A 59425-nucleotide genomic window follows, 5' to 3' on the forward strand; every position below is an offset into this window, starting at 1 on the left:
TTGTTTGACATATTTTGTAACTTGTCGAGGACGACATTTTCTAGACCAGAGGAGAATGTAACAGGGTCAATCAATATTGTATTGTGGTATATTATACGTTGCAATTATGTATAAGTGTTTATTTGTTTGTACCCAGGTTGTTTTGTGTATTCTAATTTCGTTTGTCTGTGTTATATGTTACAGTGGGTGATGCTATACCTGTATTTTGTATTGTGTTGACTGAATGTGTGTGTACCAGGTTCAGCCTTGTGATTAGTCCAAAGTCCAGTGTGGTCAGTCTATATTTCTATTGGTTGGTCTCATTTTCTTGTCCAGTGATTGGTTGGCTCGATTTGGCGGTAGTTTGTCAATCTTTGTATGTCATTCTTTGTGACAGGTGTCAGGGTGTTCACTAGTCTTTTCCATATTGTGAAGGGATCTGATTCTGTTTCAAAGTATTTTTTTTCTATTGTTATTTTATATGACATTGAAAAGTTGGTTTAGATGGTAATAATGCAGTTGCTTGTAACACTTCATTTGGTCTATTTAAAAATATTATGGAACTTTGTAATTTCCTTGGAATTTAAAGTATTTCATGTAAGTTTAGTAGTTAAATTGAAGTTGGTATTATTTGGTTTGTCTTTATTGTAAGAGCAGCGTTTCTATTATTTTTAGTTCCCCTGGCAGCATGTAGATTTCGTAAAAAGGGGGGGCAGTTCTCCGTCTGCAGTCATGTAGGGCCCTGTGCCACACACAGGTATACATTTATTAGTATTATCTACTGTATATATATATATATATATATATATGTATCTATATTTGTATTGACTCAGTAATGTGTTATGTCATTGCTGGTAAAATTTAACTAAAAATATGTAAATCTAAAATTTTATATGTAGTACCGTGTTTTAGCTTTCTGAAATACATGTAGTTTGATCGAGAGGACGTGTAAGAGTTATGTCCCTTTACGTTCTATGAATGTATGACGTCACTGTGGAAGTCGCTCAGTGTTAAGTGTAGCTTTTTTGTATTTGTTTCAGAGTGTCTTCTACAGTCTGCTACTGTCCATTCACTAGTCAGATATAATCGTCTGCTAGTCTGTATTGTCTGCTGTATGCCTGAGATATTATGCTGCTTTATATGTGCTATATGTGTAATAAAGAACTCACTGATATTTACAACAACCGGTTTGCCTAGTGTCTGCAGACCACGCGGTTACATGTATATACATGTAAGCAACATTGTATACATTTTTCTCCGCTTCAGCATTAATGGAATACTAACAAGGCAATTTATCGGTTTTAGAATATTTTTGTCTTTTAATTCGTTATGTGATTGTAAATCTGACTTTACATAAAAGTTAAGAAAATGACGTAATTGATCACTTCATTGTTATCACAATAATGTTTACTTTTAAGCTTACTCAATATACTATAATTTAAAAGAACAAAAATATATATGTCAAATTTTTTCCGTTGAAGTAACGGTTCATTGAGAACCACCAGTTAAAAACTTACAAACCGAGGTCATTTTTAAATAGTACGCAAATCTACCTCAATGCATGCAAAGTGTCAGATTGTTGAAGTTAAAATATCGAGTCATCTGCAGTGATACAAAAACTTATAGTTGGATATCTGGATGGAAAATCAAAACTATCCTTCATTATCTCCACTCTAATGCATATAACTGTCTGTCAAGACAGTGAACTACAGTTATACCTTAATTTTTTGTATGAATAATATTTAGTATTTGCGTTCACCATATCCAAGTCACTGGGAGAAGATGTATTTCGGTTTCGTTAGATGGAGTTTTTAAATTTGCGTTAAGTTTTGATGATCTAACAGCAACATCGAGATTATTCCGAGAATGAAGTGTAGAAGGAAGTAAGGGTGAATTAGAAAAAAATATGACATTTGGTAAGATGAAATCGTTAGCATTTCTTAAGGGATATCTGACATCTTAGTTTATTGTGTCCGGAAGATTTCTATTGAGGCAATGTGGAGTAGGACATTTTTTATTTTATATAGGAACATAGGATGGGAGGCCGATGATGATGAGAGCAGCCTCACGTTGGTATCATTTTAAATTTCAATTTTACTTAGTGAACATCCGTCGCATAAGTCATTGCAGTAATTCGTAAAAAATCGGCTCGGTATTGTTTAGTCCGTGAAAAGTTACAGAAATAGGTTTAAGAATTGATTATCATATGTTTAATAATTATAAATATGCTTTTTTGTTTGTTTTACTGGTTACTGAATCTGCCTTCCAAGCCAACACCCTTTAACAGAGCATAGCATTGGCTAACTTGTGATTAAGTAAGCACTTAATACCCAAGTATTCATTTCTGTTTGAGTTCTCTCCCCTATATAAACGCACCTAAAGAACAACTTACTTTTGACAGGGACGTATAATACATATCATACGCCCCTGCTTTTGAATAGAGTATGCTTTTCAAAATGTGTGCTGTTACGTATTTAAATGTTTTTGGTGTGTAAAAATCTGCGTATTGAAGGAGCAATTTATCTTGTACTTTTATCGCTCTCGCGAGAAATGGACAATGTAAACATTTCCGCATCTTGGTTCGTTCAGATAATCTAATTATATCTACTAAAACCAATACTTATTTCGCCTCAGTTTCTCCGATACATTCGAGATTATTTCTCCATTAAACACTGCTTCTGGTTTTCGGACCATCAAAACATACAATCTCTACCAGAGTTGTTCCTTAACAGTGACAATACACCTCTGTAAGCGACCTCACCAATAAAGGACTCGGATGTAGACTGTTTTGTATGTCATCGATCAGCTTAAAAAGGGACATTTTTGAGAGGCCTATGTCGTAGCCAAATTACCGCCAAATATCACTGATATCACAGTATATGAACATGCATCTTCATACACAATGGTATACAAAACATGAAACAATAAAATACAAACATGACGGTTGGTGACTGTTTACACAAAATTAATCTTCCGCGATATAATACACAAGTTTAATAAACACATAACGATTGTAATTATTTTCCGGATGAACGAATGTCTATTTTCAAAATAAGTAGCAAAACCGATTGATTAAACACAGCATTATTAAAGACATTTGTTCTCTGCTGTGGCAATGCTTCTATCCAATACAAATGCATAGTATTGAGCAAATCTTTAATTAATTGAACTCCTAATTTTTATTCTCATTAAGATTTATGACTTTCATTTATAAATAGCAAGCGATAAGTAAATCATATTATGTTACCCATTTGCTTGGTTGTTGCAACATCAATCCATATTCTTATTTTTCAAGTGACAAGTCCGTGAGTTTTTGCAAGTCCGTTTTTAATGATATACAATGTACTAGATGTGGTACTAGTACACCAGCATGATTACGTCCTTTATCCCAGTCCTGAAGGTCACATATGTCAGGTAAAATCAGAAACGTATAACAGAGGGATTTGAAACTGTACTTTTCTACTTTCTCTAGTTGTTTCAGATGCTAGAAAATGCATGTTTGTATCTATTTAGATATTTGGTATAAATTGATATTTTCTGTACGATGATTGTATTATGGAATATATTGAATTGAAATATTGTATCGATTAGAGTTAATTAACCTTGCCGTGTTTATATAACATTTTTCTCCAAAAGTTCCTAATTAATCTTTTCAAATAAACAGTAAAGTAGAAATCTCAATTTGCAAATTGACCACGTTAACTTTTGTGACAAATACTTTGTTAACTTCAGATTTTTTTAAAAAACAAAACGCGTGTTTGAGCTATTCAGTACTGAAATATCACACTCTATTGAAGAAAGTAACAAGTAAATCCGTGGCACTAGAAATCTCCATAAATTTCCGTTTGACCGATGTAACTTTTATGATTCGTCATCTTAATCTATTATTATTTTTTTGTTACGAAAATCAGATTCCCTGTTGATTGGCCAAGAAAATGGCTCTATGACAGCATCTTTTATTGTAGTGAATGGGGCACAGGTAAATACAAATGGAAGGTCTTTACGGCTCCGTGAACATACACAATAGTTAACATCAGGAAAACACCACTATCTCTTTGTAATGTCCCTGGGCAACACGCTTGTTCCTAATTTTGAATCTGTAACCTAAATGTCTCTGATCATGTTTAATTGTGAAGGAAAAGGTAACGCTGGATAATTCTTGGTTTACTTACATAATTAAAAGAATACTGGTAAGCTGGGAGTGTTGAAAAATTTAAATAATGAATATTTTTGTCTTTTACTGCTAAAATACTGAAATAAAAGAAACATACTTGTGATATCTGATGACATCTCTTCTTTTTCTTTCCATCGTTACAGCATCTATTTACAGTAGAATAACGCGATGGTATCTTAAGTTCATCCACCGCTAAATATCGATTGTACAAATTATATAGACTGAAAGGCCCGGAGCTTACCACATTATAAAGTTACGTGACGGGAATTACTAAATTTCTGGGAAACTTGGATTCGAAGTAGAAAGGCAGCTATTTAAAAGGTATGGAGTAAGGTCTGTTTATTACAAGATCCGCTGAGATGGGACTGATACACGAGATCAGATTATCAATATTATCACAGGGTCACATAGAATCGGTACGTCAAACCAGATGGTGCTGTAATAGAAGTTATCGTGATTAGGAATTCTTTTGAAATGGTAGAGATTTTAAACATATCTTTAGGGCAACTCTGTAAATAATCGAGAAAATACGAACGACCCTAACATTATCCTCTGTTTTCTACATTCATCCGACGTAGGTTTAAACCGATGATCTGCCGTTTAATTTAGGTTGAAATGTGTCGTTTAAACTTACCGACTGACTACATACACATATCGGTTAGCTGTGTGACGAGAGTGTGCGGGTTATCTCCCTTCAACCGTAATGGGCTTGACAAGATTCTAAGCAAGTATACATAGACTACACATATTTAGGAAAGTAGACACACGTTTGTTATCTACGTATATAAATAATACACAACATGTAAACACAAAAGTACTCACGTACCAACAGATGCATTTTACAGGTCCGGCAACGTCAGCTCGATGTTCTCAAGCATTGGAATACACAACTTAGCAGACGTGAAAACTGTTACCACATACTGTCTCTAGAAAACATAGTTATAAGGTCTCTTTAGTACACTGTAGGTGACACTGTCATGGATGATAAGGTACATCTGCACATCTTTTACCATACTGTTTTCTAACATCCTAAACAATTGGCAACTCATTCCTAATCAATCAAGATGTCTGGAAACGCACTACAATAACTTCAAAGTACTATTAAATCAGATATCATTAGATTAAAAAAATCTACTGGCATAGGGGAATGTAGATATCATATCAACAGGTTTTATAGATGCATATAATGTTACGTCAATTACATAATACCTAGTTAAAGTTTGTAGGTGGAATCAATCCAAAAGATGTCAACTACTTTATCAAAGTTTACCGAGTGTCTAGTAACCATATCAGCTGACTACACGCTTTACAACCTACATTGTACATATGGAATTTCGCTTAAAGTGGGATAAAAAGAAAACTTCAGTTTGGTGTAGATCTGGAGTTGTCAGCGGTTTTGGAGACAACTACTGTCTAACACACACATCACTGCCTGATCCAATAGCATAAGAAGATGAACTATTATAACGCACAAACACAAGACTAGTGTGATGTACACACTTTCGTCCGAGTGAAAGCATACTAAGTGGATTAACTATTGCGAAATGTTCAGAAAGGTCCAGGAAGAGAATGAGGGAAAAGGTAGAAAACAGGAGAAATCAGGCCTAATGAGGAGGGGATGGAAGAGGAACTGGAGACCTATGTGGGAGGGTTATATAAGGAATAGGAGACCTATGAGGGAGGATTATATTAGGAACAGGAGACCTATGAGGAAGGGTTATATTAGGAACAGGAGACCTATGAAGAAGGGTTATATTAGGAACAGGAGACCTATGAGGAAGGGTTATATTAGGAACAGGAGACCTATGAGGAAGGGTTATATAATGAATAGGAGACATAGGAGGGAGGGTTATATTAGGAATAGGAGACCTATGAGGGACGGTTATATTAGGAATAGGAGACCTATGAGGGAGGGTTATATTAGGAATAGGAGACCTATGAGGGAGGGTTATATTAGGAATAGGAGACCTATGAGGGACGGTTATATTAGGAACAGGAGACCTATGAGGGAGAGCTAAATAAGGAATAGGAAAACTAGGAAGAAAAGATAAACATGTAACAGTTGACCAATCAAAAAAGGATAGACATTAAACGGGGGAAATATGAGGAGGGGAAAGACATCGAAAAGGGGGACCTATGAAGAAAGGATGGAGTGTTCGGGTGGCACAGTTTTAACACACTCGCTAATCACCTAGCCGTTCGGGGTTCGATTCCCGGAATGGATGTGAAAAGGTATAGGGTCACCTGCCCGACCACGTGGGTTTTTCCCTCGTACACCGGTCTCCTCCCACACTAGGACCCCTCGCGCGCTTCCATCCTAGCCAACAAGAGTAATTCATATAAGTTGGGAAAACTTGTAATTGTTGTAAGATAAATGAAGTTTATTATTATAAGGGATACATAAGACCAGAAAACCTATGATGAAGGGATGGACGAATTCTTTGAAGAATCTTATTACATTTGTATATTTCAGTTTAAATAAACAGATTCAATGAAAGCTTTCTTCCTTTGGTGGCTAGTTGATGTGTGATATGATACTTATGTGGCACATATATATACTGTGACGTCTATATTACATTACGCACAGGTACTGAAGTTTAAACAAACCTACTACATCATGTTAAAACGTATCTGGATGCCATGTTTCTTTATGGTATGATGCTATCAAATGATTTACTCACTTTGCTTTGGTGCAGAACTGGATCAAATATGAAAGAGTTCAACCCTAAATGAGATGTCCTAATGTAGCTATTCTGTGATAACATACATATATTTCTTTTTTTCCAATAACGCTTTAGGTCAGCTGTTTTAAGTATGCCATTCAAAACGTTAAAATTTTGTGGGATTGTTGGTCACAGTAGGGTATATAACAAAAAAAAATATACTTAAAACTTTTTCATATTGTAACAAAAGACGCTGTTTTTCTTTGTTTTGTTTCGGTTTTAAAAGTATCAGGTCTGAATGATAATACATGCATACATCTAGTCTTAAAAATGTGATATGTGATTCCGCCTAAGGTGTTGTGACCAGGGTCATGTGTAGGGTTAGTCATCTAATAAATAGGATTTCCTTATACTTATAACTATTGTAAGGATATTCTTATGTTTTATAATACTTTTTAGGTAATTTCAAAGCAATTTGATTTTTTTAAATGAACCATCCAAGAACTGAATGTCAATGACCTACTTTATCAGTTCTTTTGTTAATTGCTGCCCCATTTAAGTTTTGAAACCTGATTATCATTTTGCGGAAAACACACGCACATAAATGTGAGTATCTCTCCTACATTCTGATGATAAGAACTTGAATAACAACTTTTTTTATTCAATATACCCCCTCCTCCTCCCCCGGATATGTTTTGAATAGCTTAACATATAAAAGGGAGAAGGGGAGGGAGCAGAAATTGCTCACTGATCCAAACTTGCACCCCTCTGGCATCACACCATTTTGTTTCATGTTCTAGATCAGATTGACTGGTTTATATTTATTTATTTTTTGACAATGGAACATTAAGAAAATTTAGCGCTACAAAGTTAAGCTGACTTGGCTAAATGATAGAGGCATGTCTTACTTGATAACTAACTTGAAACGATTTCCTAAAATATAAAAAATCTTAAAAACGTAACCATCTCTTATCACTGTGATCAATAGGACCTGTTACGAAGCAGATAATGCGATTGTTTTCATTTTGTCAAAGAACAGTAAAGTGTCTGTTCATCAAAGGCGTTCAGTAAGCAATCAAACGTGGTTTCAGATGCTGACATGCAGACGGACGAGAGGCGTGCTTGATTGTACAGATGAAAAAGAAACTCCGGAGTGAGATGAACAATGGCCTTAAGTGTGATACGGCGGATAAAAACGGCACCCGCGTGGATTGTAAGGTCAATCTATTTTGGATTTATTATTAGATGTGATAAGAATAGAATGAGTAATACACATCATACCTTAATATAGATTTATACATTATTGATGAAAAGTGTATTAAATATGACGTCACGGTAAAGGGGCACTCGATTTATGACGTCACCTTAAGGTTAATGTAGAAGTCAACGTTATTTGACAGTATAGAATTAACGAAATGTCCCGTCCAACTCTATTTTGTCGCCTCGCCACTTCACTATGGTGTTGTTGAGTATATACAACACCGTATATTGTATATGAAAAAATTACACAACGATAAAAAAACTGTCACTTCCCTGTACATTTTGTTACTGTGTTGTAACCATGGCTTTGTTAATATCAGTATTCGAAAAATCTAACTTTGGTGCAAATAAACTGACCGAAATTAATTCAGGAACTTGAAGCAAACATGACGCCTGTTAACAATAGCACCATGATTATGTAACATAAGTAAAAGCGGATACTAGTGTTATGGAGTTTATTACAGTACATTTTATGTATTAGTTGCTGTCCAAAACAACACTTATACCTATTTGTTTCGGGGGAATGCGTTCAGCTTACTACCAGTATAAATATTATAAAAATAAACAAACAGAGAAAAAAATGAAATTTTGAAAATTATAGGCTTTAAGTTAGAGTTTGGATGCGTAGACAATTCAAAGCTATTAGCACAATTAGGTACTCAAAAATGACACATGAAAATGTTAACACAAATAATTATAGGAATACAAGATATCTAATAAGCTATTTAGAGAAGTCGAAACTTAAATGCTATCTAAATATTTCTCATAGAACACACTTCACTAATTCAATGATTATAATTACCTTGTAATATGTATTGCTAATGGGCGGATGCCAATCTTTTCCTGGCATCGGAAATTTAAAAAACCCGAAATAGTATTTTTGAACTTTGTTTCTAAACATTTGTTCATGCGCAATGGAAATTATCACGCTTGAGAAGGTATTGATTTAGATTTATGAGCAGCTTCTTAACCCCTATTTGTTCTCTTACTGGTACACAATTTGTCTTCCCCCTTCTTGGTACCCCTATTTGTCCTATTATTATTACAAAATTTGTTCCCCTCTTCTTGGGACCCCTATTTGTCCTATTATTAGTACAAAATTTGTTCCCCTCTTCTTGGGACCCCTATTTGTACTGTTACTAGTACAAAATTGGCTTCCCATTTCTTGGTACCTCTATTTGTCCTATTATTATTACAAAATTTGTTCCCCTCTTCTTGGGACCCCTATTTGTACTGTTACTGGTACACAATTTGTCTTCCCCCTTCTTGGTACCCCTATTTGTCCTATTATTATTACAAAATTTGTTCCCCTCTTCTTGGGACCCCTATTTGTACTGTTACTAGTACAAAATTGGCTTCCCATTTCTTGGTACCTCTATTTGTCCTATCATTAGTACAACATTTGTCTCCCTCTTCTTGGGACCCCCATTTGTCTTGTTACTAGTACAAAATCTTACTTCCTCTTTTTGGGACCCCTATTTGTCCTTTTATTAATACAAAATATGTCACCATTCATTGGACCCTTATTTGTCCTATTATTAGAACAAAATTTGTTTCCCTCTTCTTGGAACCCCTATTTGTCTTGCTACTAGTAAAAAATTTGACTCCCTCTTTTTGAGACCCCTATTTGTCCTATTATTAGTACAAAATTTGTCTCCCTTTTCTTGGGACCCCTATTTGTCCTGTTATTAGTATAAAATTTGTTTCCCTCTTCTTGGGACCCCCATTTGTTCTGTTACCAGTACGAAATTTGACTCCCTCTTTTTGGAACCCCTATTTGTCTTGTTACTAGTACAAAATTTGTTTCCCTCTTCTTTCTTTGGACCCTTATTTGTCCTGTTACTAGTACAAAATACGTCACCATTCATGGGACCCCTATTTGTCCTGTTACCAGTACGAAATTTTACTCCTCCTTTATGGGACCCCTATTTGTACTTTTATAAGTAGAAAATTTGTCTCCTTCTTCTTGGGACCCCTATTTGTCCTGTTACGAGTACAAAATACGTCACCATTCATGGGACCCCTATTTGTCCTGTTACCAGTACGAAATTTGACTCCCCCTTTTGAACCCCTATTTGTATTATTACTAGTACAGACCCCCATCTGTCCTGTTACCAGTACAAAATTTGTCTCCCCCTTTTTGGAACCCCTATTTGTCTTGTTACTAGTACAAAATCTTACTTCCTCTTTTTGGGACCCCTCTTTGTCTTTTTATTAATACAAAATATGTCACCATTCATTGGACCCTTATTTGTCCTATTATTAGAACAAAATTTGTTTCCCTCTTTTTGGGACCCCTATTTGTCCTATTATTAGTACAAAATTTGTTTCCCTCTTCTTTCTTTGGACCCTTATTTGTCCTGTTACTAGTACAAAATACGTCACCATTCATGGGACCCCTATTTGTCCTGTTACCAGTACGAAATTTGACTCCCCCTTTATTCGACCCCTATTTGTACTTTTATAAGTAGAAAATTTGTCTCCCTCTTCTTGGGACCCCTATTTGTCCTGTTACGAGTACAAAATACGTCACCATTCATGGGACCCCTATTTGTCCTGTTACCAGTACGAAATTTGACTCCCTCTTTTGAACCCCTATTTGTATTATTACTAGTACAGACCCCCATCTGTCCTGTTACCAGTACAAAATTTGTCTCCCCCTTTTTGGAACCCCTATTTGTCTTGTTACTAGTACAAAATCTTACTTCCTCTTTTTGGGACCCCTCTTTGTCTTTTTATTAATACAAAATATGTCACCATTCATTGGACCCTTATTTGTCCTATTATTAGAACAAAATTTGTTTCCCTCTTCTTGGAACCCCTATTTGTCTTGCTACTAGTAGACAATTTGACTCCCTCTTTTTGGGACCCCTATTTGTCCTATTATTAGTACAAAATTTGTCTCCCTTTTCTTGGGACCCCTATTTGTCCTGTTATTAGTACAAAATTTGTTTCCCTCTTCTTGGGACCCCCATTTGTTCTGTTACCAGTACGAAATTTGACTCCCTCTTTTTGGAACCCCTATTTGTCTTGTTACTAGTACAAAATTTGTTTCCCTCTTCTTTCTTTGGACCCTTATTTGTCCTGTTACTAGTACAAAATACGTCACCATTCATGGGACCCCTATTTGTCCTGTTACCAGTACGAAATTTGACTCCCCCTTTATGGGACCCCTATTTGTACTTTTATAAGTAGAAAATTTGCCTCCCTCTTCTTGGGACCCCTATTTGTCCTGTTACGAGTACAAAATACGTCACCATTCATTGGACCCCTATTTGTCCTGTTACCAGTACGAAATTTGACTCCCCCTTTTTGGAACCCCTATTTGTCTTGTTACTAGTACAAAATATTACTTCCTCTTTTTGGGACCCCTATTTGTCCTTTTATTAATACAAAATATGTCACCATTCATTGGACCCTTATTTGTCCTATTATTAGAACAAAATTTGTTTCCCTCTTCTTGATACCCCCATCTGTCCTGTTACCAGTACAAAATTTGACTCCAACTTCATGGGACCCCTATTTGTACTTTTATAAGTAGAACATTTGTTTCCCTCTTCTTGGGACCCCCATCTGTCCTGTTACCAGTACAAAATTTGACTCCCCCTTTTTGGGACCCCTATTTGTCCGGTTATTAGTACAAAATTTGTCTCCCCCTTTTTGGAACCCCTATTTGTCTTGTTACGAGTACAAAATGTGTCTCCCCCTTTTTGGGACATCTATTTGTCCTGTTATTAATACAAAATTTGACTCCCCCTTTTTGGAACCCCTATTTTTCATGTTACTAGTACAAAATATGTATAAAATGCCTTCTATCTTGAAACAAAATACCTCAAAGTACAAATAAAAAGAAAAGAATGATGTTTTCCGATCGTTTGCCGTCTCTCATGCCAGGAGATAAACATGAGTCGGAAACCAGACAACATTCGGATTTCACATCCCTACATGACTGTCCCCGAGTAAAGTATCCAGGAAAAATAGTTTCCCATCAAAAATCATTTATCTAACAGTATTTTTTTCAATTGCTAGGCCTGCTTAAAGCTCGGTAGATCAACACGAAGGAATATTAAATAAAACGTGCATTTAGCAGCATAATTATCAAGAGCAGGGTAACCAAAAACGTAAAATGACCGTAACACGGTGACATAGTATTGATTTTGATATTTGTGCGCAAAATTTTCCATTTGTTTCCATTGCCGTATTAAAAACTGCGTCTATGTTCAAAAATATTTGTTAACAAAAGTGGTCGGTCATAGCGGGTAATTCATAGAGCTTCTAGTTAGATAGGAAGAAACTACACTGGCGTAAAATCTACAATACTACACAATATTTCAAATCTGATGAAAATAAATTTAATCATAGATAATAAGTAATGATTCAGAAATCGGTATTATAAAAATTGTTCCCTTAAATTTCATACACTGTTCACCAGTCCTACAAAATAGGGCAATTCATTTTTTGTAAATGATAAACTATCTAGAATTGATAAAATACAGCTGATCTAGAACTGCGGTGTGCGTGACAGTACGAGCCAGTCGGTTGCTATGATTGGAAGAGGCTTGCTCAGCCTCCGGACCAGGTTATCGCGTCTAGTGGTGATACGGCTAGACTTGCAGCCACTGTATCGGCAGGGAGCAGACAGAGGAGGACTACGTTCAGGGGAAACCCTAACAACAGGCGTCGTATCTACGGGAGCAAGACTAACGCAATAGTGTGTATTTCGGATAATACGTGGTTGCAGTCACGAGACACAATGAGGTAAGTTTTTGCTTTAAAGAAGACACGTATACGAATACGTTGTTCTCATGTGCCTTATAGAAAGTGTAGTTACAGACATCTCCCTATGTATGGTACCGTTAGCATTGTGTGCTTGTGTTCGGTTGTTACCTATGACCGGAAGTTGGCAACGCCGTGAGAATTGATCGTTTTCGTAACCGACCGGTCTGAATACACGTACCTTGAGTTCATCTAGATGCACACGTTTCTGTTATAATTACCATCCATTGGAAGTTTTATTTTCATGTAGGAAATTTCAAATAATGAATATAATCTTTTATCCGTAGCTTGGTATATGTGAATTGATTCTAAAACGCATTCTTATCAAGATTTAGTCCTGCGCTTAAAGTAATAGACTATGAGTCTTCAAAATACGTGTATGGTATCTGTAATGTTCCGACGCGTTTAAAATTTACCCATGAAAGTTGAAACATGCATTAAGTATGATAGGGAAACATACGACACGCATAATTGAAGAAAGTCCAATAACAGGGAAATATTGCACAAATGAACGGCAGGTTATAGCTGTGATAAGGATCTTATACATGGCAGTGCTTTGTGTTAGATAGAGGGTAACACCCCTTACACAAACGAAATACGACCTTTGCCGTGTGACCTCCTCTAATTGTAGGGCAACTGCTCCAATTTCATGTAATCTCTTCAAATTGCTTTTACTTAAACTTTTTAACTATTTTTGCGAGTAGTAAAATTACAACGAGCTTCCAAATATTCTTTGAAGTGAGATTGTTGGAGTCCAAATGATGTTTATTGTCTCGATCAATATTTCTTTACCCAAATGCACTGGATGCGCACGATTGTTCAGTCTACTAACTTGATTAATGAATGTGATACCTGTTTATCTCGATCCCGAATATTACGAAATATTACATGATTAAATAAAATAATGTGATGTTTCATGAACACAAAATCGCAAATGTGTATCCGGTTACCAATACGGTTTGGAATATACGTAAGTTTTATTGCAATGGGAAATATCGTTATGTCGTAGTCACTGGAGCAAATGTTCCAAATAAACAGGATATGCATTATAGACGCTACGTATTAGTAAAGTATCCTATTAAACTTACCTAGTTATGTAGTTGGTAACCAGGAAGATACCAATATTATGACGTTATGCTAAATGTTTCCTAGTGTGAGACGTATACAACTCTTTCTAAAAGAGTTCCACTCTCAATCATATGTATTTAACCCCCTTAAATGATGCTTATGAGAAACCATTCTTTGGTAGCGTGTGTTTTTTAGAATAATCTATGCAACACACACACACACACACACACACACACACACACATATATATAGGCACAAGTTCAGATGTTTTTGTTATTTTGTAACATTTTTCTTTTTCTTGAACATGTTACTGATTGGCATTATCTGTACTGGTTTTTGAACAGTGCTAAATAGTATCCCCCATCCCCACCCTCACCCCTACCCCCACGCCCTTTCCTCGATAGATTTACTCTCGGAATTCCAATATGACCAATGCTACAGTATGTAACGCACACATTGAAAATCCCAAGTAACAAATTTTGAAGATAACAAGAGGAATGTCTCTTTTGGAATTTTTTCTAATTTGATTTATACAATAGTCACTGAGAATCAACGACAAAGAGAGTTGAAAGTGTTTTCATTGCTTCATTGCACAGACCTAGTGTCACACTTATAAGAGGCTGATTATTTCACGCCAAATAAGATAGATACCATCAGATGCGGACTACTTTAAAGTAGACTTAATACTATAACCTAATTATATGTCATTTCTGTGCCAATGGGTATTTTGTGTGATTAGTAACATTGTAATATAGTACTGTTTTTCACTGTTAGTGCGGTGTACATTATGTACGTACATTACGTTCCGACACTTTACTACATTATCCCTTTAAGTTGTAGTCTGATTAGTTAAGTAACCTACTCCTGCTTGCAAAGAAGACATCCAGGACGAAATCTCTTTAGGGACTAGCTAGGATTCCGATCAAGGCTGTATGTTATTGATTAGATCACGTGACGGTTCTCCTAACCTGTAATACAATGCGGGTTCACGTTCTTTCGAGTATCAAACCAATTTTCCGAACAAATGTTCTGCTTAAAAAGTACAAACGGGTTCTGTATGATAAGTGTTCTGTATACGATTATATTTCAAACTCAAAAAAACTTGCGATCGTATAATTAAGACATATCATGCTGTACTTTGATATCTATGGGCATGCATGGTATCGCTAGGAAAGTATCGATTTTAACCAGGAATTTGGTCATACACTGAGACACCTGGATACAAACAACATAATGAATAAGTAGGAGTTCAAACTGGATGACATGTTGAAATGAAAAAAAAATAAATAGATAAATAAGAATGTATGAATATTTGGTTACAGACATTTTTAACGTTCTGAATGTGTTACATGATTTATACGTGTAGATGAATGTGAGTGTGTCGTATAGGCGAGTATTTTTTCATGATTTAAGACGCAGTACATGACATATTTGTGTGTGTTCCACGGATCAGTTACACAGACAGTTCCTCTCATTAAAAACCGTTGATCTAACACTAAATTGCTAGTTAGAGAGGTATTCGTTAAAAGACATGACGTACGTGCATTCGAAAAAATTGTCCTTTGACGTAATTGGGTCACAATAATTACCTTAGTTTTCGAAAGATGAATGACAAAATCTATTATTTACAAGGGAAGCACCGGGATCGATTTGGTCACAGTGGGATGACCATAACCACGTACCTTAGCAAAACATTTTCACCTCCATCAGATGATGGACGTTTTCATGTTACTGATGTGAAGCGTGTTATTTACGTGTATAATTAAATCAATAATGTACAATGTGTGTATTGATAGGTGTACGAGACAGGGGAGACCTGTTCGGAACCTCATTATACAGTCTATACTCTTGGATAATTGGAACATTTTCTAACTCCAAATCAACATGATTTTACCGAATTCTAAAATAATAATCATGTAACGTAGGTTTAAATTGGGTAATTTTCATTATCTCATGAATACCTAAACTAATCTCAAGTACACAGTATGTGCGCATGACAAACATATCACAATCATCTCCATTCTGAAACAGTGTGAGTTTAAAAGGTGATGTGATTGTTGTAATTACCAATGAGATTAAAAGATAACATTTTTATCCCCAATCAGTCCCTCATATGTTCTTTACCCAATGCGCGTGCTCCTTTAAATATTTAATGACGTAAAAGCTCCGCGCACTTTCAAGTCAAGTAGTCAAAAGATTAATGTCAAGATGTAGGCCGAGAGATATGTATATAAAAAGGCTTAGTATGTTTTTTCTGAGTGGATTATCTGTTGAAATTGTTGTTTATGTTGACTCCTAGTGTACATAACCGAAATTCGCCATGCCATGTCTGAACGGTCATAGTGGGAAGTCACCGACATGTTATACTCTGGGATACTCTTCTGAGGCACGTTTCTGTCAAACGGAGATTCGTTTTAATACATACTTCTGTATAGAATTAAAGGTAGAAGAGTATATCACGAGACTACGTATTAGGCTACCTGTCATTACTGACAAACTCACTTGAAGATTATCATCACCACACTCTCCAACCTCACATTTCGATGACACATTTCATTATAATGTCCTTATAATGAATTTCTCCAATGTCGAGGTCGATCATCTGCTTGAAGCGGAAAGATGTCCGTCATATCTGGGCTAGCGTCAGAGCGATTATCATGACAATGACTTGGGTATTTATGAATACTATCGGGGATAAGTTCATAAGAATTGTCCAATTAAAAAACCGTTACCTAACGATTATTTCGGATATTTTCTATGCGTTGCATATAATGAAAAGGCGTTACAGTTATATCAACTTGTATTAAGTTTTAACACAGCAGGCCCGAAGGGCCAAGTTGGGCTTTAGGATACCGTGGCTGTCAACTTTTTTCATACAAAACGCAGTTAGTCATGAACGACGGAGGGGATTTTGACCAAATTTGGTCAGAAGCATCCTTAGGGGAAGTAGAAGGTATTTCATGCAAATGGTGTATCCTGGCCCCTAGAGCCTGAGAGTTGGGGTCTAAACGGGGAAATTTAAAATCCTACTCCTCCTGTAGGAGTTTTTGGATTTTGGCCAAATTTGGTAAGAAGCATCTTTTGTTGAAGATAAATTAATTTCTTACAAATGGTCAGTCTCGGCGGGTGGGGCCGAGTCCAACTTGAGAAATAGAGAAAATTCTGTAAAAGTCTAATCCTCCTGAAGGTATGATTTGATTTTGTCCAAATTTTGTCTGAATCATGTTTAGGTGAAGGGGGATCAACGGTCAGTCTCGGTCCGTTAGGAAGGGACAGGACCCCCAAAATATATTTTAACCCCTTCTTCTTGGAACGACTTGATTTTGCCCAAATTGGGATTGTAGCATGTTTGGGATATCGGGAATCAATCTTGTGTAAATAGTGGGTCTAAAATTTCTGTGAAACATACTCCGTACCGCAGTTGACAGATATGTTCACAACACAAGGTTTCAATAGATGGAAAACGATCAAAATTATATGGAAGTGCTATTGTTGCCATCAATATTTAGATGACGAATCTTGCGTTCTATGTCTGGTGTCTTCACTGATATAAACCTGTTTCTCATTTGAACCGAAATATAATTTACTTAGATCAGCATATTTACGTTGCCGTGTCGTTAAAGGAGCAGAAGACATTTACCTATTGTGTATCCGTGGAAGGTTTCCTATGTTTCTTCTCTCGTTTTGTCGTTCAGGTTTTATGATAATTTATCTTAAAATGCCGATATTTTCTGTTTCAAAGTGACATCTATTTACATTTCTTGTCTACTTTTCCTGTATAGATTCGGGATAAAGAACACAAGGATTGGCCTTCTGTAACCCACTGCATGATTGCTGCATCATTGGTGAAAATAAGGCAAGCGATCGTGTGTTTGGTGCCTACACTAGTAGTCACAAGTACCGATATTATACCATTACTACGGACTAGCATGTACACCTTGAGACTGAAACTGGGTACTCAAGAGGAAAACTACTCTATCCAATTCGTCAGTTCTTCAGCATGCAAAATTCATTCGTTTTAGTTTAATAAGATTCTTTTCTCGTCTGTGTGAAGTTATAATGACCATTACCGTTTTCTAATATCTTTTATCCGTTTATTTCATGATATTTTACTGAATTATTGGTCAACTTTTGCTACTTTTGAAGATGACACTGTTGCTTAAGGAACAGTGCTACTTATCAACGATTTGTTTTGGGGAGATGGTGACAGAGAAAATGACAAAACCAACACTTTTACCGTGTTTAAGTACTCAATACCTTGACACAGATTTCAGTCGTCAATGTTATCAGATACAAAATGTTCAGAAAAAGCAGACAACGAGAAGAAACATCCTGGTAAATTTAAACACATGCAACTCTATAGGGATACAGTTCCTCTATTTAAGTGCGAAATCAAAGAGAAGATATTGTATTGCGATTAAGACCGTTGTAGCTTTCCCGCATGTATTGCGTGATCTTTGTCTCTCAATGGTTACCTGCTGTGTACAACATGGATTCAATCCTATCACAGTTAAACCTTTAGGGAATTATCGCCATGGCTCATTCTATCGAACGAGTTCTACAGACGATCTATAGTCAGGCGTCCTGATACCCCTCAAGTCAGTGCTCCATCTACTACTGTTGTACCTTTTGCCATAAGGACTATTGATACGTCGCCCGGGAAAATATGTTAATGTTAAATTCAGGAACACGTGATTGCAGATTATATAAACAACTAATAAAAACGCGTCCAAGACATATACCTTTATACACTGGTGGTTCACCTTCGCTGTGTCCGAAATGCTTGACGGTGATATTTAATTGAGCCTATCTAATTGCATGCAAATCATCGTGGATGTTTTTATCTGATGTTTTTTATTTTCCATATGATAGCGGAAGTTTATATCATAGAACTTAACTTGTTTTGAAATCGTTTTTATAAATTTCGTACAAAATTGAAGCTCATGCAATGTCCTCTATGTTAGTACATTAGAGCCATCATTATGTTTTGAAGAATTTACTATTCGTGTTTCTGCGTGTCTGTAATTACAGTGCAATTTAATCAAGAGAGAAAGAAACTCGAACGGTGATCAATTCACGATTTGTATCATAACACATGTACTTGTTGAAGAGTGATAGAAAAAGAGGTCTACATATGTATTATCAGACAAAGAACTTGTCTTGCAAACGATCAGCAATGAACTACAAAAATGCATCCGAATCTTAGATCTTTGTGTGTTTTAACGAATAACATTCATTGATGTATCGGCCAGTAGTATGCTTAAACAAGCGTAGAGAGCATTTTGAAATACAGATGCAATGAAGATATATATATCGTTTGTAAACATGTACGTCAGTTATTTTGGAAATGTAATAAACATTTTGTATTAATTTCCCTAGTTCTTGTTAAAATCTTCATATTATAATTCTACTCTGTATACAATATATCGATTCATTGCTTTAGTTCATTTAAATAGTAACACGGTTCAGAACATGTACTTGGCGTTCTCTTTGAAATCATTCAATAGACAAAGAATATTAGATTTATTCAATTTTAGGAATAATGTACCTCCCTATCTACTTGTACCAAAGTTTTGTTTTCCTCGATCCTCTCCAAGACCATTTAGGTTGTGATCATCACCGTGTTCTAGTAGAATGAAACATTTGGCTGCATTGTATCTAACTCTAATTTGTACCTAGAAGTGGTATTCCCTTGCATATCTTTTGTACAGTCCTAAAGGAAGAGCTCGACGAAATCGGGATTGCAGTCGTTTTGAGTTAAGTACACTACTTGCTGTTGACTTTTCGTGTCAACTTCGTTCTGTCTGACTTTGACACTTTGGTATAAAACACAAGTAGTGGCTCAGATAACAAAAAAATATAATACCACTTTGATATCCCTGTGAAAGAGGCTATTTAAAATCATAAACAAATAAACAGACAAACACGATACAAATCATACTTCTTTAGATATGAAAATACATCGTTTCTGATTTTCCGCCCAGTATTATACTGTATCCGCCTTGGATATTGTCTCGTGTTACGTCACACCCCGGCTCCGGGCGTGGATGTAAAGATGATGCATGAATATGAGACCTGTATCATCCTTATCTCGTATACAAGGGTTCTCTGTAGGTGGAAACGTATTAAACTTTATACTCCCAGTGTCCTTCAAGTTTATCATGGCCTCACCAAGCGCCTGTGCGATTCGAATGAATCACGTGTCCGGGAGGCTTGCCTCCTAGCGGAAGATCATAGACCACAGCTCTGTCATCTCGGTGCAAAATTAATTGCTATTACAAGGTTCGCGCGTGCACAAGAATGTTGAGATAAAATTGTCGTTAACATTAAAGAATACGATCTGGTGCTTCTTCAGATTGCAGGCACACTTTATTAAATATTAAATGCATCACGCTATTGACTTAGATAGTGTTTGGCTGAAACAGTGTTGAAACTCTTTTATTGAAGGTGAATTGAGCTTCTACATGTCTAAAGCCTGCATAGAAATGAAAAAAACCCTGTAGCCTGAAGGTGGACATGTGGTCGTTCCGTGATATTTGTTTCTATTTGAGAACCATTAAAACTGCTCTGATTACAAGAATTACGAGCAAATCAACTTAGAATGTTCAGCTGGTTTCTTGTACACAGAAACAATACACAATTTACATGTTTAATGCTCCATTCATCAACCGGATGGATTTTTTTTCTTTCTCTGTGTTTGAGCATCGAGATATCGGTACATCAATGTATCATTAACAACATTGAGAACAATTACCCTGATGAACGTCGACCTAGTCAACCCAGTCCCTCGTTACAAATGTCTACCTTTGTTGTCGAACTGAAACTCGTGATTCTGCCGCGTAAAAGGCTTTATCTACATTATGTAAGACTCTAAATAATAATTTCCAAATATGAAATCTCGTTCAGTAACATTCGTTATAAATCCTATTATAGTTTACTTTCCCCTGACGACATCATACATTCACTAGTATGATGGTTAAAGTAACACAGTCATTAAATAGACGTTAACAGCCTACGTTCTACTCTAGGGACAGTATAGTCACTCTTTGTGACGTAACACACAATGCCATTCTAATGTTGTTCGGTGTGTTGGAAATAATCAATTACGTATTTTTGCCTCTGTATGTTGATATTTGTTATGTGTGACTTGTTTTAATGTCTCAGTAGTCATGCACTTCAAAGTGCAAAAGGATTTGTTAAACATTAATTCTTTAGAACAGACTTTCGTGCAATTAATCCGAACAGATAACACAATAAACACTGGCCGACCGTTTTCCTTTCCCGAATCTCATCCAAGTGAACATATTGTAAAACCTTAGAAGATTTATTGCCTCACACTGTAAGGCTGTGTCTAGCGCAAATTAACCTTGTGTTGTCTGATCAAGTTAAAGTCTCGTTCTGTACAGAGTAATATATACCATTGCAACAGACAGTGCACTCTATTTCAGCACTTTCAGAAATTCTCAAAACGCCTGATGATTTTTTAAATGTTTATTATTAAGAAAATTATAGATTAATGATCAAACTTATGAACGGTACATCATAATATTTTTTATTTCTACACTACAAACCCTAATTATCAAGTTTTCGGAAACCAACACTTAGACTATTTAGATTTTAACAGATACCTGAAACATTATATCGATCCTGGACCGGTCATAAAAAAATGAATACAAGTTTCATGGACAGTACGGAGAGATTGAGGATATTTTTTTCGATGGATGATTATGTGATAAATAACATACTTACAGAGACATTTCCAAAGTTCTAATCAATACTGTATGAGAGTTACATAAAACCTTATCTTGATAAAGCCAGACAGTTCGCTTAGTTGGGTTCCAATACTCGGATCAATCGATATGTCAGGGGAGTTACTCGAGCGACATCATTGTGATACAGTATATCGACTACTGCGATTGAAACAAACTCCGATTGTAACGGTCCCTGTTTTGACTAATCTGGGTGGCGATCTATTTTATGGCATTTCCATTATCTAAATAACGAATGTGTTCGAAGCTTGGCAATATTTGAAATTAGGTCAATCAGCGATATTATAGGTATAATTTGATTCCTCCCACTGTGTAAAGGTGACGTTACTACAAACATAAAGGCTAAACAAAGAGTACTGATATGAGGTCGTATTTCTCATTTTCTAAATATTACACTAGAAACGTATCCATGCTTGTTTACACTTTCTACTTAAGTCATGTGTGGATGTTGGAGACAAAGAGGGAGTATGGATGGGGTTGAGTTTTGTACATTTTATTACATTTTTTGCTGTGAAAATGTTTCACAGTCAAAATATAAGTGATGTTTTCACTCCAGTGAAAATAACAAGAGATGCAATGTATATTTTCATCCAATTCTGACAAGTCAGCCGACTGCACTGAAAATATAAATTATCCCAGAATGCATTGCGAACTTCAGGAACTGCAACGCGGATAGAAATTGTTCCAATGATAGGAAGCTCTCTTTACTTTAATGCAACGATCCTGAGCAGTCTGAATTTAAACAGTAGCGTATCTCATACGTTGTATAAAATAGTGTTAGATATTGAATAATTTGATGACCCGTCTCTTAGTTATGAAACTATATATCCAGCGGAGTAAATTTCAAAATCAAGCTGGCATCAAAGAAAGGTGTGAAAAAATTTAATACATCGGTTGTTCATTGTTTCTTCATGGATAACAATTGTATTTCACCGATCGCATGGAAAATTATATATTTTTTTCACAAAAGCGCGCTGGACCAGACACCTTTGTTGTTCATCAGGAGACAAAGAATATTCTCTGTATGTCTTATAGATACAGAGAGGCGCAATGTCTCTTCAGAAATAGGTTATTTAAAGATATTGATAATTTATCACTCCTATAGGACATAGCAACAGAATGAACTCGAATAGGCAATAGGTTTTAAAGCCTTTCTGATATTGTCAACATCGTTAAGAGCTGGAATCCCGCCATTTTGGCCCAATATTTTGCCCCAGGGGAGAAGAAGACTTGAATGTTACCAGACATTCGGTCGTGATGCTACAAGACCAGATCCTCCAAAGATAATCATCATTATGTCAGTCCGAGATTTGGTCCATTATGTTTGTTACAGATAACCCCGATAACTCATATATTTATCAGGTGTTTTTGTCAAAAGTCAAGACCTTTCCTTCAAAGTCTTGTTCTCGGCTTGGTAAACATAGTACTATCATACAAGGTTGTATCTAGTTATCGAGGTTCTAATTGGTGTGGCACATTTACAGCTGGACCGATTCTTATTTCATTTTGATCTGAACAACATTTTGTATTAAAGATACATCATTTACAATGAAAAGCATTTAATTCCATATTGACAAAATTATACAGGAAGACAGTATATAACAGGGTAATTAAGATCCCGCTTTCTCACTTCGATCCGATTTCATCACGTCAAATCTTAAAGGTTAACGTCCGGTTTAGATCTGTCAGATAACTTACCATTAACTATAAAGAAAACACTATTACATAACATGACATTTTTTTAAATACCAGACTATATTTGTGATACTTAATATGATAAAGAATTTATCTAAGATTTTAATACATAATTTCAGAGGTCAAAGTCTCATTACTTTCTTATGCACATATTAAAACATTTAACACTTAAAGGTAAGTCTTGTATATCACTACAATGCTAAATTGTATTACATTCTTAACTTTAATGCTACAGTTTGATATGATGCATGGTTATAAGTTACATACATTTTAAATTACTTTGACGCGGACAAGTGTTCGGTAAACTGACTTTTGAGTCTGGAATGTATGAAATATTATTGAAAATTATACAGGTCTTGAGAGCAATCTTCCTGAATTGAGCCTGCTCCCGACAGCGAGCTATCATTGATATGGTGCCGTTAAAGCAGCACTTCGAGATATGACTGCCAATTATGAATAGGATATTTCGCATGATATGTGATTACAGAGTCAAAACCAACACTTGAATATCAAACATGCTTTTAAGTTTTTTTTTCAAATTGTCTCTCATATTAACGTTACTACACCGCGGTAGACCGCAGTAGAAATTTACACGTGCACGTACGCACAGCTCGTAATTGCTGTTAGGTCATCAGACTCGGCACCGAGGTCCTATGACTGCAATAAAACCACTTAACACAAGTAGATAGGTTTGGAATGAGACGGAATGCCGAGATACGATGGTGTTGTTACAAAACGTATATTACACGCACGATGTCGATATTCCTACTATGTATTTGACGTAGACAGAGGGTTGGACCACATTTTTTTCAGAAAACGATTCTAGGAAGCATGTGTAAAGGAGAATTCCGATAACATCAGAATGCACTGTAATACAAATGTATCATTTACATTCTAAAGCTACTGTTGATTCTGCTAGAAGTGACTGCATCTTAGGTTCAAAATTTGTTATACAGGCTAAATGTTTGCTTGCTACGATGACTTCATGCTATGTGTAGTGGAAGGAAAAACATCAAAGTGACACTGACTTAATTTTGGTTATAACGCTTTTTAGTGGTTCACATATCAGGTTTTGAAATTAAGATAGGATAATTAGTTTGTATTTTACGAGTAAAATCAAGGAAACCACATCTCAAATCACTTGAATCGTCAGCGGAGAATAAAATCAACTCGGCTTTGACAGCTAATACAAGCATATAAAGATTACGTTCAGGACATGATATCCAGATGATACAGATCTTCCTCGGCGATAAGCTATATTTGTAACTAGCAGTATAAAAAACTGTTAAAGTGATTTCTGGTTGTTATGATATATATAATCCATTTTACATACTTACGTATACATACTTATCTAGCATTAAAATGATGTATTGTGATATTTTTAACACTACAAAACTGTTAAACTTGATGCTGTCTGGGACCGATATAATGAAGACACACAATACATGTAGGTTATCATCAAAATAAACGGACTTCGTTTAGCAGTGGTCTTAAATTCATCAATACGTTCCCGCATGTACAGATAGACCCAACGTCGTTTTCTGACATTTCATCCGTACTGTATCATCAGCTATCTAACAGTGAAATCCACCATTAGTGATTGACATCTGTTATAAACTTTCCTTAAGTAATGAAACAGGGAAAGGAGTTGAGTCATAAATAAACGGATGAGATAAAAAAGAATCGATTAAATTAAAGTGCGGATGTTATTTATAAGAAAGAAAATAGATGTTTGGTAATTTTGTGTTACAGGGTAAGTAATAAAATCCACACATGCCCTTAATTGTGTGTCATTTGCAATACTTGATATTGGCTATTGCAGCTGTACGAAACAGCTAACACGAAAGAGAAAATTAAAACAAGGTTATTTTACTTTAATTTCGTAACAAAACTTTATCTGACTTGTTCCTTTAGGTTATTAAGTTAAGTAAAAAAAAATAAACACAAAGTTAATTTTCTTATATTTTGCCTCCTTTCGCAAAGTAACACGTTGGAGGCTAGCTTTGTTGTCGTTGATTGATTTTCCTGTTCATATCCGTTTTCTGAAATTCTGAAAGCCGCTATCGTTGTATCTTTATGGGGCAAAAGATACCAAAACGTACCGAACGCGCCTGTACACCAGCACTTCCGTCTATCACAGTTTGTGGCAGTACTTCCGTCTATCACAGTTTATAAATTTCTCTTAGGTCTACTGCCCTTTACACTCCCATTTCAGCCTTGTTTCTATAACAATGATCGCCTGACACATGTTATCGCATTAAAATGTTTTATTACGTATCTCTTGAGAACCAGTAAATTGTGTTCACAGTTAATATATCTGAAACTGTTTCCGTAAACTTAGTCATTGGGGATTGTGGGATATCAGTGGTAATGGCGCACTATAGATAAATGATTTATCATCGAAATTGATATCATGTAGTTCATGATTATGTTATCTACATCTTAACTCTATATGTTCTCAATATCTTACAGGGTATAATGTATCGTAGTTATACCCACAACCTTCTCATAAAGATGTACCACGTTTGTATATGTTATGAACAATTATAATTGGTCTTATATATGTGTCATCTTTCTTATAATTACAATTCTCAACAAGGATTTACAGAAACTGCGATATGGAATTTTTCATAAACTTTATAAAAATATTTTGCTTGTACGAAGACCGCATAAAACACAACACACGTCGTAAAGTAGGTAGATGGTATCAATATTTATGTTTAAGATTTAAAGATTGTGTATTTTGTGTTAATTACTTCAACAGTCTCACATTTCTTTCACGAAATTTGCGATGAGAGGACTCGTAATAATACAATTAATTCTACGTGTCTGTTGACATTGATATCACATCGACCAGCTGTTCTACAATTTGTACCAATAATGTAACGTGTTTAACTAAGACCAGCTTTCAATTTAACACATTAGACAAAAACAGGCGCGATTCAAGTGTAATTTTAACAAACTATTGTCAGTGACAAATTTGTAAAAAAAAAATATGCGATATGTTTTCTCGTATCAGAATGAGATTTAAATGAATATCGCATGGAGTCGGTATTGGTACAGTGTATATAACTTCTCTGATACATGTAAAACCATTTATTGTCTAAATACCTTCAAACTCTGAGGAATCGTTGTTCAATTCATGCTTACATTTCGCATTATGACGCTATCCCGTAAAGGAATCACCATTCTCTAAAGTTCATATTAAACGGTTATAACGGTAACACGATACAGTAAAAGTTGTTTTTCTCTAAGATATTAATAATCAAAATACTTTACCTTCATATATTGCCGAACTTGTTGAATAAGAAAATGCGCATTTGGTTTAACACACAGTTCTAATAAAATTGGTGGTATACCATAACAGCGACAACGATCATATTACTTTATATCTGTCGAATGCTACAATGCTATAAAATCTATCGTTTCATTTTCTTGTCCTGTCTTTCCGAGAAGTTACCAACTTCTGGAAGATTGTTTGGGGCGCCAATGGGGAGTAATTTATTAAGATTGTATTTGATATATGTTTGGATTTGTTTCTGGGAAAATGAACACTTCATGATCAACCCAAATATTAAGGAAATACTATTTATATAACTTTTTTAAAGACGTATTCAAAATTCCTGTTTTGCTCTGATGTTAACTATCTCTTTTAATGTGTCACGGGAAGAAGCATGTAACACACTCGCCCTTTACTAACGCGACTGGGGCTCGATTCCCTCCAGATTGAAAGTGAAAATACATGGGACCACCTGTCCATTCCATTTTCTGCACATCACCCATTTTTCTCATTCATCAAGGTCCGCTGTCTGTTTATATCTAGACAAGTAAGAGTGATAAATACTAATTAATGTAATTCGTTCCATTTTTTTTTCTGTTTTCCAAATCACAACCCGAGAAATTTTTTTTTATATAATAATAAAAAAAAAAAGCAAATTAAGTTTTCAAATGAAATTCCATGTGTTATTGTATCGCCTTTCAAGTCCCCTTTCATTCACGACAATGTCTTCTGAGAATTAAATCTTATGGGTAAGTGCTGTCTAGACAAGACCTGGGGTTGGTTTGTGTAATCCCGATCTACTGTCTTGTCACACGTCTCTCAAAGTGATTGATTGTCTGTACACTTTTGTGCTGGACAAACAGCTAAATTTACTACCTTTTGTATCATTTCATCAACACTCCAGCGCCAATTATTGGTCTCAGTTTCATTAGTTTAACCTTTACGAAAAACTAATCTTTATGTTATGGAAAGAATGCCATCGTTCGTTGAAAGAAATTGATTCCAAAACAGGCTGCGTCGTTTGGATTTGCTTCCTCTAATGAAGCATAATAAATTCCTAAAGTGGAACCATAAACTGAAGAAAAATTTGTCTGAAATGAATTGAACGATTAAAAAAATTTAAAAGCTAATTGCGGTATCGTTACACTGGCATCCTCTTCTTTAATAATTTTATACAACACGGTGCAAATCTTTATTCGGAAACGTTAACTGTCACTATAACGATTGCAATATTTGGTATATAATATTAAAACAGTAAACGCCCTTATAAATAGTTTAAACATTCTGACATAATTTGTGGTTTAGCATCATCTGAGGATTTATGTTGATATTGATTTTACATATTTATATATCTAATGTATGGATTGGTATTATCTCATGGGAAGCAACGAAATCGAGATGTTAATCTAGACACGGAATAAGATCCTTCATTTACTTTCGCAAAACTAGACATTTGCCGCTAGGTGCAATGTACTTAGCAGTATTTAAAAATTATCAAAAATCTTATCACAAACATGCAATGGAACGTATGTCCTGTGTAGTTCAAGTTTTCCACTTAGCAAAGCACATGCTGTAACGCTTGCCACAAAACCTCTAAATCTAATAACCAATTATAGATATCAGAGAGTCTTTATATTTTGTTTTAACGTAGTGAAATTAATTAACCACTTTACAACATCATAGAAAATACCTGATGTTTAATGATATATCTACTATGTCAGATAATTAGTAGTAGAGAGAGTGTTTAAAGTTCTGTTCAAATATATGAAAATAGAAACAAATTGCTTTTATGAAAAAACTGACGAAGGGCTACCAGCATAAGTGAGTATTATGATATTGGTGTTGAGTTATGGAAAGCTTGATGTTGTACCGTTAACAGATGTTGGGTGAGGAGCCAGCTCTAACAATGTAGCACTGTTTCAGTAAAAATGATGAGGTAATATTAATTGATAAAAGCAATTAGTTGATGTGCACTTGATAACAACTATAAAAACATAAAATCCACATATGAGCTTTGCGTACTGTTAAGATGATATGCAACATGCACGTTTAATCGGACTGTTTTTACAAATATAGTTTAGAAAACTGCCATAAAACCTAACATGTTTAAAGTTACATGACATATAGATAGATAAAATAGATAGAATACATGTACTACAAAGAAAAGAAGATGATCATTACAGTATCCGAGTACACGTTAAGAAATTGTACCGTTGTTTGAACTTTGAGACGTGTTGGATGAGCCCACTGACATGCATTGCTGTCAATTTTTTCACAGAAATAGAAATGTCAATGTCCTCCCGATCAACTACAGTACATTTTTACCATCTTGTGCACATTTTTTTCTATAATCATGTTACTATTTCCTCACAGCATACCTTAGTGTGCGTATTATGGCACAACCAATAGACATGGTCGATTCCTTACCATCTCGTACACCTACGTACGTCAGTGCTAGCACGCTCCACAATGATCATTTGTCTGATGAAAGTGACCATGTAGCCATCGAAAGTCACACTCAAATCTTTTACTGGTTTTGTTAAAAGATTTTTTATTCTATTGACATTATCAACATGAAGAAAATGTCCCGAAATATTCAGCTTAATCGTTACTCCGACATTATTGGAAACATCAGAGAATTAGATAGTTTCCTGGCACTTTTCTTTATTTTACTGCAGATTTCGGTTAGAATAGAATTTTGTAACAGTAATAAATTTCTATAACACTATATTCCAAGTGGAAACATTCACCATGCAGAAAAAAACCAGATACAGACTAGCTAACATCGATGTAGGGAAGTGATCACAAACGACCCTTTGTATAGTGAGCAAAACGCTATGGATATATTGTTACAAAACAGACAATGCGTATAGACACGTCAAAATACAAGATAAACTTTCGTTCCCGAACCATCGTTTCTTAAACCAAGTGTTACCGCACTTACTGCCTCTGATGATTGAAACAGTCTGGTAATCTGCCATCTAGAACCATATACTTTGACGAAGAAAGTTTCCTGTATAACATTTTGAGTTATTAAGTGCACACACAATGTAACAGCAGAAGTTTGATCATAATATTGAGGCTAGTGAAAATACACATGTGGTTTTTTGACATTCCTTTCGGCCCGTTTTGATATCTAGACAGATCACAACGAGGTAGTCCTTGAACATCACTGACGAGTCCGAGAGGGATGAAACCACTGATTGCAGTTCCTGCATCATATGGTTATAAAGAATGTGTAATCAAATTCTAAATTTCTATTAAAAGATGTTATTCCCTTTTATGGTTCAGTACAATCCTGGAGTGCATATTGTATTTCGGTGATTGTGACATTGATTCGAGCCTTTTTCGTGCTATCGGAGAAGACACATATCTTATAGCTATATGCTACTAGATGGAGTAGTAATGCCCATGACATTTTATTATAGTCTACAAACGTAGTTACTGATGCTTTGTTACCCATAATGTTATCATAGATAAGAATATCAACAATAAATGCCTTGTTTATCAAGTTACCTTGATCTTTCTTGCAGGTATTTGGTGTTGCTGGTTATTTTTCTGGCACATAAGGGATCCCTCGCTTTCCCGTATTTCAAAGAGCGTATTCCGAATGGAGGGGACGTTCCGAGCCCTTGTGATCCACAGGCAATCTGGAAAGGGGTGGGACACAAAAACTCAGATGGTGGAGATGCCAGGAACCCGTTTGGGATGGACTTCTTCAAAGCAGGAAAGGTAACTCTGTCTTTATCATTCCTTCTGCTAAAGCTTATACGCCGAAATAAATGCTGATACTTTTGAACATATATTATAGAAATCGTTCGAGATATAAAACTAGTTTTGAAGTTATAAGTTGAAACCCATTCACTTTTGAAAAAAATATGAAGAAAATGTATTCTTTTTTTAGCAAGACATAAGTTCTGTATAACGAGTTTCTACAGACGAGCTTTTGAAATGGATTCAATCTATGTTTTAAGCGAAGGCTTCGTGAGCTATATTATGATAGTGTATGTAGGTAAGACCCTAAGAAGCATTTTATGACGTTCCAGCTATTCCGACCTGTGTCACAATCGGACGATTATTGGACCGAATAAGTGCAAAAATATTCACCTTAACATTTTGCGAATATTTGTTCCGTATGGATCCTTCCCGACCACCTCACCTGATAATCTGTTTCATTGATATAATTTTACCAAATCCGATCTGAGTACATAAGTCTTGATAACAATAATGGCGCCAAACCTTCACGCGTCTGGATCCTTTATACGCTTTGTTTTTATAGCAATTTTATCAAAACGGTTGTACGATACTATTAGTGGTGACTCTACTTTTTTGTTTTGATGATTGTTTTCCTCGAGCAATTGGTCGATGTTCCGATTTTCATCATGTCAGCAATACAGAAAATGTATAGATGTGAGAAGATTATTAAGGGTCGAGGGAGTGAACTCATCGATCTAAGTATTTTAGAATGATTTAATAGCCAAAGATAACATCAAACAATGCACCCTACATATACTGAAAGGAATGTGAAATTTTCACTCATGTGAAAGCAGGAAAAACTTTGTTTAAAACATCAAATGATAAGTCAACTTCCTGTAAAGACAATAATGTCATGTTGGACCGTATTGTGGCAAGGTGTATTTTCCTTATACCACTGTCGAGTGATCTAATGAGCAACTAGGTCGAGCGATACAAAACTTTATACACACAAGTCGTTGCAAACATAGTTATTGACGTATAGTCAGTCAAATCTAGGATGGATCACATAAATTGGTTTTTGCCGGTTCTCTTGCTAATTGTCTTTTGAAATTCTCGCAGTGACACATGGGTAATGCCAAACATCATTTCCTTTCTGTCTGTTAGAAACGTCGTTGTTGAAGAACTGATTATTACTCTGTATATGTCTAAATTGGAATTTCGATTTTCGTTTCAAATTGCCCAGAAAATTGTTTATTATTCAAATGACAAAGATTCAGCATTCAGCATAACGTTAGAGTTTACTGTTCGTGCCTATACTTTGTATTACTACATTTTAACACCACTTAATGGTTACTCGTATATAGTCCTTAACCATTAACTCACTTAACTTAATTAAAGTGGTTTATGTAGTTGCTGTTAAAGACATAACTAGTCAGAAATTTCTTTACCTTTATGAACAAGGGCCTCATAAAGTGTTTTTGATTGATATGTCTGGTTCTGTTTGAATAATCAGATCTTTAAAAGTCGACATTATTTGTTTAAACAGTAACGTTATTTCAATTTCATATAACATTTCAGACATATTGACATAAGTAAAGGATGTGTGGATAAGCTGAATAGTACAATGACGTAGGCACACGTAAAAACATGATAAAACAATAGAAATAGCACCATCTTCCTTCAACGTATATAGCTGCCTCTAAGATTCAGATTATGGCTGTATCCGGGTATAACGTATGGCTCCCAGCGGTATTGAATGTCATTGAAGACAGCGTCAGTTGTTAGATCTTACAAATTAAGATAGATATCTCAGCTACGCGGAAAGGTTACCCAATGATTCAGTATTGAAGCAGTATTGAAACTGGAAGGCCATGCCAAGACTTAGAATCACTAGTGATATCTAATTAATATCCACTAGGAACAATAAAGACAGTATGGGCAATATTTAATTGGAAAATCACACCGGTCTTTTGCAAGTCGAGATCCAGCTGTCTTCGTGATTAGTTACAAATGACAGAAGATGACCTAGAGAATTATCCTGAACGCTGGCTAACTGATGTTCTCTGGTTGTTGTAAGCGCCTTTTAGTGTTTGTGTGAAAACAGTCGAAAGAAAAATGATATCAATGAAATGGCTTCAATGTTAAAATTATTTTTTTTTCTAATTGTCTCGCAGATAAAAACATTTCATGGTATAAAGGTATCTAGGTTTCTTGTGAAAAGACCTGTACAAGTGACACACAAGTGTCCTATACCTACAAGAAATGCATAATTAAACACAGTATGTGGTGATGAATAAAGAGATTTAATTCAATTCTAAATTTTAATGGCCACTTTCAGATTTAATACAATTAAATCTAAAAAAAGAAAAAAAGAAAGAAACAGAATCTGTGGATAGATGTCAGTCGATTGAAGTTGGAGAGCCATTTTATTAGTTATTTAGTCATCTCTCTTTTATGGCTACAATCCTGTTTAATATTTCAGTGTTGTCATACACTTTTTTTACCTTTCCCGTCCCTTTAAGATCTCACAGCCTTAACTTATCTACACAAAATACAATGTGTTACGTAACGATATTTATTTTTTTCTGCTTTCCTGGTGTTTTAGTGCCAGTCCATATCCCAGTGTGCCTTTTCTTTTCGTCTCTTCAGTTGTAAGAGGGATAAACCTATCAAACTAAAGACATCTTCATACAAATTGGAAGCAAACGCATTCGTTTTTCCATTAAGAATTACGCTGCTGGGAATATACGTCGATGGTATATCGTGTATTTGTATACATTCCCGATAATATACAATTTGTCATCTGTTGTTATAAATAATATATGTTATGTTCATAAATGTAACCATGGTGACATTGTAAGACAATCCACTTCTTGGAGCAAGTATTACTTTTAAAATTTCTCGCGTGTACAATAATGCACGTGGAATGAGTTCTAAACTACGGAATGAGTTAGATTGGTCGATGACGATTCTGTAGCAATTTGCTGTATATCCAAATTATCGAGCCATTAGTTGAAGGTCCACTAACGATAAATAGCACAAGACTACCATGTTAACCTAGTAAGACTTTGGTGTAGCAGCGGGCTACGTTGATATAGGCCCATTTTCATCTCGGGGACTGGACATTTTTTTATCCGAAACAGATTTCGGACGGCGATAAATTTTCTGACGGAAGTGTTTTGTTGTTATTAGGGACATATGTACATTTATTGCTGCAATATATGTCAGCTTCAGTTATCACAAAGCTAATAGCTTTGAATTATTTTTATGGCTAAAATGTAGTATATACGAATGTAGGTACACTTTTATTTCCCACTTTATATCCGTAATGTAAAAGTGAGAATATCTCCGAGACGATATAATTGATTTATGTTTCGTGATGATGAGGTCAATGATGGGAATAATCGCTGTCGACATCTGACATCTCGTAGGTGTGATATATTGTAAGTCGGATGGCGCCGATGATGTCGCACTATCCTTTCACCACTTTGGCTTTTCAGAGTGTATTTCTCAACATTGCTAACAAATTAATACAATGAATGCGAATGTCAAATGAAGAAAATAAGAGAACACAGCGACATTGTTATAACAATGACTTGTATTTGTATTCTGATCCTCACAAATAACGTGTATACAGAAGTACATTAAAACAGATTGCTATCGAATTTCTTCGTGGCGTTTATCAAAACAATAAATACACTAATGGTGAACATTCCTCATCACAATGTCATGTATGATGTATGGAAATTTTATTAAAATATTTGTCTGTGAATATCAGAAATGCATTATACACAATTAATACTGGAAATACTTAATAGATATTTGTTCTATTTATAAAATCTTCGAATAATACCTTAATTCTATAAACATTAAATGTAATTCGTACAAAGACATTCCCTGGATTCTTCATTAAAACTGCCTCTCTATATTGATAAAGAGAAATGGCTATTGACGGTAATGTCTCTTTGCCATAGAATTAAGTTTTCGATTTTCCTTCGTAATGCATTTTTTATATTTTGTGATATTATTTACTTAAACTGAGCCTCATCAACAACGATATTTCTGATATTCTCAATCGGTTTTGTATTAAATTAACTCAATAATTTACGATAAATTAGAACAATGTACTTATCTAGATAACATAATTATGAAACAAACATCATTATATGACTCTTTCTGTCTGTCTTTCTGTTGATAAAGTAAGTATAGCAACGACTTAGCTTGAGTTTTTTTGAGATCACTTTGATATCAAATCGTTTCTGTATGGTATTCATGTGATTTTTATGCACCCCCTCCCCGTTCAATTTCCTGGTCGGGTTTCGTCATTTCGTCCTAATTTCGTTTCCGCTAATGTACTTTTTAATGTTTACAGGTATGGAACTTTTAGTTGTTATGTACATGTACTTGTTATGATTTTCCATTTCTGAAAAGCAACATCCTGGCTTCCCTAATTAATAGTGTTTAAAGATTTTAACAAGACACACAATTGAGATTAAATACAATAGAACCAAACAATGAATTGAACTGCATCATGAAATTGTTTCGTATAAGTTTCGATAATAGCCTGTCCGAATATAACGATTTTCGTGGGAAAAGTCGTCAACTGACGGACAAACTCCTATCACAGGGTTTCAAAAGATGCAGGATGATAATTATGTTTGTCATAGTGATCTCATTGAGGAATATTCTATTCTCTTTTTTCAATATCACACTGTGCGTGTTTGAAGCTCGTTAGTTTGCCATTGCTTATTTGGCTTGGCCAAGATTAACATGGCGGGTGTGGTGGATGAATCAGAAGATGCGTTTTCTTTCGGAACACCTGGTCTTATTCCCTTCTCTTTAAATGATGAGTCTCTTATTAAATTTTGTCTTTTGTTCATGTTATGCCCCAGCATTATTGAATGTTATGTTATGTTGACATATTAGTATTTTCTTGTTGTTATTTTTATTGAAAGGTGCTATTCACTTGTGTCTTTTGTACAGTAATAGAATCACAAACGTTTAGATATAGAGAGAATCACGAAATAACCCTTTATTATAATGAAAGCATATCAATCCACATATACTTTATACACATTTGTTCTGTAACATAGATGAAAATAAAGCAGCAAGGTAAGGCGATTTTTAACCTTTCGATATTTACCTATTAACTCTTTCGCCCACATTGTAATTAAGCTATTTTTTTCAAACGCGATCCGAAATTTACACGTATAAATTCATCATATGGAATTTAAAGAAAAAGAAAGTTATAGATTTTAGTACTTAATTCTATTCCGGTTCAGATTAGGTAGACTATGTATATCTAAACAGTTAAATACATGAGTCTGCACATTATACAAGTGACGGGAAAATCTGGGGAATTTTAAAATAGCCCTGACTGTATCATTAATCTAATGTCATTTCAACACCACTAAGTCATACTTTACTTCCATGAAAGTTCTAGCTAATGTCTGTTTCTGTCATCATAATAATGAGTGACTCATCTGATGTAGATTGTCCCAGATGAACTTTACGAGAAGTTACATAATACCGCATGGTTTTGTGATATCTATTTTGGTTTATGAGACACATTTTCACATCCTGTTTCTAAGGAAATAACTTAACCTGTTTAATTGTATCGTTCCTGACTGCTTGTTTCTATCGTGACGTTTGAACAATTACAGGAGATGACATTAACTACTTCTAGATGCTTTCTAAATAACCTACAGAACCACAGGAATTCGTTTGATATATACATTTTGTGAACTTTTAAAGAAAATACGATGTGAAAACACATGTTTCAAATACAAGTATATTGCGGCTTTCGTGAATTATGTTTCAGTGGTCTCTATCTGATAAAACATTTTAAATGTGGCACTTTCACATATATCTACATACATCTTTTCATAATGTTTGTCCAACAAAGTGTTGTTTTAGACATATAATTAATATTTATCAGATTCAAAAATGTTGTTTAAATTTTATAAAAGGCTATCTTAATAAAAGTCTTAATATCTATTCGGATCATACTGGGCTATATTGGTATGTAAAATTCTTATCTAGTGAACATCAGCAATCCGACGAATACAATTGTTACAAAAGATTTTGCTTGTGGGGAAAAAGTTAAAGTCAGCGCTACAATAATAATGCCCCGTCCCATTTTATTAAAGATGATATTTTTCACATTAATGTTTGTGGGATATTAGATCCAACTTAAAGAACATTTCATGCAGTATGTCAGGTGCAGCGACTGTAAAATAGATATGTATTAACATGTCGGACATGCTACTGGTCTAATTACACGGTTATCGTCATAACACAAACAGTGGCAGTCGTCTTTAAGATGTGAACAAACTATGTATACCTTATGATATATTTGTCTGTGGTATTTCAGTTTGGACCACACATTCGAACGTCGTTTCATGTTACTTTACATCATGTCTGCAAACGCGCAACAAAATAAGTGGGGGAAAATACATTCATGTCCCTAACAGCGAACCATTTGAGAAATGCATATACATACTCATGGGGTACATTTCAGGTCGGAACAAGAAGAATTATGACATAGGTCTGATCTTTCAAACAGCCGGTACCGTAAAGAAAGAATTTGAAATGAACGAAATATTCTAAATATATGTATATAGGTAAAATATAGGACAACTGCATTCTTTCCATGTTTATCTGAAATGATCCGGTAATACATCAATACCATATAATTTAAATATATGATTATCATGTATGCTAAATATTGAAGTGAGAATACCGTATTGGCATTATCCCCACAACCATTAGAACTTAGTCATAACTTTATAAACGCGACAATAAAGTTAATTTCAGTCAGAGATTTCGACCGTGATCTGATGATAGACTGATATAAATAGATATTTAAATTCCACAGCGTGTGTTTAACGATTGTATCCAGTCACACGACCAAGCGAAGGCATTCAACGTGGACACTAAACCCCAACCCTTAATTGTCGATGTGTGACAAAATTGGACATTACTGTTTACTGCTTTGTCGGTTAGTTAACAACAAAGCGTGCTTGTGCAGACCCGAAAGTCATGTAAACGCCCACTTGTCAAGTTATTATCACGGAAGTCAGCCTCGACTTCATTACATTTGTCTCCAGGAGCTAATTAGCACCTCGTCCCGAACAAGAATGACACATTGTCCTTACTGGATTACCAACCGTCCAGTTTGGACAGGTCAGTTCTAGTGTTCTGTGGACAATAACAATAAAACAAGATTGCTGGGATTGAAGGGCCAGATGTTCTGTTCTCGTAGGGAAAATATGTCATAAATCTGGACATATTGCTTATACTTGCAGAACATCTTGACTGTTAATTATATATTGTCCATACTAATGAGGTCAATGATTGACGTGAGAAATCGACATTATATCAATTGCACTTGACAATCTTTTACGACTCAACTTTTGGAAAATAAGGGTGTTAAACATTTATTGAAGCTATGCAAATGATTGATTGAAGCACACAAGTAACGTTTTACTCTTCCGGATCTGTGTGAAATCTGCGTTGGAAAATATCTAATATTCAATTATTCTGTAGTTTAAGTGTTGGATAATTGGATAACTTTGGACTTATGTTAAGCAGAGAATTAATGATCCATGATTAGATAAAACATTTTATCAAAAACAATATCAATAACAATGCAATATCTGTTGAAATTCAACATGCGACTCTATAGAGGAAATATGTTGTTATATACAAATAGGTTGGTTGGCAAATTAGGTGTAAAGAGAAATCACATCTAACAGATTTAGATCAAATAAATACACATTTAAAAATGTATTTAATAATAAAGGATTATATGATATTAGGATAACTGATTACCTCACTAGTCATGTTCACGATAAGAAATTCATCATGACTCAGCACAACTGGGCCTTATTTCTAGGACTTAGATCATCCATTGTTACATTGCTGTTCCAGTCCCGAAAATATTATTTAATATTAAGCACGTCTGTAATTTATCATAGGCAGACATCTTGTGACGTTTACAGATGATATCGTCCTAATGCAGAATCTCCAGTACCTTATAAACAAATGTTTTGTTGGTGTTATAGTTGGCGAAACTTATCATTGTCGTGATCAGCTGCTTAAAACCACATGGTGATAATGTATAGGAAATTTCATTATTTGCATTCAAGTCACCGCGTTACTTCATTTGATGCCTTATAATACATGTAAAGCCTAGCACGTGCTGGGTGGATAAACAAACTTCTGTCTTGATAAGTCTTTAAGCTCGATCTAAAAATACCACACAACACGAAATTTCATTTTTCAATAGTTATGATCTTGTCAATAATATTCAATGACAAAAATATTTTCAAAAATAAATCGAAATATATGGATTTGTTATCTTAACGTCTAATTACAGAACAAGTTGTATAATTAAGTATAGACTGTGGTACGAGTTGACCAATGTTGGCTCACATGGTTCTTTAACATGTACTTTTCAGTTTGATAAGTTTTATATAAAACATAATTTATCCTTAGACAATATAACTTAAAAACATCATTACTCTGAGAGAAAAATATACTGTCAAAAAACAAACAATTCTACATACTTTTCTGCTCTCGTTCGCTATTGCCATCGGATGTTCAATTAAGCCAATTCTTGTAGAAAAAAGTACATCTAACCTGTTTTTTATGTAAAGTACATCAGTGACAGAGAATAATACACAGGCGATATTCCAGTGTCACTTTAGTTTGGTTTTAAGCGATCACAGGCAGTGGTAAATAAATACGCTCGCTGAGTTCACAACCTCTTGAGGTGTGGTATACACACGCGAATGATCATCGCCCGCAATGGTTTGACACATTTACATTATTTAAGCCACATCAAAGTATAGATTGTGTAGTTTTGTTGATAATAGTAACTTATCATCTTTTCTATCACATAAACTACTTCAAGTTAAAATCTTATCAAACTTTCTTGTCAAAATACTGTAATATATAATCATTTATTTCCAAGAGGTCAAATGTACTAGATCAGAAGATAGACCACATGTGTTCAAAATGTCAAAACAATAAGCGGATTTGATAAACATTTGATGGTGTTTCTCGGGAGGGATACACTATTTTCAACCCTTGCTGAGTTTAATATGTTTAGTTCTTTACCGTTTATTTTTAAACTTCGACATATCTAAGTAGCATGCAGTTTTTTCCATTATAGTGTAAATATTGTATCTATTACTAAAAACATATCTAAATGCACTGAAACTGGGATACGAGAGAGAGAGAGGGGGGGGAGGGAGGGGGAGACAGAGACTGAGACAGAGACAGAGCGACAAGGAGAAATTATGATGTATGCTGGTGGTTAATACACAAAAAGCTATTATGCATGTTAGTCATTAATAAACAAATACTAAAATATATGTTAGTGTTTAGTACACAAAAAACTATTATATATGTTAGGTTAATACACAAAACTAATATGTAAGTAAGTTGGTAATGCACAACAACTCATATATATGTTTGTGGTTCATACCCAAACACTGGTAGATATATAAGTGTTTATTAGACAAAACTAGTATATATGTTAGTGGTTAATACACAAAAACTAGTATATATGTCAGTGGTTAATACACAAAACTAGTATATATGTCAGTGGTTAATACACAAAACTAGTATATATGTTAGTGGTTAATACACAAAATTATTTTATATGTTTGTGGTTAATACACAAAACTAATATATATGTTAGTGGTTAATACACAAAAAATGGCATATATGTTAGTGGTTAATACACAAAAGCGGTAACTGTATTACCATGCAGTTGAATCAACAAAATAGAGACCACCTTGGTTACCATACTTTAGTTTGTATATTTCCCGTGTTAACACTCGTTGGAGAGAAGAAATCAAAATGCATTCTTAATTTAGAAAATGAATAAGTTAGAGACTACGTTAATCTAAATAAAACTAGGTTTATGTTTCTGCTTAACATCAGGCGAGTCTCGGAAATGACTAATTAATGATAAATGAATACAAATATAAACAGATGTGAGTGATAGGTATGTTATTATACTTTCTGGCACAAATAGGCACAGGCCGTTACTTTCTGACACTGACACCTATTCCACACATACCTGACCTCCCTGCAGGATCCAGCATGGCGGGCCTCGACGAATGTCATTCCATACTGATCTTTTGTATAATTCGACATTTAGTTTTGATTGTTTTTGCGGAAAACGAAGTGCGCTATAAAAACACTTTATTTAGCGCAATCAAATTTTAGCTCATTATCTCATCTCGGCATATAAGCGCATGATAAATTACCGTGTCGATAACAAATGTTATCAATAAACCATATTTAGACGATTAACGGAATATTAATGGAATGGAATATTTATTGAAACAGAGAAAAAAATTGGTTAGTATTCCCACTTGCAAAAAAGAAAAAGGTACTTAAATTTATTGAATAAATAATGCAAACACAAATTTAAAACATTTCATACTGTAATTGATTCGCAGAATCATTTGTTTTATTTTGAGGGTTCGTGCTTTTATTGTCTCACTTTTTGAATGTTAATTTATTTAATATATAAATTAATTTTAATTGAAGATCAATTGCTTGTTATCACATACAATTTAAAACAAACAAGGAGAAAACGCAAACAAAACTGAAATTTATTGTTTGTTGGTGTTAGGCAAAACAACTTTTGGTGTCTTGTGACAATAATTAAATAACACTATTGGCATTATATTTATTTGCATGCCAATTCCCTAGTGCGTTTCAGACTGAATAATACTGTTTTCTTGATGTCAAATCCATTACATAGAACAAACCACAGGCACTTTTTCTAGCTCATATAATAGAATTAGACGGCAGTAGACGTCACAGTAACTTGACCCTACTCTAGTTTTATACGTGACAAGCTGATGACCTCAGATTTCAAAGCCAGACCTTAGACACATTTTGTCCTTTGGTCTTTTTGTGACCTCATACAGTCACTCCTTCACTACTCCCCTTTTCATGCAATCCCCCTCCATGGTATCTCTTCAAAGAACACGGGATACCCGCCTATTGTGCGATAGTGTCTTTCTAATGGGTTAATTGGAAGCTGAGTCAGAAACAAACCATGTTGCTGTAGAACAGTCATAAGATAGGTTTCAGTAGTATTATCATTTCAACCTGACTGCTTTTCGCCATCATATTTCGCCGCTCTGTCGACAATTGGCCATTTACGAAAATATAGTATTTAATATCTTTCGGCGTGACTGAGTCCATCTGACACTGATCACAGAATAAGCCAGGCGCGAGATCGATCATTGATTACTGCCGGACAGCAGTGGTACATGCATGTGTTATGTACATTTACAGACTTTGTTTTATACAGAAAAACACAAAACAAATACATGTTAAAAATGCTCATATTTGACTTTAAAAGAAGCACATTATTTTTTACTTATTCAGTTATGTCGGCCTCATGATATCTGAAATTTCAAATAATTCATTTAATGTTATCGACACATAATATATCTGGAAATATGTTCGTAAAATAAAATAAGACTATCCCAGTCTTGTACCTATGTAGCCCTATATATCACTGCATGGGAGAGCAGTATTGTTTAAACTGTATTTTTAGAACATTAAGAGTATTCCGTTACTTCTCATTGTTTTTTTTACATTAGGTTTAGTGTAAATATGGATACTTATGTAATTTAATGTAATTTGGGATGAAAAGCTAGGTTTAAGTAAAAGGTAGCCATCTTAAAATTAATCATGATTGAAGAGAAAACCAATTCCCTTTGTCTAAAAGCTGTCGTTATGTAAGTAATTTCTGGTCTAAATTAGACATGGAATCTTTTTCCATAACAAAGTTGTCTCTATTTGTCTATATGAATGACTTTAGAATATTACCTTGTTAACAAATACCCGCACTTCTATTTTAGACTTATTTAGATTTTTTGAAAATTAACCTAGTCTCGTATCAGTAGAAACAAATTGCAAAGTTTGTTTTTTTTCTCTATTTTTCGTTGGAGAAATTATTTTCTTGGCATTTTTATGGAACATGATTATAGTATTTTTACAGAAAAAAGGAAACTGTCAATGTTGATTCATCAATCATTTAATGGCTCTAGTAAACGGTAATGGATGTCAGAAACAAGCCACGCAATGGACGAGAGATGAATCAACCGAATAAAATCGAGAAATTATCTTGGCAAATCTCTCCCATATGATTCTCAAAGAGGATCCAATGTGGCTGCCAAGATAGGTGCTGAGGAAACAGATCCGATTAGCCAGTATGTCATGTTTCTCGTAAATGTCAAATTATCAGCCAACATCTTCCACAGGAGAGTTCCTCGCAAGGGAGAGCATAAATAGGCTGCAGCAATTACGGATGTGTCAGAGTTTTTTTTCTAATCTCTAATTACTAACAAATTATTTAGCTTTCCGGCGCTTTCAGCATGTATTCGTATAATACAGCTATCCAGAAGTCTTCAAAGAATGAGGACATTCACAGGTTTGTACTAAAGGCCCAAGAACAAGTGATGTATGTGCAGCTGTATTTAATGTGCGGCAAAAACTGCATTGGTGTTACACAAACTGCCTGAAAGCTTCAAAGGATTTTATCCAATGGAACTAAAACAGGGTCTAAAGATGAACGAAATTGTTGGGAGCTTTATATTTATTGCTAAAACATTAAATGTGAGGTTATGTTGGTTGAGTATCAGGTAGCATATAGAGTCCTGTAGGCTGAACTACATGGAGACAGTCGTGTACAAATTTGATTGATTCTTGAAGCGTCAAACGTTTTAAATGTTTACGTTTTAGTGCTTATATCTAATATATACTGAATATGTCGTCTGAATGCATTGCGTTTCTCTTCAGATATCACCCACGTATTGGACGTGATAAGAATGATAATTTTCATCTCGTTTTTTAAAGAAACTATAGGCGATATCGGAACTTGATCACGTTGAAATCGCGTCTGATGGTGAAAATCAGTATTAGAATTACATTTTTCTTATCGAAAACATGATAATTTTAGTTATCTTTGTCCAACGTACACCGATGTTGGTCTCCTGATATTTTCTCCTTGCGACGCCTCATTTTTTTTTTTTTTTTAGAGAAAACCATTTTAAACAGATACATAAATATTCTAAGAGCATAGACAAGGATATATACTGCAGTCTCACCATGATTCACACATACAGATACACGTTCTCTCACACACACGTACATACAAACACACACATATGCACACAGTTTTTGAAATCCCTATAAATCTTTCTGTTTTTCATGTTTGTCTTTCATCGGTTTTGTTATTTTTCTTAGTATTTTCTCTGTTGTTCTTATACATTTATATACGTGTATTTATGCTCTGATTCTATCGCTGTATTTTTTGCATAACTTTGCATAAAAGCGATCTTATTACGCAGTTTTTGTATTTAATATAGCATGATAACTTCTATTTTACATGTATGTCTCATGAAAGCATTCATGATTCATAAACCATGGACATGGAACAATAAAAAATCGATATAAGCAATTATAAAAAAATACAGGAGTTGCTTTAACCCTTTTGACCCAATCAAACATAGATACATCACGTGTATTTATCTTAAGCAGATGTCATTGTTGTTGAAAGATTAAAGAAATTTTATTTGTCATTCAGACTGCATGTCGCTAGATAAGCTGCAACGTCATCTAAGAATCCTGCAGAAGACGGTATGAACTTATGTAGGAAGACTATTATCCTGGGCACCTACATGTATATATTATTTCGTAAAAATTCTGTTTATTGCAGACATGGACACGTGACCTCTGCATGATGGACTCTGATGGGGATGGATTGACCAATGGAGAAGAGTTAGGTGACCCAGACTGTGGTTGGACTCCGGGAAATCCCCCTATGAAGACCACAGGGCTATCACACCCAGGTAACGTGGATTGTTAGGTATCCTAAGTATTTTTATTAATGGTTCAGATCACTTAAGATACTGTGATCATTAAAAAGCAGTTTTTTTTTCGCGTGTGTGCCTAAAAAAAATAATGTACAGGATGGTTAAGTATGAAATGAAAAAAAGAAAACTTTTATTTGAAAGCAAACAATTAAAATTAAACGAGCAAATACGAAAGACCGGAAGTAGGAGACATAAAACTACATATCAGATGAATCAATGTCAGGACATAACATGAATGTGTCTGTTTATACTTTTTATAAAATCTTGAAATTGATGGATCACGTTTCTTTCTTGTTGGTCAGTATTAAATGGGACGCACAACACTTGTCAGTAAAATGTAATTGGATTGGGGTATGTGGGTATATCATGATACTCTATATTGAACTGTGGATCGTGCTACTCTATATTGGATTGTGGTGCAAGGGTGGATCACGATACATTATATTGGATTGAGAGACATAGGTTTATTGTACTAATCTTTATTGGATTGAGAGACATAGGTTTATTGTACTAATCTTTATTGGATTGAGAGACATAGGTGGATTGTACTAATCTTTATTGGATTGAGAGACATAGGTGGATTGTGCTAATCTATATTGGATTGAGAGACATAGGTTTATTGTACTAATCTTTATTGGATTGAGAGACATAGGTGGATTGTGCTAATCTATATTGGATTGAGAGACATAGGTGGATTGTGCTACTCTATATTGGATTGAGAGACATAGGTTTATTGTACTAATCTTTATTGGATTGAGAGACATAGGTGGATTGTGCTACTCTATATTGGATTGAGAGACATAGGTGGATTGTGCTACTCTATATTGGATTGAGAGACATAGGTGGATTGTGCTAATCTTTATTGGATTGAGAGACATAGGTGGATTGTGCTAATCTTTATTGGATTGAGAGACATAGGTGGATTGTGCTAATCTTTATTGGATTGAGAGACATAGGTGGATTGTGCTACTCTATATTGGATTGAGAGACATAGGTGGATTGTGCTAATCTTTATTGGATTGAGAGACATAGGTGGATTGTGCTACTCTATATTGGATTGAGAGACATAGGTGGATTGTGCTACTCTATATTGGATTGAGAGACATAGGTGAATTGTGCTACTCTATATTGGATTGAGAGACATAGGTGGATTGTGCTAATCTTTATTTGATTGGGAGACATTGGTTGATCACGCTACTCCCTATTGGTTTGGGGTGTGTGGCTACATCATGATTCTCTATATTGGATTGTGGTGCATGGATGAATCATGCTATTCTATATTGGATTTGGAGACATAGTTAGCTTATGCTACTCTGTATTAGATTTAGGTTAATTGGTGGACCATTCTACTGTATATTAGATTTTGGTGCATGGGTGGATCATGCTACACTACGTTAGATTGGGAGACATAGGTGGATTGTGTTTCCCTATATTGAATGATTGTGGTGCATGGGTGGATTACGCTACTCTCTTTTGGCTTGGGATGCGTGGCTACATCATGATTCACTAAATTGGATTGTGGTGCATGGATGGATCATGCAGCTCTATACTGGATTGGGAGACAGGAAATGCATCCTTGCTAGATAGTTCTATGAAAAAATGAAGTCAGTGCCTCCATGATATTCCCCAGGCAAACATTTTACTTTACTTCGTTGGCATCCTTTCTTACTAATGAGACAGCGGATAATCGTCAAAATATTGGACCACCTTCAAATATTTTATTAACAATTGCAACAGAAGAAAAAAGTACAAAGGAATAATGATATTTGTATATCACTGTTAACCTTACTTACTGTTGTAGACAAGCATTTGTACCCTTAGGTGATTCATCTATGTCACCTATTTCGCAAACATCGTAATGTTGATTTGTTAAAATTGACAAACCCGATTGGCCTTCAAAGGATTAACAAAATCTCAAACAAAAATCAGAGACAGTCAACGCTCATTGGATGTGTAATGCTCAGAGGGTATTAAGTAACAAGGTATAAAATGTCATTTAAAGTGAAAAGGAATGTTCTTCTCCAGAATATAACCAACACAATCATTGCTTTAGATTTTCAAATACCCATTAAACTTGTCGAATTAAAAATTAACTGTCAAGCTTGCGTGTTCTGAACACATTTGTTTACACTGATGGACGTCAGTGAGTCAAGATGAAGAAGCCCCTGTGGAAACTGACGTACACGCGTGTATACAATTTAATTTACAGTGTTGAACATCGAGGCTTGTCAAGACAAGATTAATCATTTCCGCTTACAATTCCATTAATCATTTGAAAAGAACACTAGAACTTTAATCTAAATATAACTGCACAACTTGACACCATTATTAAGGAAAAGACTGGTAATTCGACTGTGTATGTGCTAATCTGCAGATTTATTTTAATCTTAACAGATTTATATATAATGTTCAGTTGACTTGAAATGTACAGTGAAACTTTCACATTGTTATACGTTGTAACGACTGGCCTTCACCTTCACTGAGTGTTTTATTTTACATTCACCTTGACCGACTGTGACGTGTGAAGACCTAGAAGTCTCCTGACATTTTGACATGTTGATTGGTGAATTACAGGTCTCCGATAATGGGAATTCTATTGCAGAAATGTGTTTAGGTGGTTCCAAGAGACGGCTACTTCACACGATAACGCCTGAGTATGACAAACATCTTGTTAGATCTAAGTCACTTAAATGTATAAATCTAATCAAATTCACACAGACGCTTTATTGAAAATGACACCCTTCAATTGATGGTATGTATGTTGCCGTGGTGAACCTACCTGTTCTTTGTATGACGTAATTATCCTTAATATCAGGGCATTTGTTTGTTGATTTTCAGAGCGATTCACACATGACAGAATGAATATGTCAATCAAACACCACGAGTGTCTAATAAAATTATAATAAAAGAACCAATTATTTTCAAAATAATATTATTATACTGGTGTATTGATCCAATATCTTACTTTACTTTCTATCTTCTATTTAAATAATAAACGTTTGCTATAGAATAAATAAGTTAGTAAGTTAGAATCTGGCACTCCGTTTTTTGCCGACGTTGTGTTGGAATGTTTTCATTTCAAAGTTGAAAATAAAACATAGACACCTTCCATTACATCACCGAACATGCAGCGCACATGCTTAAAGAACATTAAGTTTATAATTATAGCGGGATATAAAGGCCTTTATATTTACGAATTGAAAGAAACTCCGTTGTCTGTTATAGTGTTGATTTATTGCTGATGTGTAAGCGTTAATCATTATCAGGAAACATTTAATTGAAGAACGACGTTAAAAGTTCTGCATTAATTTGTATTTTTTGTACCGATGTATCTTGCTTATCATTCGTACGATTTATATTTGTAAATATGAAACTACACGCCTCACTGACGTTATCTAGTCGTTACGTGTCTGATGCAAAGTAATGATTATATCAACTCGAAAACTTGGGCAACTTACCCCCTTAATAAGTCGTATTGGTTATGATGAAGATCCATGCTCTTATCATTGTACAGCGATCTGTCTAATATTGCCTCGAATGCGTGTGTAGGAGGCTTAGCCTTGTAACAAGCAGTTGATTAATGCATCTTAAGCGGATTATCCATTCATGTATATTTTTATTATATCACACAAAACGGTAATGCATTCAGCACATGCCTAATGCTTAGAGAAAAAGACGATGATTTGTATACTTCCTTTCATAAATGACTAGTTTTGCTGTCTGGGTCGTTCAATTCTCAAACAATTGAGAACATGCAATTCTTTCTTCTGGATACCTTCAGAGTATAGGAAAGGTCAGGTTCTGCAGAGTATCCCAAGCAGCTATTGATAAAACCTCCATTATACACAAATTATCATATCGGAGCCAACTCTAACGAACATTTATTTCATTGTATATTGTTCTTTAACGTAACAAATAAGTATGGACAATTAGATCAGAAACGTTAAAGAGTTCCTACAATTAACAATAACTGCTAATTCCAAAGTCTCATGAAAAATGGTGTAGCTACAGATGCTTGTTCGTAGATTTATTTTTGAATGACTTCTCGTTTTTCTCGTCACGTATTTTCTTATTTTTGTGATCAGTGTATGTTTTCCTATAGTTGAAATGTTGCTTCTTGATGATATCATTTTATACAGATACATTGGCAGTATAACGAATCCTAGTTTTCACGAATTTTGTTCCCAGATGCCTTTTTTTATTTATTTTTCTATTACATTTGGTTTTCTTTTCCAATTAGCTTTGAGTTTCGGTTTTTCCGTTTCTTAAAATAAAATTTCGTAATTTTGCGAGTTATCTGCAAAATTAGATTGATTTGCTAGAAGCACGACAGATTTTGTTTTACATTTAGTTAAGAGAAGAATCAAGCCTGTTTCATGTCTTTTCACGTTAACATGTGAACATCTGTATTAGACCATATGTTGTTTAAATGTTGTGTAAATGCCTTGTCGTAACAGACAACCCCGCATTTCTCCGGTTTTCCAGAACAACGTGTGTCTTTGTACATTCTTACAATATAACGATACACTTGGGGAAAAACTTTGAACGTATGACAACAGACTGTAAATATGTTGCAATATAAATCGACATGTCAAGTGCTCCTATGATACAAAAGGAAGAAAAAGATTACTTTTAGTAGGTTATGTAATCCATCTAGGATGGCGACACCACACGCCTGAATACCAGCAGGCCTACATTTACTATGACAGCTCATTGATTCCTTGATACATTTTATTTGATATAAAACCACCTTTGATTCAACAGCTGGTGAAACATCCCTGCTTCAGTTCTATTCATGTTTTGGCGTGCTTTAAATAATACATTATGTAACATTGGCCTTTCCATCGATTTGAGTAGGACTAGCTGAGAAATTGCGACAGATATGGTTGGGATTAAATCCTTTAGGACTGACTCGTCTGATCATCTAGGATAGGAGATACATACACGGAATCCACTCGTTTTAATGTAATCCTCGATCGAGTGCCTAAAACATGGCATCGGTCACGTAGGCCATCATCCAGATTCATGTTTCAGTTACTAGATCATTAGACCAGACCTAAACAAAGGTTAAAATTATATCGTTTCTATTTATACATCTTTTTATAAACAATGCAAGGACGCGAACCGAATGTAAATAATGTATAAAAATATTTACAAGAATGCATTGGTCCATATGTTGCCATGATAAAGCGGTTTACAGAATCCGTGTAAATTTCGTGTAAACCGGGCATTCATTCATTAGATTTACGCAATGGTGTTTAGGTGTGTATTTAAAGCAACTTAGTCTTAGGGACTTTGAAAAAAGAATATGATCGGAAGGGCTGATTTTAATATCTATTTCATATAATGCCATTCTTTCCACATTTCGTTGTATTTTACTTTTTATTAAGACAGAAGCTTTGTAACAAAATATCGCTGTATGCATCAAATGAATACATTATCAATTTTGTCATCTCCAAGAGTATGTTTCGAGCATACGTAGAGAGGGGAATCACAACATTCGAGGTATCCATTTTTAGGGAAAATATTTCTTTGATTCGCGTTAGAACGAAAAGAAGGCTGTTTTCATTTACTTACAACACGCAACTTTTTCTGTGATAATATATATTTCACTTTCTTGTTTGGCATAAGGAGTATCAGTAATATATCGTCACATCGCCAATGCAGTAAGACACTTCCACAACACGTTAACTCTGTAGCGCCATCTTTATATAGTTCTATATGAGAATGACGACAAACGACAGAAGAGAATAACTGACCATATTTGAAAGTGATACGACTTGATATAATCATTGTGTTCTTTTGTTGTCAAACACTTAGTACATCCATTGGTTCATTCTCACTCAGCCAACATATTAAAAAACATTATCTGTAGTGACGAGTATTTAACTAGACAAAAATAAGTATAGTCTATTTCAGTTCTTACAAACATAATTTACCTTGTCAACTAAGCATGGTGTTGGGAACTTGTGAGCAAAAAGTAAAGGCAAAGAAATAAAAAATTCTTGAATGAACATTTTCTTTTATATATATATATACATACCGTCCGAGGAACTTGGGAATTTGTATGACAAAAATTTTGATGCCGATGTTGAGGAGATGATACAGAAAATTCCAACCTTCATCAGCTGTATATCATCCCTGTACAGAAGGTGGTCAAAGGTCCACAGAAAATTACCAGCAACCCAAGGCGATATTAATCTGCAAGGAAGATTGAAGGAGAGATCGACTGGGAAATGTTTTCTTCTTTGTGACGATATTAATGCTATTATATGGTATTTGGGACGGACAACAACCAACAAAGATTAGCTGATTCATCACCACCTTTGGAGATGGGACATTCTATTCCTGCCTGGGACTATTCTGTCAACTGTACTCCATCTATGGGCATGTAGAGAGCAGTGTTTGCTCGTCAGTGTTTGCCCTTCTTCAGACATTTGTCAGATTGTTCGCCCTCCTCCAGGATGTCACGATACATAGATCTGTGATTCCATCCATGCTTTTAGATTTTGAAGTGAAAGCGAAGAGTACTTTGTGGAGAGTTTTCCTAGCAGTTTCAATTAAAGGGATATTTTTCCACTACTCACAATGTAGTTGGAGGAAGACCCAAGTCTGTGGACTTGCCATCCGATACAGAGAAGAGGAAAACATCCCACAACTAGTTCGCATGGCAGCAGTTTTGCTTATGGGTCCTCTTGACAAATTTACAGATGTGTGGTTCAAGGCCTTAGAGGACAATAGCGACATCAGCCAGAATGTTACCAACTTCACAGACTACGTGGCAGAGACTTTGGTTGGAGTTGACCGACAGAACTGGAATCATTTTTATCACAATTGAGCGCGTACAACAAATAACGTCGAAGGCTGGTACAGCCAACTTAACCAGATATGCAAGCGTCCACATCCAAACATTTTCCATGATGAAACTGCTGAAGGTAAAATGGAAGGTATAATGTTGAAAGTCAATATTTTTATCATGATTTACATAGATACATCTTAATATTGGTATAATAAAAATTATTCTAAGGTAAGTTGTTACCTGAAAACGTTCATAAAACAGATTTCAGCTTTACATGTAATTAGTACCCATTGTTCTCCCTCTGTCACAACATTACCTGTACGCTATACTAACGTAGGATAAGTTGGCTGAGTGGGAATACACCCATCCATGGTACGAGATCTGTACATGTGACATTAATCCTTCTCTTTCAAAACAGGCGATTCGGATCAAATCGACAAAAATGATGATTGTCAGAATACTTATATCCAGGTGTTCTTACGTTTTTTTAAACATACAAACATTGAGAAGTTATGCCTTAGACTTAGATAAACCACTTGCTGTAAGACTTCTATTTTGGGATCTGGCACAAATCCTTACCTACCGTGCCACTGGCATTCATATCACATGAGACACTCTATATTAATTTGACAGTGTTTTTTTTTTCTTTTCTTTACAGGTGTCTGTGAACCACTAAACAGTGAAATATGTCGGGAGAAGAACAAGTGGCTTGACTGTTCAGCGACAGGAAACAGTGACTGTCCAGCGTTTAGAGAGCCAGGTAAATTTTATTGCATGCATGCCTAAAAAAACGTCTTCCGTACTAGAAGCAAGCCTTATCTTAAAAAAAGAGGAGTGCCCGGAATATGAATTATCAATTACTTATATGATAGCTTATAGTTCAACTGCTTTTGATAACACTTATGTAATCCACGTAGTTAGAATAGCAAGGTTTCGTAACTTCCTGATACTGCAGTTAGTCAGCATGGCGTGGTGATAGGACAGATGGAAGTATGACCCAAACAGCTTATTGATATTTTGGCTCGTTGTATGTATTTTTGTTAAATTTAATGAAATAAGAAGTTTTGTCCTTCAGTATAAAAAAATTAAACCTTGACTGGAATGAGCTTAACTTTTTTCTTATTTGTTTAAAAATAGGCGTACAAAATGTGACCATAAGATTTCCAAGGACAGATGTCCCTCCCCACGTTACCAACTACTACTGTCAGATATTTGACCTGCCTGACGGCGATTTTCATCTCGTTGGGTCTCGCCCAATCATCGACAATCTGGAACTTACACACCATATTCTCCTCTTCGGCTGTGACGAGCGAGGTAAGGTTAAAACAAAGGGGTCAGGAATTACATATATGTCAAGTGATATATTAAAGTACTTACTCACTTTTATCAATAAGTCTCGAAGTTAATCGGTTCCTTAGCTGTTATTGTGGCACATCATTTTAAAATCAATAGCCTGAAGAAAGTAAGATTGTGTTCTCAGAACTAAAATGCTTTCTCAAAGCTCCATTTACATTTTATGTTTTACTGAAGTATAGAATCAATAGAAAATGATCGACAACCAAGCCTCTAACAGTAAAAAAAAATAATAATAATAGTCTACATGTATATATACCACTATCGTTTTTCAAACCTATAGTTACGTCATTAAGGCTATCTTAACAATTACTCACCAACATTATTATCAAGCACTACAAATTCATACATTGTTAATGAATTGATATTAGAGTTATGATCTTAATCCATACAATGATGAAGTGATGCATTGAAAGACTTGCATTTAATATATATATACTTTATGTACGTGTTAATGTACAGTATACTTTTCCTTTGCATTCTAATGCTGGATTTAGTTTGTGAAAATGTATGATGTTGAGGAGAGAACTTTGATATACATGTAGGCTTATGCCTGATGTTTAATTCAATTGTTCATCAATAAAAAAATACTGAAATGAAAGTTCATCCTACTGTAAATCTTAAATAAATACTGTATCTTAACCGATATAACTAATATAGGTAAACTCCTTTTAAGTATTATTATATAATAATTCCCTTCAGGTAAACTGATTTATTCCTCTCTATAACCACTATCTGATTACCTGCTTTTATATACAGTTTCCCTAACTCGTAAATTGAAATAATACCTTTAAAGGTAAAACTTTAATTGCGTGTTTCTAAAACGACATTTAAACATTTCGATAGCTTTTTGAAATATTTACATCATTTCATTGTTAAAAGTAAAATGTTATATTCAGACGTCAGTAGTTTCTTTTTTCAAAAATATTTCCTTGACTTATAAACATCATAAAAACACTGGTCATTTAAAAGAATGGTGTGGATATAGTAAATTACTGTTGGGTGGTGCGCTTAGGTTGGCTGTTATTTCCATCGCTCTTAATGTATGGGTGCACAGATATGATCACTACGACAAGTTCGCTTCATGTGTGTTTACTAATGACTTTATAGGCGAATCAAAAGGGACCAGAACTACATCTGATAAACCTCAGAACACAGAGTGGAGCAAACAACTTCTTAATCTATTTTTAATTTTTACTTACATAACCCTTCCTACTGCAGGGATCAACGGATATAGATACTTGTCTATAACAGGCGGCGTAAACAATATAGAATGAACAGGCATTCTGTGTGGGAGCCGTGTCTGGAAAACATTATCTATTGAAGAGAAGGATTCATTAAAGTTAAACATGTTAAAAGAAATTGTCTGCATGCTCTTAAATTCAGATCATTCTTTTTGAAAACGACTAATTGGTCTGCACTTTATTAGTTCAAACCTGTCCACAAAAATTATGTGTAACTCTATATAGCCATTTCCGGTCAATGTGAGATGATTCACCGATAACATTCGAACATGCGGTTTCAGTATCTCTGGTCCAACAGAATAGATGAGTTCTGGTCTATAGTGTTTGTCTTCCTGTTTGTACTGACATTACGGAAAACTGAAAGATTTCTGCTTTGTTGCTCTGCTCGGCATTCACATTAGAAACAAATCGATCACAAATCATAATTGTCTGTAAAATACGATGCCGGAGTTCAAAAAGGCTACTCTGTATGCAAGTGTAAACATATGTAAGTCAGAGTATACAAGTTTACGGAATTTGTTCCGTGTTGGTATGGATTTGTTGAGAATAAACCAACTTAAACCAATGAAAAGTACCTATATCCTAAATAACCACCAAATGCCCGTGTTGTGTTACAGACACTGTGTGCTACACATATTTTGTATAGCTTGTCACACCATTTCGACTTTTTATCGGCTTTTCTCGAACGTTAGTAAGGTATAAACGTGGTATTCTTAATCAATCACACAGTCAAATAACCCCCTGAAGTGCATTGCAATCATCGAGAGCTTACATGAGCCGTTGTCGATCGATGCCAGTGCATACATACAGTAATTCACTGAAGAAAGATCGGCTCCTATAATAATTTTCCCCTTTTTTTATTTGTTGTGTAATGTTGGTCTGGTCATCTGCACAAATGACTAACACACATGTGTTACAATCTTACATCAGCATGATAAAAGAATCTTTTTATTGCTATACAATTTTGGTATCATTCGAACTTAAGATGGAAGCCATTTTCATTTTTTTCTATTATGAGAAACAGTTCAAAGATTCGCTAATTGTTACCTTTGTAAAGAAGATGTTTATTGGTGTAAACTGTTTTGTGTATACAGAAGAAGAGGTGCCAGCTACACCCAATGCCTCCCAATGTGGCATGTTGGCCCATCCCAAATGTATTAACATCATAGGGACTTGGACTGTTGGGAGTTCCGGGGACTGTCTTCATGTCAATACCGGCTTCCGAATTGGAACAAGGGGATTCCGAAGAGCAGCGATGCAGGTAATTCCTTTGTGTGAATGAAATGTGCGTTAAAACGACTAGGGATTGATAAAATGTAAGTAAATTGAAATCTGATCGGCTTTATACGTCATTGTCGAATTCTTGTTGGCAAAATTTTGATATTAATGATCGATACGATTTGCTTTATTTCCGTTATTTATCATTGAAGATTCATTGGAATAATCAGAGGAGACAAGATGGCCATACCGATAGCTCTGGCTTGGTACTGTACTACACAGACAATCGCCGAACGTACGACGCCGCCATGTTTGCCGTTGGACAGGAATTCATTGAAATTCCTCCTCGTCAACCGGAAGTTGACTTTCATTCTTCCTGTTCTAGTGATTGTACAACGGCCATGTTCCCGACGCCTATTTATATCACCCGGGCTGTCAATCACATGCACTATATGGGCAAGTATCCAAAAGCATACACTAAAATGATACTTCACTTTCAAAAGAGTCATATATCACTTAAATTTTCAACAAAGGTCCATTATTAATTCTGCTGTCATGACTCTGTTACAGATAGCGTTATTCAATTTGTGACCAAAAAGATATTGCGCAAATGTTCACTAAAGCAATATTTAAAACGTCCAGTTTTTCTATCCTTCTTATGTTATCATGATTCATACAGTTGTAACTGTGAAAGTTTATAGTGTTGATTGCTGATATGATGCACCTTTTACATTTCAATCAATCTAGGTATAAAACAGAGAATTACACTGCACAGGAATGGTACGAAGATCCGGGACATCACATTTGATAATCCCTACCGATACGACAGTCCTGTCTTCTACAAGTATGTGCACAATCCGCTTAGTCGCAAATTCGTAATAAATTTTTGAAATGTTAGACCTGATTTATACAAAACAGTTACAGAAAAAATCAAAATTGGTTTATAGTCGTCAAACAACAATGTTTATTCCTTACATGTGATTTATGAATAAAATTGTTTGATGTCATGAAGTCTTGTGTTAATTTTGCAGGTACGACCCACCAATAGAAGTCCTTCCTGGAGATGAGATTCGGACTACTTGCACTTATTCATCTATCGACAAACAGAAGACGGTGTATTTCGGAGACGGAACTTCCGATGAAATGTGTTTCGGGTTTATGACTTATTATCCGAGACAAAATATCCCAATGCCATATTGTACGACATGGAAAAGTGTAGAAAAATGCAAGCGATATCTACCCCAATTTGGAGGAATTGTCAATGAATGTCCATGGAGGACATTTTTGAGTTCGAAAAATCCGGACACAAAACGTATTGTAGGGAATGTGCTCACACTATGCAACAATGAGTCACGTGACACGAAATGCTCCGATATCTGTACGGAAACCGTGGAGAAAAGCCGAGAGCACGTGTGTTTAAAGGGGGATTTAGGAGAACTGCTTATGTATAAATTCAGGATTAAATATCCAGAAGTTGTCAATTATTTTTTTAAGTGTAGACGAGAAGCAGAAATGAACGGCAGCAAAAATCTAATATCATTGTCATCATTGTATGTATTATCTGTTATTTTGTCATATCACGTGTATGTCTGAGGAGTATTGGAGAAAATAGTTATGTTTGTATTATGTGTACAAGTAGTTGATCTATTGAAAGAGTGGACGTGATTGTATGCAGAAGTCTGTGGATGTAATAGGTTTTTTGTTCGCGAAATTATATCACTTCTTAAAATGCAAATTCTTATTTTGGATTATTTCTTTTGTACTGGGAAATATAAACGTCCGTCAGTAGATAGTTTACATTATGGAACCTGACTTTACCGATATTGGACTTTAAGAACACCCTTAAATACATTGTCTTTGATGATCGACAACTAACAGATTTCTAACCCTGAGTTTTCTTGTGAGCAATTTCTTGCAAACAATTGAATGGTAAGATCAGGTTCATTGAAGTGTAGAAGGCAATATTATATGGTAGTTGTTTTTTTCCTATAGTTTACATCTATACAATTATACATTTTTTGAAATGATAAACCGAATATTGTAGGCAATGTGTATACAGAATATAACAGGGACAATATATCTTTAAGGAATATATTAAATTAACAGTATACATATAGTATAAAGACTTCTAGTTAGATGTTTGTTGTTAATGTGTTTGTCGTTCCACTTTTACACGTACTTATATACAATTTTGTCCAAAGATTTATATACACATGATCATAAGACAAAGCAATGACAAAATTTAAAAAAAAAACGGACTTGCAAAAGGCAAAAATGTGCAATTAAGAGTTCCAATATGATTCACGCAGGCAGTGGTTAAATTGGGCATCAACACATAAAACTGACAGGGAGTTGATAAAGATTGGATCAAGGTACACAAATTAACCGAATCTAAATACATGATGCAAATGACACAGGAAGTGAATAAAACATTGACTTTGGTAGGAATATTAACTAAATTAATACATTATACAGTTGACATTTTGTGAAAATCATACTTGAACAAGTGTTAACAAAGGAAGTTGATGTTATACGTGACGGAGGGAGTTGGTAAAAATTGTACGTCGGTACCACGTTTCATATTTTACACAGTCAACATAACACAGATAATTGGTATAAGTATAAGCTGGAGACTGACGTGGGAGATATGCATTATTGGGAGTAATATTATATGTTTCCTTGCACTATGGATGACCATGGAAGAAACACGAGAAGAGGTAGATAAAATACTTGAGGTAGATGACTGAAGTGTTAACGTTTAGTGAAGGTTTCCACGTGTAGTTGGATCGGCGAATGAGAAACACCACTTAAAGGTTGCCTCCGCTAACTTAATAAAATAAAGGTGAACTTTCAATTTTCATGCATAAATAGATAATGCTCTTAGATGTCAGTCCCTGTTTTTTTTATCCGTTTTGGACGATCATTGGACGAATGAGTGTCCTGTTTGAGCAGGATAATACTTTCCTAAATGCTTTACTTACCAAAACGAGACTACATTGACAAAACGAGTGTACCAACCTGTGAGAGAGCAGTGACAAAGTCGATTCAAAATGATCGTGATTGTCAACCATTATAGCGAGATAGTGAGACGACTCTTTTAATTATAAGTCTGCATATACTTTAACTATGGTACAAGACTCGGCTGACATCTTCTTCCACGGTGACCACATTTTATGGTGGGACATCACATTACGGACATATATATATATATATATATATATATATATATATGAAGCTTAGGTTTCTCTAAACATTTGTTACGATAATAAATATATCATATGAGTATAAGTGTTGTTAGCATTGTAATAGTGTTTTAAGATTGCAATTTAAAATGAGAAACTTCTTAGAAATTATCTTTCCTAATGATATGATATCTTTTTAAACGGAGAGGTTACAAAAGGACATTATTTCATCCACCTTCAAATATTTGATAATATCAAAGAGATAAGTCACGAGTCGGTGACAATGATGGCACTACAGTTATTACAATACACCTATCTGAGATGTACATAAAAGTTAACTTTGTGCCCTCAGATAATAACAAATATTATTTTACGTGTCCGTTTATTTATTTGTAGATACCTATTTCTAATGTATTTTAGTGTAAACTTCATTAGATCTGCGTTTGTTGGTTTTTATATACCGCGATATAAATGGATTTTCTTCATTTTTTATATTTAGATGTATTTATTTCTTGTAATTTTTTCTATAGTCGTGATGAGCCGGAGGCGGAGTTTGTTATTACACACATTGTTGCGACACTCGCAGTAATAGAGATAAGTCCTCGTTTATGTCATGTTCAGCTAATAAACCAAATGAATGACATAGAGAGAAAACAACAATGAATAAAATGGTGTAAGGAAATTATTCTTCATATTCAAATGCGATAGATCTTCGATTGATAATTAAAAAAAAAGAAAATCCTGTGAATTGTGTGGTGTTTACAACCTTAATACATCGCCGTGTACTTAAAGTGATGATGAATTGCTTTGATCAGCTGTCATAGCAAGATTTTTAATTGCTCTCATGATCTAATATGGGTTTGATAATAACGGAAAGTTTTACTTTGATAAATGTACATTTATAATCAGTCCTTTTATATCGATGATTGAATTTTTTTTAAGAAACTGAATTGTAATGTATAGTAAGTAGACATTCCAATACTAAAACAATGATACAATGAGCTTTTTGTGTTGTGTTAATGTAAGGCATGGTATCTAATTTTAAATGTAAGATATTTACGCAGAGATCAGTGTTTGTTGTTTTTCCCCGTCACAGTGTATAATAGAGGATGTGTCGCATCGTGTGAGACAAAACATTTTCTGTCACTGAAAGTACAATATTCAAGTTATACTACAATGTTCAAAGCGGAGGATATTTTTGGACGATAATGGAGAAGACGGCATTCTTACCCCTAGTTGGATACCATTTACCAAATTAACATATATCAAATTATTTGCTTTTCAAAGATATTATTCATCTTCTTGTAGATATGTCATGGTATATAAAATCAACTTTGACAGAAAAAATGATTA

General features: G+C 34.8%; 1 protein-coding gene across 1 annotated transcript; it reads left to right on the forward strand.

Moving 5' to 3' along the window:
* Positions 1-12732: 12732 nt before the first annotated feature.
* On the forward strand, positions 12733-59137 carry LOC132548147 (uncharacterized). The gene is made up of 9 exons (XM_060211970.1): positions 12733-12834; positions 30198-30396; positions 44120-44252; positions 51734-51835; positions 52213-52389; positions 54767-54933; positions 55103-55346; positions 55638-55734; positions 55922-59137. Exons 1-9 carry the CDS (start codon positions 12830-12832, stop codon positions 56481-56483), a joined length of 1686 nt encoding a protein of 561 aa, XP_060067953.1. The 5' UTR covers positions 12733-12829; the 3' UTR covers positions 56484-59137.
* The last annotated feature ends 288 nt before the right edge of the window (positions 59138-59425 follow it).

This window comes from Ylistrum balloti, unplaced genomic scaffold (assembly GCF_031769215.1).
Source record: "Ylistrum balloti isolate Yb309-2 unplaced genomic scaffold, AGI_CSIRO_Ybal_v1 Utg370006, whole genome shotgun sequence".
NCBI classification, from domain to species: Eukaryota; Metazoa; Mollusca; class Bivalvia; order Pectinida; family Pectinidae; genus Ylistrum; species Ylistrum balloti.

Coding starts and splice junctions, on each gene's coding strand:
- LOC132548147 (XM_060211970.1), top strand. Junction 51,836..52,212: donor TCCAGCGTTTAGAGAGCCAG/GTAAATTTTATT, acceptor GTTTAAAAATAG/GCGTACAAAATGTGACCATA. Junction 55,347..55,637: donor CAATCACATGCACTATATGG/GCAAGTATCCAA, acceptor CAATCAATCTAG/GTATAAAACAGAGAATTACA.